The sequence below is a fragment of the Mustelus asterias genome, chromosome 19 (genome assembly GCF_964213995.1).
Source record: "Mustelus asterias chromosome 19, sMusAst1.hap1.1, whole genome shotgun sequence".
Lineage (NCBI taxonomy): Eukaryota > Metazoa > Chordata > Chondrichthyes > Carcharhiniformes > Triakidae > Mustelus > Mustelus asterias.
In genome coordinates, this window is record NC_135819.1 from 41,590,107 (window position 1) to 41,662,195 (window position 72,089).

The following is a 72,089-nucleotide window of genomic DNA, read 5'->3' on the forward strand; positions in this document are numbered from 1 at the left end:
TGAATACCTGGTTGTCAAAATGTTAAATTTCTTCAATGGATGTTCCTTTAATACATTTCTCCTTCCATCTTATGGACATAGAAATGGCAGCCTGTTTTAAAATGGCGTATCTTGCCTCACCTACAGCACTGCACATTTCGGGCAGCCATTTCTCCCATTTCTTCCTGTCACAGTTGGGACATTGGAAATTAGTGTTTGTCACCTTTTCCAGATGCTTCCCTGGTTGCTGTCCCACTATCCTTTTGGCTTTACAGCCTACACGTTGAATAACTTCATTGGGCTGGTTTTTTTTGTTATATCCAATCAAAGTCCAATCAAAGTCTCTACCAGAGAGATATTACAGATACAAGCTGACAGGACAGGCTCCCCATTTCCTGTCCTGGGCTCGATCTACATGATCCAAGCTGATAGGAGCAGGCATTGCATCCCCTCATTTGCATCTTAGCCAAAAGGCCTAGATAGCATTTTAAAAAATTGTTTCAAAGAAGCCTCAGTGTAAGCTCATTGACTTCTATCAAACGCAGGATCAAAAACTACACCTGATCTTAACCAAAAGGCCATGAACCCCAACTTCATTGGGCTGTTCCTGTGGAATTTCCCTCGCAATCTTTACAAAGGTTCATTCTGCCTCTACTCGGTGGCCTCTCTGATTGGGTTGTACGGCTTTACCTCAAGGTAAATCTTCCCGAGATTGTAAAAAGTCAGAGGCTTTCATTTAAAACACCTGTGGCTATTCTGTCTCTGATCAGGCCGTCTTTGAATGTTCCACATTTACAATTGTCGATTAGACAGTATACAGTGGTTAGCATTGCTGCCTCACAGCGCCAGGGACCCGGGTTCAGTACCAGGGACCCGGGTTCAATGCCCAGCTTGGGTCGCTGTCTGTGCAGAGTTTGCACATTCTCCCTGTGTCTGCGTGGGTTTCCTCCGAGTGCTCCGGTTTCCTCCCACAGTGAAAGACATGCGGGTTAGGCGCATTGACCCGAACAGGCGCCGGAATGTGGTGACGATGGAAATTTCACGCAACTTCATTGCAGTTTTAATGTAAGCCCTACTTGTGACTAATAAATAAACTTTACTTTAATCATTGATAAATTGGGCAATCCTTTCACCCTGTTTTCGACTGTGTCAATTAAATTTTGCTCTCTCTACCATGAGATTTCTACGGACACTGTATGTGTCAAAGGCTCTGATGGCATCCTCCTAGGAGTTTAAGTCTGAGAAATGGGTCTTAAACCCACAACCTCCTGAGACAAAAATAAGAATGTTTCCAATGAGCCACAGCTATGGGAGGAGCTGATCCGTAAGGAAGCTAAAGTGACACAGAAAGAGCAAAGGGCTAAGACACATAAAGAATCTTGGTGGTAGTAACTTGCCTCTGGCAGTAGTGCTAAATATCCTGTCAACTGCCTCTTATAGTCTTCGTCCAGTTCTCAATTCCACTGACTTCAATGTCGTCTATATGGATTTCAGCAAGGCATTTGACAAAGTCCCACATGGCAGGTTGGTTAAGAAGGTTAAGGCTCATGGGGTACAAGGAGAAGTGGCTAGATGGGTGGAGAACTGGCTTGGCCATAGGAGACAGAGGGTAGTGGTCGAAGGGTCTTTTTCCGGCTGGAGGTCTGTGACCAGTGGTGTTCCGCAGGGCTCTGTACTGGGACCTCTGCTATTTGTGATATATATAAATGATTTGGAAGAAGGTGTAACTGGTGTAATCAGCAAGTTTGCGGATGACACGAAGATGGCTGGAATTGCGGATAGCGAAGAGCATTGTCGGGCAATACAGCAGGATATAGATAGGCTGGAAAATTGGGCGGAGAGGTGGCAGATGGAATTTAATCCGGATAAATGCGAAGTGATGCATTTTGGAAGAAATAATGTAGGGAGGAGTTATACAATAAATGGCAGAGTCATCAGGAGTATAGAAACACAGAGGGACCTAGGTGTGCAAGTCCACAAATCCTTGAAGGTGGCAACACAGGTGGAGAAGGTGGTGAAGAAGGCATATGGTATGCTTGCCTTTATAGGACGGGGTATAGAGTATAAAAGCTGGAGTCTGATGATGCAGCTGTATAGAACGCTGGTTAGGCCGCATTTGGAGTACTGCGTCCAGTTCTGGTCGCCGCACTACCAGAAGGACGTGGAGGCATTGGAGAGAGTGCAGAGAAGGTTTACCAGGATGTTGCCTGGTATGGAGGGTCTTGGCTATGAGGAGAGATTGGGTAGACTGGGGTTGTTCTCCTTGGAAAGACGGAGAATGAGGGGAGATCTAATAGAGGTATACAAGATTATGAAGGGTATAGATAGGGTGAACAGTGGGAAGCTTTTTCCCAGGTCGGAGGTGACGATCACGAGGGGTCACGGGCTCAAGCTGAGAGGGGCGAAGTATAACTCAGACATCAGAGGGACGTTTTTTACACAGAGGGTGGTGGGGGCCTGGAATGCGCTGCCAAGTAGGGTGGTGGAGGCAGGCACGCTGACATCGTTTAAGACTTACCTGGATAGTCACATGAGCAGCCTGGGAATGGAGGGATACAAACGATTGGTCTAGTTGGACCAAGGAGCGGCACAGGCTTGGAGGGCCGAAGGGCCTGTTTCCTGTGCTGTACTGTTCTTTGTTCTTTGTTTGTTCTTTGACTGGGATGCATTTACTGGGGCACATCTACAATAATGCCTGCTTCACTCTTTCACTCACCCAGGTTGACTTTCTGATACCCCCCCCTCCTCCCCCACCCACCACCTTGTATCCGGAAAGGAACAGCAGAAAAAGTGAGATGTGCAGACATTGAAAAGATTAGGTTTTAGACGATTGGATCTATGCTTCATTGAGAAGATACCCATCAGGTGTCACAGTAAATGTGAGTTAATAGTAAAATGTAAGATTGTGTTCTATTACTGAGGTAAAATGATTCATTTAAAGACAGTTAAATGTCAACGGAACAATTCCAAAGTTTCTCATTGAACCCTCCTAAATCCAAACACAAAGATACCTAATGAATCCCTGAAGAAATATGTTAAGGTGACAGAAATGTTCATATCAATCACTCACTGGTGAGAGTTTGGCATGAAATGTAATTGATGACTTGCACAGCGACTTGCATCTTCTGAAGCTGGGATAATGAGGCAATAAATCTTTTCTGCTGGAAGTTTGAAAAGGATAATATAATTTAACTATTGGGGCGGGCTGGCGCCACACTTCAATCACAATATTTTCTTTTCTATGCTATTCTGTAGACACAGCTCACACTTAACCCTGGACAGAATCTCCAGCTAGAAGATAATGAAGAATATAACAGTGCAAAATGAGGCCAAAACCATATTATGCTAAGACTGCAGGACTTCACAAATCAGATAATCAGATATCCACATACTCAATGTACATCCTCTTCAATTTTAATATTTCAAGAGTGCAAGAAGTGTTAATGAGATGCCTCATCACTGTTTGACTCTTATATTTTATGATTTGATTTTGGGATCCATGTGATGCCGGCAAGATCATATTTCTGACAGATCCATGGGAGTCCTAAATTCAGGATAAGGAAGAGCCTTTCATCTCCTCAATGCTGTTCTGCCACCATTCAGTGACTTCATGGTTGATCTGTATCTTAATTCCTTCCAGTTGTCTTGCTATGGTATCCTTTGATAGCAAAAGCACAAACAAACTCAGATGTAAAATTATTAATTAAGTCAGCACCTACTGTTATTTTTTTCAGAATGAGAGTTCCACACTTCTACCACCCTTTGCACAAAGAGTTGTTTCCTAATTTCTCTCCTGAATGGCTTGGTTCTGATTTTAGCCTTGTTAGCCTCGACTCCCCCACCAGCAGAAAATCTTTCTCTCTATGTGTACATCCTGCAGTAAGGATACTCCAGTTGCAAGCGATAAAAGAACTAACTTTGCAAAGTAAATCAAAGAAAAGGTTTATTTAAAAAACACTTCATTACACCAACATTCAGGCCACACTCTGGGCCACACAAGCTCCCCACAATCCCCATCTGCTTTCTATTTATACCGGGTCAACTGGTCAGCTGAGCACCACATTATTTTGCCTTTGGTTACATTGACCAGAACTTTACCACCTCGCCTGCCACAGAATCGGTGCAGGTGAATGTCCGACAACCAAAATCTCCGTTGACCTCGGGCGGGAATTTCCAGTCCCGCCCATTGTCTACTGGGTCAGCTAGTGTTATAATGTAACCAATGATAACATTCTGTGAGGGTCAGCTGACTAGAATGTTATCATTCGTTACATTATAACACTATACACCCTATCAAATTCTTTCAAACACCTAAAACCTGAATTAAATCACACCTTAATCTTATTGTTAAAGGCTAATCACACTCTGAGTGTGGAGTCTTGCAATCTGGGACCAAAGACTCTTACAACATAAAATGATGCCATTTGGCCTATCGTGCCTGTGTTGGCCCTTTGACCAATCTATCCAATTAATGCAATTTCTTACTTGTTCCTCTATACTGCCAAATTTCTCCACTTCAAGTACTCAATCAAAGACCTTTCGAAAGTTGCCAGCATATATACTCATGTAAAAGGCAATCTTGTCAAGGTTGACCCCAGGATGTTTTGGTATATAAAATTAAATAATTCATGTATCTCATGGAAAAGTTGACCTTAGATATTCAGGGATGAAAGCCCAAAAATTTCAGAACCAAAGTTTATCTGAGGCTGCGCAAAGGCATTCAAATGCTTCGGCTACATTCAAAAAACAAGCCAAACGCTACTCAATGTGAGCAATGCCAGAATAAATAAATCCCAGGAGGTGTAATTGGAAACGCTGATCTATATTCTTTTTCAAAAGGAAGAAAATATTGTCTGGAATTTTGCATTGTGCGAGATTCAAAGGTGGACTCACTGACAGATCACTCAAAAACTGTAACAAAAGAAAGAATACTTTGTATAAAACATGGTCAGAATGTAAATACAGGCTCGGTTCTTTTTGCAGCAGTATATGGTTCAGAATATTGAGCAGAAGATTGGGTTTGAGAGGTTTATTTAACAGGCTTTACAATGGGTTAAAAATTATTTAATTTGGCAATACCCCGGCTTCCTCACCACTGTAGATCACCTTGTCCATTCAATGTGGCCAAAATCAGTCCCTCAGAAAATTGCCTGTGTACAAGTCGATGCCATGACTTTTGATCAAAAGAACTGGTCTCAGAAATTACACTTTTACTCAAGTATTTAATTTGCTTCCACTATATTTTTAGGCAGTGCAAACATTACACAGAAGAATGGCAGACTTATTCAGCAAGACTATTCTGATGGGCCCTTAAACCATTAGACAGCATGAGTGGAATTTTACAAGCAAAATTCTAAGAGTCCAGCTGGCATGCAAATGTAAGAGTTGTAGATCCAATTTTTTGGGTGAGTTTTTATTCCCAACAATGGGCTAGACTATTTCTAGATACTGGAGGCAGTGGGTGGGGTTACATGCACCAGCCAGCCTGATCAGGCAGCAGAGGGAACTATTGCGCATGTGCAGACCTCTGTGGCTGCACATGTGCAACTCCAACTGCAGAGGCTTGACAGAGAGAGGGACAGCTGTCAGGCCTCTGCTGTTGCAGCGAGCCTCAACTCAGCCCTTCCCCTCCACGATTGTGCAGGCCCGCGGCCAATCATGAGCCATACACAGCCTAAAAATATAAGCCCCCCCCCCTCACCGCCCAGACCAATCATGCCCCCACCCCCCATGATCTCTGGCAGAGCAGCAGCACGGCCCACCGATCCCATGCGCAACAGCAGTGGGCCTTTCCTCCCCAGTGGATGTGGCAAACTGGTAAAATCGCAGCCCATGTGTTTAGTACATGAAGGCCGTTAATGTGATGGTGCTGGTTAAACTTCCAGCTTTCATCTGATTCATGGTGAATTTCTCATATCTGTAATTATCAATGTGCTCATTTCTGAGACAAATTGCTTGCGAAACAAAACTCTAAAAGCAGCAGCAAGAGGGGAATGTTCATAGTTCAAGAAGTGAACTGAGGACAACTGATCCACGGGCCATATATCTCAATCAAATCACACAGCATGCTCCTTCAGTTATTTGTGATAAGCAGAGTGCATACCATCTTCAACCAGCCCATGCTTGTAAACAACATGTCCACTGTTAGATATGATTCTGTGATTGGGCAGCACTTGCTGAACAGTCCTGAGTGTGCTAATAGCTACATTAACAACCATTTAAGAGAATCAGTCAAGGTCGTAGCGTGATTTACGCTTGCTACAAGTGACACACATTCATCCACAGGAACAAAAGGAATAAGTTCAAGCCTTGCATATTTTTTTTGAATTGTCTGGGTGCTTGAGGAGTCCATCAATGAAATCTTGCTGGTGTTTACGCCAGTGGGATCTTACAGCTCCGCTGATGGTGTAACCCCGCTGTGGTTTTCCCAGCAGCGAGGGGTGGATTCAATGAAAAACCCCATTAACAACGGCAGGACCATAAGATCCCAACACCAGTGAGCGGCACACTGATTCCCGCCACCATGGAACACAACGCAGAGGGGGAGGAAAATCCCACCCATTGATTCCCCTTGGTGTTCACCACGGCAACGACTCAACCAATCAGATTCAGCTTGCCAACCAATCAGCACATTATCCTCCTGCAGTTTAAATTATGGTGATTGTTTAAAATTTGGTATTCTTGCATTTGTCCTGATGAGTGCATAGTGAAAAGCTTCGACAACAGGTCTCCCTTTTCAGCAATGTTCTGGTTGCATTAACAATGAAAAATTTTGAAACTCATTGATACTTTCTCTAACGAGGCTATTTATCTCTAATTGTTTTTGTAGCGTGATTATCTGAAAGCTGGAACTATTATGAACAGCCCTCGCTCAGTCCCCCCGCCCCTCCCCCCCCACCCCCCGCTTCAATGCAGTGATATAAATAGAAAGCAAAATTACCATCTGAACAATTCTTTACACAGTCAGAATCACTTCCTTCCCTTTCCACTCTCTGGATCTATTTCGAGGCCCCAGCATTTCATCACTTTGAAAGAAATCATCACATTGTGTTAATGCTTGGCAGCTAAATGATCCATTTCATCTCGCAATATGTCATTTATTGTGCAATTCTAATTACTCTCGTCTATCTCACATTTTCCAACACTAGATTCAATGGTGTCCAAGGCCAACTTTTCCACCCCTGCCTGCTAGGATTTCTGAAGGAGCCAGGGTAACGCCCAGAGGAAAACTGGACCTTTTCAACACCTCATGCACCGTTACTGCAAGACCTGCCAAAAACCTCCATGCCATCATGTTGTGGGCTGTGATGGAAAGGGACAATTATTACATCCATATAGTTTATTATCACTTTATTAGGACATCCCGGAGTGCTTTGAAATCTCTGGATTATATTTTTCATTAATTTTAAAGAAAGACATTTCACATCCTTAGGATGTCCCGAGGTGCCTTATAGCCAATTAAGTACTTTGGAAAATTGGACAGGAATTTTTTTTATTATTCATTCGTGGAACGTGGATGTCACTGGCTGGCCAGTATTTATCACCCATTCCTAGAGGGCAGTTGAGAGTCAACCACATTGCTGTGGCTCTGGAGTCCCATGTAGGCTAGACCAGGTAAGGGCAGCAGATTTCCTTCCCTAAAAGACATTAGTGAGCCAGATGAATTTTTCCGACTATCAACAATAGTTATGTGGGCATCAGATTCTTAATTCCAGATTTTTGTTATAGAATTCAAATTCCACCATCTGCCATGGTGAGATTCAAACCCAGGTCTCCAGAACATTAGCTGAGTTTCTAGATTAATAGTCTAGCAAGAATATCACAAAGAACATAAGAACATAAGAGCATAAGAACATAAGAAATAGGAGCAGGAGTAGGCCATCTAGCCCCTCGAGCCTGCCCCGCCATTCAATAAGTTCATGGCTGATCTGAAGTGGATCAGTTCCACTTACCCACCTGATCCCCATAACCCCTAATTCCCTTACCGATCGGGAATCCGTCTATCCGTGATTTAAATATATTCAACGAGGTAGCCTCCACCACTTCAGTGGGCAGAGAATTCCAGAGATTCACCACCCTCTGAGAGAAGAAGTTCCTCCTCAACTCTGTCCTAAACTGACCCCTCCTTTATTTTGAGGCTGTGCCCTCTAGTTCTAGCTTCCTTTCTAAGTGGAAAGAATCTCTCCACCTCTATCCTATCCAGCCCCTTCATTATCTTATAGGTCTCTATAAGATCCCCCCTCAGCCTTCTAAATTCCAACGAGCACAAACCCAATCTGCTCAGTCTCTCCTCATAATCAACACCCCTCATCTCTGGTATCAACCTGGTGAACCTTCTCTGCACTCCCTCCAAGGCCAATATATCCTAGGCCATCACGTCCCCGGATGTCACTTGCAGGTTTAGCAGGGAATACAAGCCCACCATGCACAGCAGCCCCACATCATTTAACTCTCCAAGGAGTGTTAATTGTCTGGAGACAGGACCCCCACCCCTCACTCAGGAGCAAGTCCAGCCTCAGAGAGCTGCTAGTCTCAGTAGTGCCACTGGCAGCAGTGGCCAGGGCTGGAACTTCAAGCATTTCCCAGTTCCGCAGTCCAGAACCAAGTAAGTATGGTGATTGTCAAGGCAGGAGGGTAGGTGAAGCTTGGGAGGCTCGAGGTAGAAGGGGTGGGTGTCTTGATGGCGAGGTAGGGGTTGAGGGATCACCTGGGGAAAGGCAGGGAGTAGACCTTGGCTGGGCCAGGATCTCCCAATATAAAAGTGCAGCCTTTGAGGGAGGCTCTCTCCTTTGTGCCAGAGGCCAGAACAGGGTGACCACCTGGGCATCTCTTGAACTCCTCCTGCCAACCTCAAATTAAGGTTGGACAGAAAGCGGCTCTTAAATGAAGGGCCTCAATTGGGATGAACAGGAGCTGGCTGCCCCTGGTCTAACCTACCCCACATAAAATCTGATTGGCCATGCTAGATTGCTCCTTAGTGTCCCAAGCTATATAGCGGGGTAAACACATGGGGTTACGGGGTAAGCCTGGGTAAGAGTTGGTGCAGGCTCGATGGGCCGAATGGCCTCCATTTGGATATTGCCTTCCTTAGCCTGGAGTCTCTCTGCCCCTTTGTTGATTTACTAATCGGACAGGTGGGGTAGCTCTATATCACAACTTTCTTTCACCACATAAATGGATCAGTGCGGTTGGCGGATTTCAGACTGTCGAAATGCTCTCTAAAGTCAGATCTTCCATGGCTGCAATACGTCCAAAAAGGCAACATTAGCCACTCTAACAACAATTCTGTTCCTTATGAATTCTGAGTTAACGTCACCATAGTCACAGCCTTCAGCCAATCTGTATAATTATGGTGGCACAGTGGTTAGCACTGCTGCCTCACAGCGCCAGGAACCCGGGTTCAATTCCGGACTCAGGTCACTCTCTGTGTGGAGTTTGCATGTCCTCCGTGTCTTTGTGGGTTTCTTCCAGGTGCTCTGGCTTTCTTCCACAGTCCAAAGATGTGTGGATTAGGTTTGGATTGGCCATGCTAAATTGTCCCTTAGTGTCTAATGATGTACAGGTTAGGTGGATTGGTCATGGGAAACATGTGGGATTATGAGGATAGGATGGGGGAGAGGGCCTAGGTAAGATATTCTGTCAGAGAGTCGGTGCAGACTCGATGGGCCAAATGGCCTCCTTCTGAGCTGTAGGGATTCTATTCGTCAAGCAGATCTCCAGGCTGTTGGACAAGTTTGTTGAATTTTGCCCCCTCTAGAATGTTGTTGCTTCTTAGATTAAAATATGAATCGAATAATTTTAGAACGTCATCTAATTTATTGGAAGATAGATTTTCTTCTTCCTCCTGCCCCCTGCTGCTCACTGAGGGTATGTGCACCCGTGTCCTACAGCAGAGGAGAACAAATGAATATCAGTCAGGTTGTTGCAATGTGTTTGGGCAATGCACTGCCATAACTGAACAACTGGAAGTATGTGAGAGATGGATGTGAGGTTGGCAATGTTAGTAAGTATGTAAGGTGGAGGAAACATCTGTGATAAACTGTCAGCAGCATGTGAGACTGGGGCAGGAGATGTTAATTGAAGATACATTCATTGATGTAGACTACGTGTGTGAAATCATTGTTTTTTTGCTGCATTGCAACAGGTTCTTTTGCCAGACTTCAGGAATTCACTTGTGTGGCCACCTCTCCCGTTCCATTGGAACGCATCCTTGGCCCCTCTGTGGAAACATCATGGGGCTGGAATTCTCCGACCTCGCCTGTCGCCGGGGATCTCCGCTCCCGCTGCAGTGAATGGGGATTTGGCTGAGCACCAAGTTGTCCATTCCCGTTGGATTAAGGCCTCCAGTGCCACCTCAGAGAATCAGGCAGCCCCCTCTCTCTGTCCTGTTGCTCTACCTACAGCCCCCTCCCTCCCTTCCCTCAAAGACTTTCTGATACAATTCCAGTCACCGCTGAGTGCACCTCCGCTTTGGTGCAGTGGTTAGCACTGCTGCCTCGCAGCGCCAGGGGCCCGGGTTTGATTCCCGGCTCGGGTCACTGTCTGTGTGGAGTTTGTACATTCTCCCTGCGTCTCCGTGGGTTTCCTCCGGTTTCCTCCCACAGTCTGAGAGACATGCTGGTTAGGTGCATTGACCCAAACAGGTGCCGGACTGTGGCAACTAGGGGAATTTCACAGTAACTTCATTGCAGTGTTAATGTAAGCCTTACTTGTGACTAATAAATAAACTTTACTTTACTTTTACTTTAACGGAGACCGGCAGGGAACAGCTGTAATTGGTGCTGGCTACCTGTGCTCCTGAATCCCTTGCTGCCACTTAGCAACCAGGTTTTGCTGGGAACCGTGGGTGCAGGGTAAACACTCGTTGTGATCTCCGCACTTAATTGCTAATGGGCCGAATCAGATTTTTAGTCTGTCAGATCTGTAGGTTGTTCCTGGGGAATCAATGGGACCGAAGAATCTGAAATGTGGACATTTACACCACCTACTGGGAATATAAAGTAATGCAGGAGCTGGGGAAATGAGTGACATGAAGGAGAATGTCTGGAGCAATTAGGCTGACAAGCGTGACTGTGACAGAAGAAATGTGTGAGAACTATTGAAAACATCACCTAAGACTAAGTGTATGATGACAGGTGGCTTTTAATGCACGCTGGGTTGATTTTACGCTCGGTGCGCTGTCAGCATTCTGGGTGGAAATTACTCTCAAAATCATTCTACCTTTCAGCAGTGATTTATTTCCTCAAGTTTCTGCTCAAACCAATTTGCATAAAACCTGCCATAAATCAGTGACGGCAGACAACATTTTAGTATGCCATTCCTTTCGCAAGCGAAGCATTGCTACAGTACGATAGCACAGTGGTTCGCACTGCCGCCTCACACCGCCAGGGACCTGGGTTTGATTCCAGCCTCGGGTCACTGTGTGGAGTTTGCACATCCTCCCCGTGTCTGTGTGGGTTTCCTCCAGGTGCTCCGGTTTCTGCCCACAATCCGAAGATGAGCAGGTTAGGTGGATTGGCCATGCTAAATTGCCCCTTAGTATCAGGGGGCTTAGGGGAGTAAATATGTGGGGTGATGGGGATAGGACCTGGGTGGGATTGTTGTCGGCGAAGCCTCGATGGGCCAAATGGCCTCCTTCTGCACTGTAGGGATTCTATGATTCTATACAACCAACTTTGAGTCTGCTCATTTATCTTACTCATACACCTCCCCACCCCTGCACTTGTTGACATGCTATATACAATTTCCATCCACTGGACAGTTATTCACCTTCCTGGAAAGGTTTAGTTAAATGAGATCAAGAAGAAAATCTACCCTTGTGTTCTTGCGTGATGTTTGGTCAGGATTCCCACCAAAATCTTCAACGCCTGTGGACAATTTCTGTCGTACAATCAATGCAGGATGATTCTGAAACTAAATCCCAAAAGTGAAAGAAAATCTACTAGGATTTGACAAATAATTCTATTTACTTGATTTCTTAATCGGCCAAATCAAACAGTATGTTTGTATTTTAAAGATCTTTCGCTGAGTTTTTTTAAAAAATCAGGCTTTACTTGAAATGATCAATTTAACAATAATTTCCGAGCAGTTGCATTTAAATGATTTGCTCGTTGTTTTCCAATAAAATATCTACCTGTGGATACCAACAAAAGAACAGGTCTTGCCATTCACTACACTGACTTTGTGTACAGTTACAAGTCAGGTCGGATACTTCAAGGTGTTGTATGAAGCTCGCCTGACCTGTAACGTTTTACGCTGAGTTTGGATAGGATGAGCATGAGAGGTTTCGCTTCAGGTGTGTTTCAACTGATCCATGAGGAGCTTTTATCAAAAACAAAGTTTAATGAAGAATATTGTTGACATGTATAATAAGACAATTAGCAAGAACTTTTAATAGTTACAAACAAGAAATACCACAACCACGATAATATATAACTCTTAAGGAAATATCTCCAATGTGTTCCAACCAAAGCCAACATCCAATAGACAAAACCCTCCAAATAAACACACGACAGCAGAGGTTAATGCCCACTTGTTACAACCCCTCCTGGGTTGAGTGCTGAAAATCCCTTGTGAAGAAACTCGGGTGAGGTTGTAGTCGAATCTGTTTCCCCAAAACACAGCTTCTTTAAGAGAACAGGGAGAGAGACAGAAACTGCTTCTTAGCTTGCTGCTAAACTGCTACCAAACACACACTCCCCCAAAATGAAACTGAAATCCCTATCGCCTGACTGCCACAGCTTAGCTCCACCCCCATGACATTGCTGAAGGTACACTCACATGACAGTAGGCATTTGCTCAAATAGGTCCACTGATCTTGTGTGGTGCCATCCAGAAGCAATATGTGCTGGGTGTGAATGGGGCAAATACAGCAAAGCTCTTTAACCAACCAAACTGAAGAATCCCCATGGAGGTGTGCAGAGTATAATGCAGGAAATATAAATTAGATTTAAATCCTCTACAGAAAGCAAAATAAAGGTTGAGAAAGCAAGATGGGAATAAGAGAGAGAGAGAAAAAACATATGAAACGAGAGCAGGAGTGGAACGTCGGCCCATTGAGCCTGCTTCACCATTCAATATGATCATGGCTGATCTTGGACTTCAACTTCATTGTCCCGCCTGCTCCTCATATTCCTTAATTCTCAGCCTTAAATATATTCAACATTGTGGAGCATCCACAACCCTCCGGGGTAGAGAATGTCCAAGGATCGCAATCCTTCGGGTGCAATAGTTTCTCCTCATCTCAGTCCTAAATCCCTGGCCCCTGATCCTGACACTGTTCCCCAATTGGCAGAATCAATCTCTCAGAGTCGAACACAACAAGCCCCCTCAGAGTTTTGTAGGTTTCAATCAGATTGCTTCGCATTCTTCCAAATTGCAGAGAACGTAAGTCCAATTTCCTCAGCCTCTCATTGTAGGCTAACCCACTCATCCCAGGGACCAAATTAGTGAACCTTCACTGTATGGCCCGCAATGCAAATATATCCATTCTTAAATGTGGAGACCAAGACTGCAGACAGTACTCCAGATGTGGTCTCACCAAAACCCTGTACAACTGTAGCAAGACTTCTTTATTCTTGTACTCCAACCCCTCTGCTGCTGAGAGACTAAGGGTGTATACAGATGTACTTGAAAGAGAAGAACATATAGAACATAGAAAAAATACAGCACAAACAGACCCTTCGACCCACAAGTTGCACCAGTCATGTCCCTACCTAGGCTGAGGGAGCTCGGTCTTTTCTCCTTGGTGAGACGAATTATAGGCCTACCTATAACCCTCAATCCTATTAAGTCCCATGTACTCATCCAGAAATCTCTTAAAAGACCCTATTGAGTTTGCCTCCACCACCACTGACGGCAGCCGATTCCACTCACCCACCATCCTCTGAGTGAAAAACTTACCACTGACATCTCCTCTGTACCTACTCCCCAGCACCTTAAACCTGTGTCCTCTCATAGCAGCCATTTCAGCCCTGGGAAAAAGCCTCCAAGAATCCACCCGATCTATACCTCTCAACATCTTGTACACCTCTATCAGGTCACCTCTCATCCTTCGTCTCTCCAAGGATAAAAGACCGAGCTCCCTCAGCCTTTCTTCATAAGGCATGCCACCCAATCCAGGCAACATCCTTGTAAATCTTCTCTGCACCCTTTCAATCATTTCCACATCCCTCCTGTAATGAGGCTGATGCGCTATCAATTAGGCAAAAGACTACTTGTGTGCCAATACAACTGTAGGCTTTTATTCATTACAGAACCAGGAGCACATCCCAACAGATAACCGAACTGAACAAGGGGGAGGAAACAGCCGGCAGGGGATGTGTCCAGGCATGACAAACACACAACGGTGGTCCAGGCAGGACAAAGGCACAACTGAAGTCCACCACAGAGGCGACTAGAACTGAGCACAGTACTCCAAGTGGGGTCTGACGAGGGTCTTATAAAGCTGCATCATTATCTCCCGACTCCTAAACTCAATCCCTCGATTGATGAAGGCCAGCACACCATACACCTTCTTAAGCACCTCCTCTACCTGCGAGGCCGATTTAAGAGTCCTATGGACCCGGACCCCAAGGTCCTTCTGATCCTCTACACTGCTAAGAGTCTTACCCTTGATATTATACTCCTTCATCCCATTTGACCTGCCAAAATGGACCACTACACATTTATCCGGGTTGAAGTCCATCTCCAATACTAAGCCAACACTGAAGGAATGAGAATCGTTTTGATTTGATTTATTATTGTCACGTGTACTGGGTAGAGTGAAAAGTGTTGTTTCTTGCACACTATACAGAGAAAGCATACAGAGAGTACATAGGGGAGAAGGAAAGGAGAAGATGCAGAATGTAGTGTTACAGTCATTGCTAGGGTGTAGAGAAAGATCAACTTAATATAAGGTAGGTCCATTCAAAGATCTGATGGCAGCAGGGAAGAAGCTGTTCTTGAGTCAGTTGGTACGTGACCTCAGACCCATGGCCAGAGAGGTCGGTCATGCTGTTAAAAATTCAGTTACACTTGAATACACTAACTCTTTAACTTTTTCTGGCATGTTTAGTGGTTAACTCGTGGATAAGTACAGAAACTTCATATGTTTGCATGTATTTTAATGTTAAACATATCAACGAGGTATTGTGATGGTGTGAATGTAAAGGAGCAGAGTGACTCCAACTACAACTTCTGGATTTCGGTGATCAACTGCACATCTGTGGACTCAGGAAATGCCTGCCTAATTTATTCCATCCTAACAGTAAGAGCTGTTGGTGTTGTGTAAGTGGCGTCTGTCTCTTTAAGTCAGTACGGCGATGCTATTACAGCCACAATATAAAAGTTAAGCTATCATGTTTGAAGAAAATTTTACCAAGTACCCAAGGAAAGAACACTTTGGTTTCAGCAGTGACGTATTTGAAATCCAATTCATTTTATTCGTTTTCATGCAGTTATACATTGTGCTGCAATTTTGTACTTTTGGCAGCCAGAATTAACAGCCACTCTTGTAGATCAGTCACAGCATGAGCTGCCTTTCTGCTTCCTCAAGGGTATCCTGAAAGTAAAATTTAAACACTTGTCCGCAAATATGACAGTTCAGTCTTCCACAAGAGGGATTTTTACCATGTTTGAAATTGATAATCCAGTTTCAATTGAATTTTACTTGATTGATACTATCTTTGGACTATTGTGAGCAGTTTTGGGCCCCATACCTAAGGAATGATGCGTTGGTCTTGGAGAAGTTCCAGAGGAGGTTCACAAGAATGATCCCGTTTGTCATATGAAGAGCGGTTGAGGAGTCTGGGTCTTTACTCGATGGGGTTTAGAAGGAGGAGGGGAGATCTAATTGAAACTTACAGAATACTGAGAGGCCTGGATAGAGTGGATGTGGAGAGGATGTTTTCACTAGTGGGAGAGACTAGAACTCGAGGGCACAACCTCAGAGTGAAGGGACGCCCTTTTAAAACTGAGATGAGGAGGAATTTCTTCAGCCAGATGGTAGTGAATCTCATTGCCACAGAGGGCAGTGGAGGCCAGGTCATTGAGTGTCTTTAAGACAGAGATAGATAGGTTCTTGATCAATAAGGGAACAAGGGTTATGGGGAGAAGGCAGGAGAATGGGGATGAGAATCATTTCAGCCAAGATTGAATGGCGAAGCAGACTCGATGGGCCAAATGACCTAATTTTTATGATCTTATCCAAATTTACATCCAGCAATCAGAGAGGACGTTTTCATTAGACCAGGCTGGTTTCAAAACTAAATACCAGAGTCACCATTCTAATCTGCTATATATTCTAGTACTTCTGAAATGATCTATCATGTACAACCTTCCATTCACAACATTACTGGCTTAACTTTAATAACAGTGTTACTGAATTGTTTTAACAACATGATTGTATCAATTTAGCTACTACCAGACAGGACATAAACAATGTTATGATCTCAGGCAGACGTTTACTTTAAGTTATTCTGAAATCTTAGAGAATGCAGTGATTTATGGAAATGTTCCATTTTATCTGGAGCACTTCCTGTGTGTAAGGAATACTTTCTTTGGTTAGGTTTTCAAGTACAGTCATTATTATTTTTAAAGAAACTTTTGCTTAGCTAAAAATATGAATTCCAGCGGTGCTCAAAATAAACTACCTATATTTGTTAAATAATTCATGGAAAAAGACAGAAAATGCACAGCTGGAGTACTTTGTACAGTTCTGGTCACCCCATTAGAGGAAGGATGTGATTGCACTGGAGAGGGTGCAGAGGAGATTCACCAGGATGCTGCCTGGGATGGAGCATTTAAGTTATGAAGAGAGGTTGGGATAGGCTTGGGTTGTTTTCGTTGGCACAGAGAAGGCTGAGGGGCGACCTGATCGAGGTGTACAATGAGGGGCGTGGACAGAGTGGATAAGGAGCAGCTGTTCCCCTTAGTTGAAAGGTCAGTCACGAAGGGACACAAGTTCAAGATGAGGGGCAGGAGGTTTAGGGGGGATTTGAGGAAAAACCTTTTTACCCAGAAGCTGGTGATGGTCTGGAATGCAGTGCCTGGAAGGGTGGTGGAGGTGGGTTGCCTCACGTCCTTTAAAAAGTATCTGGGTGAGCACTTAGCACACCATAACATTCAAGGCTATGGGCCAAGTGCTGGAAAATGGGATTAGGTGGCAGATCAGGTGTTTTAACATGTCAGTGCAGACTCGATGGGCCAAAAGGCCTGTACCGCACTGAATGATTCTATGCTTTAAATACTTGCCTGAAATCATGCCAATTGTGAGTATTGTTATGGACAGGAGGAGCAAACTGAACTTCTTTATTTTCTCACCATCTGCCCATGAATAGAAGTGTTCTGATTTTTGAAATAGGCTGTGGCATGTGATGCGCGACAATCAAGCACGAGGTACAAGGCTTCAGCTATTGAAGGCTTTTATTAGCAAACAATGGAACTAACTAACACGAGTACACCAATTCAGACTGGAGGGGTCCCGCCTGAGCAGAGGGTCTTATACCTCTCCCCAGGAGGCGGGGCCCGACCGGGATGTGCCATAACAACATCTACCACAGGTAAACACCCTAACCCAACAACATTATACAACCCCCACAGTGGCAACCCCCTAACCCAACAGTAACATAGGAATAACCCCACAGTGGTAACCAACGATGGTTCACCACATTCACCCCTCCTTTAAAAACAAAGGCCGGCGGGGTGCGAAAACAGGTCACATATATACAAAATTCACAAGTCCAGACGGTCTGGAGGACCGCACCGTCGCTGTGATCTCCTCAACACCGGTTGCGACACCGGAGCAGGTGCTTGCGGTGGCGTTCTCTCCAAAACAGCGTCCGGTTGACCCTGGTGAGGCGATGGTGCAGGGGATCCTGGAACCTTCTGTGGTGGCGCCGATCTCCGAGTCTCAGGCAAGCTGTACATGGGAGTATAACTGTTATGCACTGGTCCCGGTGCTGACCGCGCCACGTCTGGGGAAGAAATAAGTGATAGGGGATTCGTGACAGGGGGTATGGGAGCGACAGGAGTTGCTACGTCCCCTGCGGGCGCCAGGTCTCGAATCGAGACTGTGTCCTCTCGCCCGTCAGGATATGCCACATAGGCATACTGAGGGTTGGCGTGGAGGAGTTGGACCGGTTCGACCAAGGGGTCGGACTTGCGGGCCCTCACATGTCGCCGCAGAAGGCCGGGTCCTGGGTACGTCAACCAGGCTGGTAAGGAGATCCCCGAGGACGACTTCCGAGGGAATGAGAACATCCTCTCGTGGGGAGTAGCATTGGTTGCCGTACACAGGAGGGAGCGAATGGAATGAAGCGCATTTGGAAGGACCTCCTGCCAACGGGAGACTGGAAGGCCCCTGGATTTCAGCGCCAGTAGGACAGCCTTCCAGACTGTAGCATTCTCCCTCTCCACCTGTCCGTTACCCCTAGGGTTGTAGCTCGTGGTTCTACTAGAGGCAATCCCGTATGAGAGCAGGAATTGCCTCAAGTCGTTACTCATGAACGACGAGCCCCTGTCGCTATGTATGTAGCTGGGGTACCCGAACAGGGTAAAAAGATCACTGAATGCCTTAATCACTGTGGCAGTCGACGTGTCCGCACAGGGGACAACAAACGGGAACCGGGAGTATTCATCTATTATATTGAGAAAATAGACATTCCGGTCCGTTGAGGGAAGGGGGCCCTTAAAATCCACACTCAGCCTCTCGAAGGGGCGAGTGGCCTTGACCAATTGTGCCCGGTCCGGTCGATAAAAGTGCGGTTTGCATTCCGCGCAAATCCGACAGCTTCTTGTTACTGACCTGACATCCTCCACCGAGTAGGGCAGGTTGCGGGCTTTTACGAAGTGGTAGAGTCGGGTGACTCCAGGATGGCACAGGTCATTGTGGAGGGCCTTCAAGCGGTCCTCCTGCATGATGGCGCATGTTCCGCGCGAGAGGCCATCCGAGGGCTCATTGAGCTTCCCTGGACGATACATAATATCGTAATTATAGGTGGAGAGCTCAATTCTCCACCGCAAGATCTTATCATTCTTGATCTTGCCCCTCTGCGTGTTACTGAACATAAACGCCACGGATCGTTGATCCGTGATCAGGGTGAACCACTTCCCCGCCAGGTAATGGCGCCAGTGTCTGATGGCCTCCACAATGGCCTGAGCCTCCTTCTCCACCGCTGAGTGCCGAATTTCGGGGCCTTGAAGGGTGCGGGAAAAAAACGCGACGGGCCTGCCTGCCTGGTTTAGTGTGGCGGCCAGGGCGAAATCAGATGCATCACTTTCCACCTGAAAAGGGATGGATTCATCCACCGCGTGCATCGTGGCTTTCGCAATGTCGCTTTTCAAAGCCTTGAAGGCCAATTGGGCCTCCGGCGTGAGTGGGAAGGTCGTGGACTTGATGAGCGGACGGGCTTTGTCCGCGTAGTTGGGGACCCACTGCGCATAATACGAAAAGAAGCCGAGGCATCTCCTCAGTGCTTTTGTGCTAGCGGGCAAGGGAAGTTCAGTAAGGGGGCGCATACGGTCTGGATCAGGGCCGATGACCCCATTTTCCACCACGTATCCAAGGATAGCTAACCTGCGCGTACGGAATACGCACTTCTCCCTGTTATAGGTCAGATTCAGGCGAGATGCAGTGCGCAGAAAGTTTTGGAGATTCGTGTCATGGTCCTGCTGGTCATGGCCGCAGATGGTGACGTTATCCAGGTACGGGAAGGTAGCCCGCAACCCGTTCTGGTCCACCATTCGGTCTATAGCACGCTGGAAGACCGAGACCCCATTGGTGACACCAAATGGAACCCTAAGAAACTGGTATAGACGACCATCCGCCTCAAAAGCCGTGTATTGTCGGTCCTCTGGGCGGATGGGGAGTTGATGGTAGGCGGACTTAAGGTCTATGGTAGAGAACACCCGGTACTGCGCAATCTGATTGACCATATCAGATATGCGCGGGAGAGGATACGCATCCAGCTGCGTATAACGGTTAATGGTCTGACTGTAGTCGATGACCATCCGAGGTTTGTTCCCGCTTTTAACCACCACGACCTGCGCTCTCCACGGACTAGCACTGGCCTGTATGATCCCTTCTTTGAGGAGCCGCTGAACCTCAGATCTGATAAAGATCCGGTCTTCAGCGCTGTAACGCCTACTCTTAGTAGCGATGGGCTTGCAGCCTGGTACCAGATTCTTAAATAAAGAAGGTGTGGTGATCTTTAGTGTGGAGAGATTGCATGCGGGGCGCTTTGGGCTATTTGGAGGCTGCGGCTGATTCCCTACTGCCAGTGAAGGGAGTGGCCCACCGTACTGTAGGATCACACTCTTCATGTGGACCATAAAGTTTAGTCCGAGGAGAATTGGCGCACAAGGTAACACAAGGAGCCTGTATCGCTCGTACATTGTGCCCTGCACCTCTAGGGTTACCATACAACGTCCTTGGATCGGTACAGACCGGGACCGTGATGCCATGGAAATTGTCTGTTTGGCAGGTAGAACCCGGAGTCCACACCTTTTTGCAGTGTCAGGGTGAATAAAACTCTCGGTGCTCCCACTGTCAAACAGACAATACACAGTACGACCATTTACCTTGATGTTCATAGAACATAGAACATTACAGCACAGAACAGGCCCTTCGGCCCACGATGTTGTGCCGACCTTCATCTGAAACCAAGATCAAGCTATCCCACTCCCTACCATCCTGGTGTGCTCCATGTGCCTATCCAATAACCGCTTAAATGTTCCTAAAGTGTCTGACTCCACTATCACTGCAGGCAGTCCATTCCACACCCCAACCACTCTCTGCGTGAAGAACCTACCTCTGATATCCTTCCTATATCTCCCACCATGAACCCTATAGTTATGCCCCCTTGTAATAGCTCCATCCACCCGAGGAAATAGTCTTTGAACGTTCACTCGATCTATCCCCTTCATCATTTTATAAACCTCTATTAAGTCTCCCCTCAATCTCCTCCGCTCCAGAGAGAACAGCCCCAGCTCCCTCAACCTTTCCTCATAAGACCGACACTCCAAACCAGGCAGCATCCTGGTAAATCTCCTCTGCACTCTTTCCAGCGCTTCCACATCCTTCTTATAGTGAGGTGACCAGAACTGCACGCAATATTCCAAATGCGGTCTCACCAAGGTCCTGTACAGTTGCAGCATAACCCCACGGCTCTTAAACTCCAACCCCCTGTTAATAAAAGCTAACACACTATATTCATCATGGAACTGTCAAGCCTGTGATGCTTTGTCTGGTCCAGAGAGATCGACGCCACCGTTGGCCCCTGGGCGTCACTGCATGCAGCCAAGGTTGATACTGAGGACCCCTGCTGGTCGCTCCTAGTCGTCGTCGACCATGATGGCCGCCCCCATGAATCGCACGTGGGTGAGGGCACCAAGCGTAGCGACTCCTGGTGGTCTTCCTCCTCCTCCGTCCGCCACAATGGCGTCGTCCTGGGTTCGCACGTGGTCGGACCTCGTGGGTACTGCGACGCCGAAGGAGATTGTCTCCGCTCTGGAGGGTCACAGGCTGCACTGCCGTTCTTGGGCTTCGACCTGCAAACTTTAGCATAGTGCCCCTTTTTACCACACTGACTGCAGATCGCCGTTTTTGCAGGACACTGTTGCCGTGGATGCTTGGCTCCGCCGCAAAAATAGCATCGCTGGCCGCCTGGAGCTGCCGCCGTCGTCGGATCGATATGGGAGCGCGAGCCCGTGGGGCGAGGAGGGATTTGTGCTTGCTCCTGCCACGTTGTCTCCACGTGGTCTTCGGGGTACAGAGCCAAGCTTTTCGACGCTGCCTCCAGCATCTCAGCCATCTCCATCGCTTGGGTCAAGTTGAGGTTCCCTTTCTCTAATAGCTTAAGCCGGATGTACGAGGACCCTACCCCTGCTACGAACACATCTCGGGCGAGGTCGTACATATATTGCTCTGCCGACACATCTTTGCAGTCGCAGCCCCTGGCAAGCTGCAAGAGCTCATTGGCGTAGTCCTCCATGGTTTCGCCCGACTGCCGACGTCGTGTAGCGAGGAGGTAACGAGCGTGGATCTCGTTGGGTGGTCTCGTGTATCGTTTCTTCAAGAGCTCGATGGCCCTCGGGTAAGTGGTGGCCGCACGTATCGTAAGATAGACCGTGTCGCTTACCCTCGCGTGGAGGACCTGGAGTTTGTCGTCGTCCGTAGTAACAGCTGCAGAGGCTGCCAGGTAGTCTTCGAAACACTTCAACCAGTGGTCGAAGGTGTTAGCGGCACCGACCGCACGTGGGTCCAGCGTCAGACGCTCTGGTTTTAGTATTTGTTCCATACTCCCTTTACTGTCGAGAGTTTTATGTTTGCTAATAAAATTGATGCGCGACAATCAAGCACGAGGTACAAGGCTTCAGCTATTGAAGGCTTTTATTAGCAAACAATGGAACTAACTAACACGAGTACACCAATTCAGACTGGAGGGGTCCCGCCTGAGCAGAGGGTCTTATACCTCTCCCCAGGAGGTGGGGCCCGACCGGGATGTGCCATAACAACATCTACCACAGGTAAACACCCTAACCCAACAACATTATACAACCCCCACAGTGGCAACACCCTAACCCAACAGTAACATAGGAATAACCCCACAGTGGTAACCAACGATGGTTCACCACAGCATGTTTCCCTATCCCCTGTTTGTGGTATCAATTTTGAAGTGACTTACGGCAAACTCTCTTCAGGGTTAAATTAGGAGTATAATTTATTCATACTTTCAAACCCGGGGGGGTGTTCGCAACATCATGCACACATAAGCATACAAAAAGAAGGAAGAGGAGTTTTTACAACCATAAGTAGCTTAAAAGAAAAAGAACCACAGATATGGAGATCAGTTCATGTGATTGCCGGAGTCCAGGAAGTCAGAGCCCAGTGAGGGTTCCTTCACATAGGAGTTACTGTTCAGGTGGGTTCAGTTAACTGGAAGCTAGAGTTGCAGAATTCCTTTCAAGTTGATGGTAACGCAATGAGGTGAACTTGGTTATACAGAGTATAAAAGCAAAATGCTGTGGCTGCTGGAATCCGAAACAAAAACAAAAAATACTGGAAAATCTCAGCAGCTCTGACAGTACCTGTGGAGAGAGAAAAGGGTAAACCTTTCGAATCTGGATAACCCTTCATTAGAATATATAAAAATATGATTTTTCAACTTTTAACTGACTGGAAATCTTGCAATTTGAACTGAGACAGAGCAAACCGCTTAAAGGCCTCATTCCAAGGTGGGTGTAAGGAACAAAGGAATCACCCTCAGGAGTGTGAAGAGAGAAGCCTTCCTATTGAAACTCTTAACTGACTGAGGAAAAGTCATTAAAACTGCTAATTGCTGGATATTGAAACACTGGCTGCCACAGATTGACATGCCTGAAAGCCTCCTGGAAATACACAGTGGGTGACCTTTTTTGGCAAGGCTGCCCAGCCACTTGAAGGTTGCAGGTGACAGTGTGTCAAGACAGTTTCAAGCAAAGCAAATAGGCTGGAGGCTGCTCTCTCCCTCGCTCTCTCTTATGAAACAAGAGTTTCGCCCAGTTCCAGAAACCAACTTTACCAGAAACCTAGCAGTAAACCGAGATCTTGCAATAATGTGCTGAAGTCCGGTGTTGAGCTAAGAGGCTCAGCCATGATGATATTAAATAGTGGAGCAGGGTTGAAGAGCCAAATGGTCCACTCCTGCTGCTGTTTCCTGTTTCCAATTGCAACATCTTCTCCATCTGACTGCATTCAAGAAGTGGAAATGCCGGCGTTGGACTGGGGTAAACACAGTAAAGAGTCTAACAACACCAGGTTAAAGTCCAACAGGTTTATTTGGTAGCAAACGCCACTAGCTTTCAGAGCGCTGCTCCTTCGTCAGATGGAGTGGAAATCTTATTTCCACTCCATCTGACGAAGGAGCAGCACTCCAAAAGCTAGTGATGTTTGCTACCAAATAAACCTGTTGGACTTTAACCTGGTGTTAGACTCCTTACTGTGCATTCAAGAAACCAGCTTACCTAAAGCAGCCGTAACATTTAAAAACTATGCCTTAAGGACAATCAAAAAACATCATACATTCTTTTAACTTGTTTTTATTGGATTCTAACTCCCATTATTTCTTATAACTATGTGGGGCAGCATGGTAGCACAGTGGTTAGCACTGCTGCTTCACAGCACCAGGGACTTGGGTCAGTGTGTGGAGTTTGCATGTTCTCGCCATGTCTGCATGGGTTTCCTCCCAGATTCTGAAAGATGTTCTGGTTAACTGTTCATTGACCCAAACAGGCACCGGACTGTGGTAACTAGGGGAATTTCACAGTAACTTAATTGCATGTTAATGTAAGCCTTACTTGTGACTAATAAATAAACTTTTTTTAAAAATGTGTGCACGTGCAAATGTTTGCATGTGTTGGGGTCCAAATGACTGAATGAGATCCAAATGCTTGACTTGCATTTTTATTATATTTCTTGGGTTTAGTTGGTTAATAAATTTGCTCTTTCTTTGACTCGAGAAAATCTTGTTTTATTGGCTCATTATTCACAGCTTAAATACATAAACACATTCTGATTTGAAAAGGGCACATAAGAAGAAACTTAAACATTTGTTGTGACCTTCTGGGGAGGTTGAATAGTGAGGAGCCAGTTCACCTCTTCTCACCTGGTTGTAACATTCTCCATCATGATCAACATTCCAGATTTTCTTATTTAAGGTTCTGCCTTATTCTGACTGTTTCGCCTGCTCAATTACATTACAGTTGCTGGACTCCAGAGATCTCCTATCACGAACATTTGAATTAGTGTCAGGAGCAGTGACACCAATGCCAGAAATTGTTGGATATTTTGGTCAGCGGCTAGCAAAATACAAACCATTATATCCTTGATCTCCTTTCTTTGTTTCAATCACTATTCTGATTTCAGCTACCACCGGCCTCTCGCTTGAACTCAACCCCATTTCTCCCCTCCTCCCCCTCTTTTATTCTAAGATGCAGAGTAAATGGGTGAAACATGATGAAGTGATTGGCTGCTGGAATGGCTCGGTAGATGGCATCATGACATGTAGAATGGCTGTTCATGCTGAAACCTTATGAGCGGGATTGGCTTAGAAGGATATGCAGCACCGATAGTAAATGGCTAAATGCAATAAAACGGGAGGGCATGAACGAGAAGGATTGCAGTTCGGAATAGCAGAAAAGGTGAAATCAGGTTAGGAAGCATTGTTTACCTGGGAGGGCTGGAGACAGAGGTGTAAGGAAACAGCTTTAATTCTGTGTGAAACATGCAATTCAATATAAGTAATGATTGATTTAAATTTGGAAAGCATAATAACCAAGTTTTATGGGTCTACAGGCAAAGGAAACAAACATTAAAAAGTTCAGGCAGTTTCAAGATTTTTATTCATTCACAAAGAATTGCTGACAAAGTCAGTTTTTATTGCTTATCCAGAGCGGAGGTGGGAAAATGGTGGTGGGCCTTCTTCATGATGCCCTGCAGTCCATGTACACTCACTACTAAGGAGGAGGGATTAGGGTTCCATGTCCAAGTCAGTCGTGCATGACTCCAAGGTGATGGTGTTCTCATACATTTATCCTCCTTGGTAGTGTTGATTTGTTGTGTTGAGGTTTTAGTACATCCTGTAGCTTGTACACACAGCAACCATCGTGATCTGAACTCTTTTCTTAAAATAATGCTCACTCTTTTATCAAAAGTAATTTCCCATACAGGCTTGAACCTTGTTGCAGGTGCTTTGTAAAACTGACTGCAGCTGGCAGATTATTAGTTCAAAAACACATAAAAGTGGAAGCAATGTTTCCAGTTTGCAAAACTTTGTTGTTTTAGTTCAGGAAAAAAAATCATTTAAGAATCCATTAGTTTATTCTGTCAAAGAATCTCTTTAACTGACATTCGGCAAATGACTGCATCCAATAAGCTGCCAACCTTTTCCTCAGGCGGAGACAGTTTGTAAAACTGTGGAAAGTAAAACACTTTGATGATGATTTATTCTGAGTGAGAGCAAGGCCCTTTTATGAAAGAAAAGACATGTTACATTCCCCCACCCGCCCCCCGCCCTTCCATTCTGTTGTGTCTGACATAATTCTTGGTTGAGGGAACATATTACTTCAGACTTGTTTAAAGTTTAGCACGTGGTCACCCAGCCTTCCAAAGGAGGAACAAACTGGCCTCCGCTGTGTGCCTTCACAGCAGCATGGCTGGGATCAGATAGATTCGGTTTATGAAGGATTGCAGGCGTGAAAAGGCATCTGTCATTTATGGAACAAAGAAAGCCTAACCAAGAATGGAGAGGACATCATCTGTAACACTTTGTATGAATAATTCATCTTTCAAAATACTCCAAACTTCACATTAAAAATTTACATTTTAATAACACGTCCTGCGATAACTTTACTGTGAAAGATGTCACAAAGATGTGCAACTCGAATTGAATGATTCAGTACATCAGCCATTTGTTCTTTGCCCAGCTAATTTTGAAGCATTTGAATTCCATTGAGATGCAATTGTCTGTAGACGAAATAAACTCAACTGCAAAACATAATTTACACCCACTGATAACGCGTTGAGATAATTCAACAGTGCGTGAAACACAAATCGTGTTTTGGGTACCAATCGTGCTAAAGTTAATTTTAAAAATTTGCTCAATGTAGCTATCGCGAGGAACCATTAAACGCAAGTCACCACGTAGTTTACAAACCTTTCTGATTCTGGCCACATCTGCTATTGTCGAGATGTCCTGGACACAGATTTGTTGGCCCTCCACTTGCCTCGTGATATCTTCTAAATTACATTCTCTCTTTCCATCTCCCACAAGAACGACAAGAACAGCAGTGTCACTGTCTGATATCCCAAACTTTCTGAAGGCATCGGAAATCTGGAAAAAAATATAGCACTTAGAGGTTTACAGCATGGAAACAGGCCCTTCGGCCCAACTTGTCCATGCCACCCCTTTTTAACCCCTAAGCTAGTCATAATTGCCCGCGTTTGGCCCATATCCCTCTATACCCATCTTACCCATGTAACTGTCTAAATGCTTTTTAAAAGACAGGGTTGTACCCGCCTCTACTACTACCTCTGGCAGCTTGTTCCAGACACTCACCACCCTGTGTGTGAAACAATTGCCCCTCTGGACCCTTTTGTATCTCTCCCCTTAAATCTATGCCCTCTAGTTTTAGACTCCCCTACCTTTGGGAAAATATATTGACTATCTAGCTGATCTGTGCCCCTCATTTTATAGACCACTATAAGATTACCCCTAAGCTTCCTACGCTCCAGAGAAAAAAGTCCTAGTCTATCCAACCTCTCCTTATAACTCAAACCATCAAGTCCTGGTAGCATCCTAGTAAGTCTTTTCTGCACTCTTTCTAGTTTAATAATATCCTTTCTATAATAGGCTGACCAAAACTGTACACAGTATTCCAAGTGTGGCCTTACCAATGTCTTGTACAACTTCAACAAGACGTCCCAACTCCTGTATTCAATGTTCTGACCAATGAAACCAAGCATGCTGAATGCCTTCTTCACCACTCTGTCCACCTGTGACACCACTTTCAAGGAGCTATGAACCTGTACCCCCAGATCTCTTTGATCTATAACTCTCCCCAGCGCCCTACCATTAACTGAGTAAGTCCTGCCCTGGTTCAATCTTCCAAAATGCATCACCTCGCATTTGTCTAAATTAAACTCCATCTGCCATTCGTCAGCCCACTGGCCCAATTGATCAAGATCCCATTGCGATCCGAGATAACCTTCTTCACTGTCCACTATGCCACCAATCTTGGTGTCATCTGCAAACGTACTAACCATGCCTCCTATATTCTCACCCAAATCAATAATATAAATGACAAATAACAGTGGATCCAGCACTGATCCCTGAGGCACACCGCTGGTCACAGGCCTCCAGTTTGAAAACAACCTTCTACAATCACCCTCTGTCTTCTGTCAAGAAGCCAATTTTGTATCCATTTAGATACCTCACCCTGGATCCCGTGGGATTTAACCTTATGCAACAGTGTGGTACCTTGTCAAAGGCCTTGCTAATGCCCATGTAGACAACATCAACTGCACTGCTCTCATCTACATTCTTTCTTCACTTCACAGATAGGATATGGCAGGAAGTTATGTTTAAGAATCATGTTTTAAAGAAAGACAGACTTAAAAAGAACACAGGCTGGAGCAATGAGACAGAGGAAAGTTTAATGAGTCAGCTATCCCTATTGTTGTCTATTAGGAGTGAGGGCATTAAACAGTTCATTATCCCCTTCCCAATGGCTGCAGAAAACAACCACACCCGTGGTGGGGATCATTCTATCTTTTGGATTGTGCGAAGCCAGCGTGAGCGAGGCCAGATGTTGCCTGGCTCTTGAAGAAGACGGCTGGTTTGACTGACAGAGCTACAAGTAAATCCTTGAAAAGAAAATGAGTCAGAGATTTCATAGCTCACTTTCTATTAAAGATTAATTTTAATGATGGGTTATATTTGGGAGTGACGTGACTGCTTGATTCCAGTGAGGCCTCTGAAATTTCCACCCCGAAGATGCTATCAGTTCACAATTACATAAGAACATAAGAAATAGGAGCAGGAGTAGGCCATCTAGCCCCTCGAGCCTGCCCCGCCATTCAATAAGATCATGGCTGATCTGACGTGGATCAGTACCACTTACCCGCCTGATCCCCATAACCCTTAATTCCCTTACCGATCAGGAATCCATCCATCCGCGCTTTAAACATATTCAGCGAGGTAGCCTCCACCACCTCAGTGGGCAGAGAATTCCAGAGATTCACCACCCTCTGGGCGAAGAAGTTCCTCCTCAACTCTGTCTTAAACCGACCCCCCTTTATTTTGAGGCTGTGTCCTCTAGTTTTAACTTCCTTACTAAGTGGAAAGAATCTCTCCGCCTCCACCCTATCCAGCCCCCGCATTATCTTATAAGTCTCCATAAGATCCCCCCTCATCCTTCTAAACTCCAACGAGTACAAACCCAATCTCCTCAGCCTCTCCTCATAATCCAAACCCCTCATCTCTGGTATCAACCTGGTGAACCTTCTCTGCACTCCCTCCAATGCCAATATATCCTTCCTCATATAAGGGGACCAATACTGCACACAGTATTCCAGCTGCGGCCTCACCAATGCCCTGTACAGGTGCATCAAGACATCCCTGCTTTTATATTCTATCCCCCTCGCAATATAGGCCAACATCCCATTTGCCTTCTTGATCACCTGTTGTACCTGCAGACTGGGCTTTTGCGTCTCATGCACAAGGACCCCCAGGTCCCTTTGCACGGTAGCATGTTTTAATTTGTTTCCATTGAGATAGTAATCCCATTTGTTATTATTTCCTCCAAAGTGTATAACCTCGCATTTCTCAACGTTATACTCCATTTGCCATATCCTCGCCCACTCACTCAGCCTGTCCAAATCTCTCTGCAGATCTTCTCCGTCCTCCACACGATTCACTTTTCCACTTATCTTTGTGTCGTCTGCAAACTTCGTTACCCTACACTCCGTCCCCTCCTCCAGATCATCTATATAAATGGTAAATAGTTGCGGCCCGAGTACCGATCCCTGCGGCACGCCACTAGTTACCTTCCTCCAACCGGAAAAACACCCATTTATTCCGACTCTTTGCTTCCTGTCGGATAGCCAGTCCCCAATCCACTTTAACACACTACCCCCAACTCCGTGTGCCCTAATCTTCTTCAGCAGCCTTTTATGGGGCACCTTATCAAACGCCTTTTGGAAATCCAAAAACACCGCATCCACCGGTTCTCCTCCATCAACCGCCCTAGTCACATCTTCATAAAAATCCAACATGTTCGTCAAGCACGACTTTCCCCTCATGAATCCATGCTGCGTCTGATTGATCGAACCATTTCTATCCAGATGCCCTGCAATCTCCTCTTTAATAATGGATTCCAGCATTTTCCCTACTACAGACGTTAAGCTGACCGGCCTATAGTTACCCGCCTTTTGTCTCCTTCCTTTTTTAAACAGCGGCGTAACATTAGCCGTTTTCCAATCAACTGGCACTACCCCAGAATGCAACGAGTTTTGATAAATAATCACTAACGCATCCACTATTACCTCTGACATTTCTTTCAATACCCTGGGATGCATTCCATCCGGACCCGGGGACTTGTCCACCTTCAGTCCCATTAGTCTACCCAGCACTGCCTCTCTGGTAACATTAATTGTATTAAGTATTTCTCCTGCTGCCAACCCTCTATCGTTAATATTTGGCAAACTATTTGTGTCCTCCACCGTGAAGACCGACACAAAAAACTTATTTAAAGACTCAGCCATATCCTCATTTCCCACTATTAACTCCCCCCTCTCGTCCTCCAAGGGTCCAACATTCACTCTAGCCACTCTATTCCTTTTTATATATTTATAAAAACTTTTACTATCATTTTTTATATTAATTGCTAGCCTAGCTTCATAGTCTATCCTTCCTTTCTTTATCGCTTTCTTAGTCTCTCTTTGTTGTTTCTTAAATTTTTCCCAATCACTTGTTTCTCCACTATTTTTGGCCACTCTGTACGCAGCTGTTTTTATTTTAATACTCTCCTTTATTTCCTTCGTTATCCACGGCTGGTTCTCCCTTTACTTACAATCCTTGTTTTTTGCTGGAATATATTTTTGCTGAGAACTGAAAAGGATCTCCTTAAAAATCCTCCACTGTTCCTCAGCTATCCTACCTGCCAGCCTGCTCTCCCAGTATACCTTAGCCAATTCATCCCTCATCCTATCATATTTCCCTCTGTTCAAACAGAGGACACTGGTTTGGGACCAAACTTTCTCCTCTTCCATCTGAATCAGAAATTCGACCATATTGTGGTCACTAGACCCAAGAGGGTCCTTCACAATAAGATCCTTAATTCTACCTACCTCGTTACACAATACCAGATCCAAAATAGCTCGTTCCCTCGTCGGTTCCGTAACATGCTGTTCAAGGAAACTATCCCGACAGCATTCTAAGAACTCTTCCTCCATTCCACCCTTACCAACTTGAGTCTGCCAGTCAATGTGCATGTTGAAGTCCCCCATGATTATTGCCGTTCCGTTTTTACACGCATCCCTTATCTGCTTGTTTATAGCCCTCCCTACCTCAACATTATTATTTGGGGGCCTATATACCACACCTACTAGTGTCTTTCTCCCTCTACTATTCCTCATCTCTACCCATAATGATTCCACGTTTTGTTCCTCAGAGCCTATGTCATCCCTCAGTACTACCCTGATATTATCTCTTATTAATAGCGCGACCCCACCACCTTTTCCTTCCTGTCTATTCTTCCTAAACGCCTGATACCCCTGGATATTCATCTCCCAGTCCTGGTCACCTTTCAGCCACGTTTCTGTAATGGCCACTAGATCGTACCCACTTGTGCTGATTTGCACCATCAACTCATTTACCTTGTTCCGAATGCTTCGTGCATTCAGGCAAAGTGTCCTTATTCCAGCTTTTATCTGGACCCCACTTTGATGAGTCGCGAACACCCTCTCCCTCTACTCCCTTATCTAAATTACCGCCTTCATTCACTTGCACCCTCTCCTCTACCATTAATTTTGTAATTCCCCTTACCCCTGCATCCTCCCCCCCATCAATTAGTTCCTTGATCCTAGTCAACTCTTCTAGCTCCCCTCCCCCCAACCTATCTAGTTTAAATTCTCCCCAGTAGCCTTAGCCAACCTACCGGCCAGGATATTGGTCCCCGTGTGATTCAAGTTCCACCCGTTTTTTGTATACAGATCACCCCTGCCCCTAAAGAGGTCCCAATGGTCCAGGAACCTGAATCCCTGCCCCCTGCACCAGTCCCTCAGCCACACATTCATCTTCCACCTCACTCCATTCCTGCCCTGACCTTCCCGTGGCACAGGCAGTAATCCGGAGATTACTACCTTTGCTTTCCTCTTTCTCAGCTGTCTCCCTAATTCCCTGTACTCCCTTTTCATGACCCCTTCTCCCTTCCTACCCACATCAGCGGTACCAATATGTACCTCACAATTGTGAGGTTTAACTGTTGTAAGGTTTTGGGTGGCACTGTGGCACAGCAGTTAGCACTGTTGCCTCATAGCGCCAGGGACCCGGGTTCAGTTCCAGCCTCGGATAACTGCCTGTGTGGGGTTTACATGTCCTCCCGTGTCTGCATGGGTTTCCTCCGGATACTCCGGTTTCCTCCCACACTCCAAAGATATCCGAGTTAGGTTGAATGCTAAATTGCCCCTTAGTGTCAGGGAGATTAGCAGGATAAATATGTGGGGCTATGGGGATAGGGCCTGGGTGGGATTGTCGTCGGTGCAGGCTCGATGGGCTGAATGGCCTCCTTCTGCACTGTAGGGATTCTATGATTCTTCTATAATAACTTATAGTTATGTAACTGGTACATTCAGGTGATATCAAGGCTATAATGCAAATAGTACATCTGTGTATGGGAGATTAGAGCACACTCCAAAATTACCACTCAGAAAATCAAATCTTACATTATTTGTTGGTGAGAGATTAAATATGATTTCAGAGTAAAGGCCTCTTGTCTTCATTTTGGCCAGTTTGTGTAAATGAACTGCTTTGTTCGCTGCTACTAGGATCTGAAATGGATCCACTATCTGCAAAAGAGAAATAAGGACCATGTTCACAGTCTACACAAAATAAGGCATTACATTGACAGCTCCATTTGTTAAATCGCTTTGCTATCATTGAGAGAACCATCTGAATAGTTTGTGTGTAGTTGGAGACAATGACTGGAATTTTGCCTTCCCGCCCGCCATGGAAATCGGACTGGGAGAGGGGCGGATCATGGAAAGGTCTGTTAACTTCCGGCGGGATTTTCCAGTTTCTGGACAAGCGAGGTCAGAAAATCCCGCCCAAGGTCTTACAAATCAAATAATAACTTACAATATTATTAGAGAATAAAGTCTTCTGAAAGCAGCTCTACCATTAATATTTCTAACTTTCAAAAGTTTTGGGTCCGACTCGGATAATGCAATGATTTTATTCTTGGAAATTAACTCTAATAATTGTTATTGAGCTGCTTAATAACTGCGACTTTGCAGAATTTATCACATTAAAAACAAACAGGGAGGTTGCTGGTTATCTATTTTCCTCACTGCCGCGATAGGATATCCAAATGCTCCTGAAGCTGGACCGGGTGCAACGGGGAAAAGGGTGACCACATCCAAATATGATGTTTTCTGCACCCAAAAATATAAACATATAAAAATTTCTAACACAGGCCACTGGGTAAGAACACAACAAGAAGTGAAGCCCTGATTATTTATTTTTCTATCTCTACCCCAAAGCTCAAACATGCCTTTGTTACCCCAAATGAGATCAGCTATTTCAACAGTTGGTCAATGACTGCTGCCTCAAAGCACCAGGGTCTCAGGTTCGATTCCCGGCTTGAGTCACTATCTGTGTGGAATTTGCACGTTCTCCCTGTGTCTGCGTGGGTTTCCTCCAGGTGCTCCGGTTTCCTCCCACATTCTGAAAGCCGTGCTGGTTAGGTGCATTGACCCGAACAGGCACCGGAGTGTGGCGACTAGGGGAATTTCACAGTAACTTCATTGCAGTGTTAATGTAAGCCTTACTTGTGACTAATAAATAAACTTTAACTTTACTTTTTCCTGGTGTAAGTGGATCAGCAACCTTGTGAGCATTAATCACTAACCCACATATGGTCTAACTACATTTAATGAATTGACACAAAACTAGAAACCACACTTGCTTAAATAAGAACATGTTAAATACATTGGTTATTCTCCTCATCCACTGGCCTTATAGCTTGAAGTTATACCATCTCCTTCACACACAGAATAAACTTCATTTCAACAATTTATACCCAACATCCTCTTACATATGTTATATAGATAGACACGAAACAAAAATTTATATATTTAAAAAATCACAGCAATAATTTGGACAATAATTCTCACCATTGATGCATTAATTAATGCTCCATCTATGGCTCCCTCCACAGCTTTCTTTCGAAGTTCAGCAGCATTTTTAACATCTTTAAACAAAAGAAGCGTTACCGTGCATCCTGGAAAGAGTTCCAGTTCATGCGTCATAATCATCCTGTTCATTGGCTAAAAGTAGCAATTCATCGGATGATAAGCTGACCTACATTAACAAAGGATCATGTGAACTGGTTAATAAAATGTTTGCTCTGAAAAACTCACCTTTGTAACTACGCAAAACTCCATAATTACAACAACTTAAAATCCTTTTTTTCAAAACATAGCCCAGTTCATGCCAAGGCTGAAACACTTAATCAAGTGATAATGGAAAAACTAAACGTAAATGTATTCATTTTCTGGTTACACACAAGTTCAAGAAAATAACTTTATTTTCCTTACTAAACTAGGATGTGGAGTTAATAGGAGGAGATTGTACAGAGACAGTTGTACAAAACAATAAAAGTGGTAATGATGATGATGAACAAGCCAAGTGGAAAGTACAACACAAAGGAAGTCAAATAGACATTAATGGCTTTGAAATGGTTAAGAATGAAGTTTAATGAAATTCAAGAGTCTTGAAGACTAGGATGCTCAACTTTTGATTTGATTTATTATTGTCACATGTATTAACATAGTGAAAAGTATTGTTTCTTGCTCGCTATACAGACAAAACATATCGTTCATAGAGAAGGAAACAAGAGAGTGCAGTCATTGCTAGGGTGTAGAGAAAGATCAACTTAATGCAAGGTAATTCCATTCAAAAGTCTGACGGCAGCAGGGAAGAAGCTGTTCTTGAGTCAGTTGGTACATGACCTCAGACTTTTGTATCTTTCTTCCAAAGAAGGTGGAAGAGAGAATGTCCTTAATTATGCTGGCTGCTTTGCTGAGGCAGCGGGAAGTGTAGACAGAGCCAATGGATGGGAGGCTGGTTTGCATGATGGATTGGGCTACATTCACAACTTTTTGTAGTTCCTTGCGGTCTTGGTCAGAGCAAAAGCCATAGCAAGCTGTGATACAACCAGAAAGAATGCTTTCTATGGTGCATCTGCAAAGTTGGTGAGAGTCGTAGCTGACATACCAAATTTCTTTAGTCTTCTGTTTACAGAATAATCATAGAATACCCGCAGTGCAGAGAGGGGCCATTTGGCCCATCGAGTCAGCACTGACAACAATCCGACTCAGGCCTATTCCCATAACCCCACACACTTACCCTGCTAATCCTCCTGACACTAAAGGGCAATTTAGCATGGCCAATCAACCTAACCAGTGCACCTTTGGAGTGTGGGAGGAAACCCATACAGACACGGGGAGAAAGTGCAAACTCCGCACAGACAGTGACCCGAGCGGGGATTCGAACCCGGGTCCCTGGCGCTGTGAGGCAGCAGTGCTAACCCCACTGTGCCACCCATCATCAAACAAAGCAAAGAATTAAATCACTGAAAACGCTGGAACTCGGCAGGTGTTTGGAGAGAGAAACAGAGCGAAGGTTTGGAGTTTGAATGAGTTGAGGTAGGCAGTAAAGTCAGAGGGAGCCACACATTGAGGGAGGAATCGAGCTGCCTCCCAACACCGAGAATCCCAAGTATTTAAAAGGAAACGAAATATTTGCTGCAGTGTTTCATTCCCATCCTCACTTTAATAATACATCTCACCATTAACTCCCAAAGCAAACACCAACCGGAAGGAGCTCCGCAATCCAACTAACATAGCAGTCCCCCGACAGGTACGGAGCAGCGAGAATGGTTCCGCCCCCAGTACAAACTGACCAGGGGAAAGAGGGACTGACTGCGTCACTCCAAGTCCCGCCTTTCGCATTGCGTCACTCCAAGTCCCGCCTTTCGCATTGCGTCACTCCAGTCCCGCCTTTCGCATTGCGTCACTCCAGTCCCGCCTTTCGCATTGCGTCACTCCAGCCCCGCCCCTATCCCTGCGTCAGCAGTCCCGCCCCTCTCATTGCGTCACTGCAGTCCCGCCCCTCTCATTGCGTCACTAAAGCCCCGCCCCTCTCATTGCGTCACTCCCACCGTCGCGTCATTCGCGCCCAATCCCTGCTCCTTGTTTCTGTCCCCCCCCCCCCTAAAAAGAGGTCCCGACCAAACCTTACGTCTTAGTCCCGCCCCGCGCTGTGTAATTAGCCCCTCCCTGCATCACCGCCCCGCCCTTCCCTTGGGGCCCAGTCCCCTCTGTTCCCGCTCGGGATGGAGCGCTTGGAGCCTCTGGTGTTCTCCGCTCTGGTGAGCTGCAGTTTCCTCATCGCCTCCGTGCTTTTCTCTCTGATCAACCGGGGCCAGAGGAATCCCTACATGGACGAAATTTTCCACGTGCCGCAGGCGCAGCGCTATTGCGATGGACGATTTTCCGAGGTAAACATTGAAGAGCGGGAGGAGGCCATTCGGCCCTTCGAGCCTGTCCTGCTATATATTAAGATCATGGCTGAGCATCCAACTCAATAGCCTAATGCTGCTTTTATAGGTAGGCGGTGGGGGGAGAGGGACACAACTCCTGTCCACTCTGCACCCCTGGTAAGAAGTCTCACAACACCAGGTTAAAGTCCAACAGGTTTATTTGGTAACAAATACCATAAGCTTTCGGAGCGCTGCTCCTTCGTCAGATGGAGTGGAAATGTGTGCAGAGAAAGTCCCTCTGTTAGCTGTTGTGGGGTTTTTGTCTATCGTTTTAATTCCTTTTCTCTCATTGTCTTTTCAGCCACTGGAAACTTTTCTTTGCCTTATTTCTGCACCATGAGCTGGAGCCATGGCATATTGGTGTCAATGGGAAATTCTACAGCACTTGGGTGGGCAATTGTGGTAATTAATTGCCCAATTAAGTGCCCCTTCCACACCCCCTGCCACTGGGGGGTAACTTGAGGTAAAGCTTCATATCCCAGCAGGTTCCTCGGAATGGGCTTCCAGTATGGACAATCTGCCCCATGAAGGCCCCAACACTGCTGGTGAAGGGAGCTCCCTCTTCCCCCATCACTATGACCTCCCTGCGTTGTCTTGGCATAGCAACAAACTAACTTACCCACTCATCAGTTGGGTCTGTAGCTCTGAGGAGTGGGGTGCTGGCCCCAACTGGGTGACAGTCCAAGCAATATTCTGTTAATTAGCCACTGTGTTTGAGCAAGATGCTGTTATTGGGTCTTGCTGTCCACCCTGATTGGGGTCAGTTTCCACTTTTGGTTCCAGGAGGTTGGGCTTCTTACCATCCAAGGAAATTCGGCCCTCATTATCACCACTGATAATGAGAGATTGCCAACTTTCCACGATTTCCTAGGGTCATTTGGAATAAAGAGAACTAAATACAAGATGTTGCTGTCATCAAATTGGGAGAAAGAAATATTGTGGCATTGAGACATTTTTCTTGTCCACTATGTTCATTGTTTCCCCTCTAATTTATCAGGTCCACATATTAATGAGGCTAGTTCCAAATTTGAGTTTTGTGGTGATAAGTGAATGTTGATTTTAATTCTTGTGTTTACTACAATATATGGAAGAAATTGTCACCTGAGCAGGGTGGCACAGTGGTTAACACTGCAGCCTCTGCGCCAGGGATCCAGGTTCAGTTTCCGGCTTGGGTCACTGTGTGGAGTCTGCACGTTCTCCCCATGCCTGTGTGGATTTCCTCCGGGTTCTCTGGTTTCCTCCCACAGTAAGAGTTTTAACAACACCAGGTTAAAGGCGAGGAACACTACAGACAGTTACCCACAGATCCAACACTTTAACCTGGTGTTGTTAAAACTCTTACTGTGTTTACCCCAGTCCAACGCCGGCATCTCCACATCATTCCTCCCACAGTCCAAAGATGGTTAGGTGCCTTGGCTGTACTAAAACTCTCCCTTGTCATACCTGATAAACTCAAACTTAAAAACTTAGAAGGATCAGCTGTAGAAACCTGGGCCTCATTTGTGGAATTTAGGGCAGCACGATGGCACATTGGTTAGCACTGCTGCCTCAAGGAGCCAGGGACCTGGGTTTGATTCCTGGCTTGGGTCACTGTCTGAGTGGAGTTTGCACGTTTCCCTGTGTCTGCGTGGGTTTCCTCTGGGTGCTCCAGTTTCCTCCCACAGTCCAAAGATGTGCGCAGGTCAAGTTGATTGGCTGTGCTAAATTGCCACTTAGTGTCAGGGGGACTAGCAGGGTAAATGTGTGAGGCTACGGGGATAGGTCGTGGGTGGGATTGTGATTGGTGCAGACATGATGGGCCGAATGGCCTTCTGCACTATAGGTATTCTATGATTCTATCTTATGATTACTGCAACCCTTCAATGTGGTACGATTGTTGACTTGATTTTGTATCACTTTTAAATTTGGATCTAAAAGACATTTCACCCATCCATCTTTATCCATTCGAGAGGCCAGAGGCCCTTCTTGGCTGCTCACTGCAATTCTGCACACTCTTTGTCATTCCTCCCTCCATCCAGTTTCTTATGTTGTCCAACTCATCCAGTCCTTCCTAGATCTGGCCTAATCTTTCTAGTGGTCCTACATTCTAGATTTCCTCTTTGCTGCAGCTCATGAGATGCTCAGATCCCAATTTTCCAAATTCATCAATTGTTTGCTCTGTCCAGATTATTTTAAGGACCCTTAAAGGCAATCCTGAAATTATATCGATACAATCATTCTTTAAACCTAATGGTTCCAGAATTACCCAAGACACAAATAAACCATTTCCAAGATTTTAGCACTGCTGCCTCACAGCACCAGGGACCCGGGTTCAATTACCGGCTTGGGTCACTGTCTGTCCGGAGTATGCACGTTCTCCTCGTGTCTGCGTGGGTTTCCTCCGGGTGCTCCAATTTCCTCCCACAATCTGAAAGATGTGCAGGTTAGGTGCATTGGCCATTCTAAATTCTCCCTCAGTGTACCCGAACAGGCGCCGGAGTGTGGCGACTAGGGGATTTTCACAGTAACTCCATTGCAGTGTTAATATAAGCCTACTTGTGACTAATAAATAAACTTAAAAGTGACTTTCCAGTATAACATTCTTGTAACAGTGTGGAAAGGCAAATCATGAGGTGTGCAAGGTTCCTCAAACGACCACCAATAATATAGCAAATGTCTTATGGTTTCTTTTACTGTAGAAGATGAGAGATACTTGAGTTCAAATTCCTGTAAATTGCTCTTTCCTCAAGTTGTCTTTATTGTGTAGCATACAATAAATATACACTTGTTCACAGTTCTAGTATACTTCAAATTATGAATTGTTTTATTCCCAAATGTTGCGCAGTGGGATCCAATGATCACGACTCTACCTGGCCTCTATCTGGTGTCCACTGGGATAATCAAGCCGGTGTCTTGGCTGATGGGTTGGACGGGGACTGTGGTGTGTTCCACGGGAATGCTAAGATTCATTAATCTGCTGTTCAGCACCGGGAACCTCTACTTACTTTACCTGCTGTTGTGCAAGATACACCAAAAGAACAAGGTACACAAGTTCTTGTACATTTTTCTTTTACACGCCAAAATAATAAAGAATGCCTGACGCACTTAAAATAGAATGTAATTAAACCCACTTGGCTCCTGTTGTAAGAAGTGTTATCTTTTGGAAAGCCAGTTGGTGAAGGTTGGAGCTGGAGTCAAGTATTGCGTTTATTTACAGAGTTAAACATTTAAAAGCATACACCTCCTAACTCAATAAGTGTCTCTTTATATTTGCTGTACCCAAGTTAATGCCCACCAACTGCATGCAATTAAACAGAATTAGCCAACAATTTACATGAACTGTTACTTTAATCTCAGTATTTCAAACCTCCCTATTTAGAATTTTATATATTTATGCAGAGAAGAACAATTTTGTGCTGTAGCACATCTTCTTCCCCCTCTTCTAAAGCACTGATAAACAGACATATGAACGTAAATTTCTGATGGTAGGCTAATAATTTCAAGCCACAGAACGTGATTTTCCATCTCTTCAGTCCTTACCCTCAGGATAGGAAACTCCGGCTTGGTTTCCTTATTCCTAGCCCATGGGCATTGAGCAAAAGATCAAACCTCCAGTTAATGTCATGCAGAGTGACCTTTGTCTTACCAAACCGTGCTCTTGTACACGTCGCTACCGAGAGCTTTGTGCTGGAATGTTTTTATACTTCCATCTGACATGTCTGTGCAGTTGGGAATGCAGTTCAGAACTAATGGAAGTGACACGGTGTCAAAATTCCTTTTTATTCAGCCAATATTAAATTATAAACTGGGGCTGAGAGTAGCAGTAAAATGTTACCCCATTCACCTCGTGGCTTTTTGGACCATTTTGAAATCCAGAGGAGTAAATCTGGAGAAAATAATTGAGCTCAAGGAGTTTACCTTATCTTAAGATCTGCTGAACTGTAAAAAATGTTGCTAATGTAATGTGTTGATGTGCTACTTCCCATTACTGTTACTCAGTGTAATTGGCACTGAATTTCCAATCATTGACTCTTCATAAATGTGATTGCAGAATTATAATGGATACACTATTAGATTATTCTGGGGCTGCAGTAATAACTTGTATTTTTCAAATTGAGACGAATCATATCATTGGTAAAATGGCTTACAAACCAGTTATAATTAGGGCCCCAGCCTGTTAGGATGCGACCATTCAGAACCAGAAGTAATACCAGAAGTAATTCCTATGCTCACCTGCAGCTGGTTCCCTGTCTGTGTGTTCTGGGTAAGAAGTTTAACAACACCAGGTTAAAGTCCAACAGGTTTATTTGGTAGCAAAAGCCACACAAGCTTTCGGAGCCCCAAGCCCTTCTTCAGGTGAGTGGGAATTCTGTTCACAAACAGGGCATATAAAGACACGGACTCAATTTACATGAATAGCATTCCAACCATTATTCATGTAAATTGAGTCTGTCTCTTTATATGCCCTGTTTGTGAACAGAATTCCCACTCACCTGAAGAAGGGGCTTGGGGCTCCGAAAGCTTGTGTGGCTTTTGCTACCAAATAAACCTGTTGGACTTTAACCTGGTGTTGTTAAACTTCTTACTGTGTTTACCCCAGTCCAACGCCGGCATCTCCACATCATGTGTGTTCTGGTGCAGGGGGCACATAAAACATGCTCATTTTTTCTGAGCCTGTTCTTGGAAATAATGGCTGGCCTCACATCTGAGGTGTATTAACAGGAGCCGGCTGATGGGAGTGAATGATGAACTTGTAAGGCAGTGGTCAGAAAAATACTGGTAACTGGAGATAAAGAATATGAAGGATCTGATGGAGCATTTGCTTACTTGTACTGTTGTGTTCTAAAATTGTAGGGATTTATTTTCATTGACAAGACATCTCCGTTAAATTGATGATTAATGGTGTAATTCTTTCTTCTTCCTTTCCAGGCTACCTCCGCATTCCAGCGCATTGTGTCTGCATTAGCACTTGCCTCATTTCCCCTGCTTTACTTTTTCTCGTTCCTCTATTACACAGATGCAGGGTCAACATTCTTCATCTTGTTTGCCTACCTGATGTGCCTGTATGGGAGTCACAGTATTGCTGCCTGCCTCGGCTTCTGTGCCTTTATGTTCAGGCAGAGTAACATCGTCTGGATTATATTCTGCGCAGGAAGCGTTGTTGCACAGAAGTTAACAGAAGCATGGAAAACCGATTCGCTCAAGAAAAAGGATGAAAAGACACCCGCTGCCCCAAATTCAGCTGCAGAGATCAAGAAAATTGTGCAATTCCTTTTAGAATATGTCCTGTCGCTAAACAATCTGAAAGCACTCATATTTCTGACCTGGCCATACGTCATCTTAGTTCTGGGTTTTCTGCTGTTTGTCTTCCTGAATGGAGGGATAGTTGTTGGTGATAGGACCAACCATGAGACCTCTCTGAATTTTCCTCAGTTATTCTACTTCTTCTCCTTCACCCTTGTATTCTCTATTTCCCACCTGCTTTCCCCTCATAAGATTGCTTCCTTCCTATATTCCGTAAAGAAGCACCCATTGTTTTACACTGGTCTTGTGCTTGTCTCCCTGTTGCTGGTTTGGAAGTTCACTTATGTCCATAAGTTCTTGCTGGCTGATAACAGACACTACACATTTTATGTTTGGAAAAACATCTTTCAGAAGCACGAGCTGATCAAGTATGCTTTGATCCCAGGGTACATCTTTGCTGCTTGGACATTCATTGAAGCACTGAAATCTAAATCAGTGTTCTGGAACTTGGCGTTTTTCATCTGTTTGGTTGCTGCCACTGTTCCACAAAAATTATTAGAGTTTCGTTATTTCATTGTGCCGTACCTGATCTATAGACTGAACATCCCCATGCCCTTGGGGTTTAAACTTCTTGTAGAGCTGGCGATTTATTCTCTAATCAATGTGCTAACTATTTATTTGTTTCTAAACAAAACCTTTCAGTGGCCAGATAGGAAAGAAGTTCAAAGATTCATGTGGTAATCATTTTTGTTGGGAGTGGACAAATCATTTACAGAAACAGTAAAAATATCCGTAATACATTAGGAAGAAGAGTTGTTTATTTCTTCTCGATTTAGTTGACTTGGTGACAGTAGTTGTACACTTGCTGGGATGCAATCATTGAGCTTTTTGCCAGACACCAGTACTCAAAAGGACATTAGTCTGAAAGATGTGCTGGTTAGGTGCATCGACCCGAACAGGCGTCGGAGTGTGGCGACTAGGGGATTTTCACAGTAACTTCATTGCAGTGTTAATGTAAGCCTTACTTGTGACTAATAAATAAACTTTTAACTTCGTTTTTAAAATTAATTCCTGGGTGTCGCTGGCTGCTTAACTTTTATTGCCCATCTCTCGTTGCCCGAGGACAGTTAAGAGTCAACCACATTGCTGTGGGTCTGGAGTCAAATGTAGGCCAGACCGGGTAAGAACGGTAGATTTCCTATCCTAAAGGACATTAGCGAACCAGATGGGTTTTTCCAACAATCGATAATGTTTCATGGTCATCAGTAGATTCTTTAATTCCAGATTTCTTTCATCGAATTCAAATTCCGCCATCTGCTGTGGCGGGATTCTGGCCCACGTGTGATTTCAGAGCCACAGCAGTTTGGTTGACTCAACTTCCCTCGGGTAACTAGGGGTGGGCAATAAATGCTGGGCAGCCAGCGATGCCCATATCCCATGAATGAATAAAAAAAATTATAATTTATGTAGAGCTGTTTATGTAAAGATCTTTTTAATCATGTACCATATTGGTCTTGCTTGTGCTACCTCAGAAGTAAGCCAAGTTCTTTACGCATCTGAATTATAGATACATTTAATGCTATAATGTTTTATATTCCTTAATCCCATATTAATGGAACAGTCTGGGGGGGAAAAAAGCAAATATTTGCTTATTCATTTGAAACTGAGCCTGTCCATGATGAACAGTTCTGATTTTATTTTGAGTTCTGAATGTTATCACTTAGTGGGTGTTTTTCATGTTGGTCTGAGGATTAAGGATTAGTATAAATATTAGACATTTGTCTTCTGGTACGCTGATCCGCTGAAGTGTTTCCTGTTGTTAAGCCTGCATTGGAAACACGATGTTTTCACCCGGTGTATTCTGGTCATGTTTGACATTGAACAGGAAAGTCAGTCATGTTATCACGGCTTTTATCTGAAGCACAGTGTTCCAGTCACTACAGATATCTACATATTTAATGATCTTTAATAATTAACATTCTTAGCAGATCTCTCATGGCATTCCTCACTTTGTCAGAGGTGATTGTGAGGGGGAGGAAAGCTAGAGGTTTTTACAGAGAAGATCTGGAAAATAGTTTGAGATGTTAGGCACAGTAATGTATTTTTTTGGTTCATAAAAGAAAATGTTTAATTTGTCTACTACAGGAAGATAAATAGTTACACCGAACTGATAAATGAAATGACCTACATTTATATAACACCAGTCACTTTATCAAACTATCCCAAAATACTTTGCAGCTAATGAGTTACTTTTGAACAATAGTCACTGTTTTGTCAGCAGATTCAGTGGTCAGTTTGCATTTAGCAAGGCCCTGTAAAGGACAGAGATGAACGACTGTTAATCTTATTTGGTGTTCGTTGGGGATTGATCAGGATAGAAAGGCCCTTCTGCCCATCGGATAGTTGGAGGATCGATCTTTATAGAGATCAAGACAGGGCCTCGGGTTAACATCTAATCTGAAAGGCAATGGGTGGGATTCTTCCACCCCAAAATTCTAAGTGTTGAATTTGCATAAAAACTAGAGTCGCACTTTTTTTTCAGTGGGATTTTCAAAATGAATCTCCCACACTCCGTGGACTGCAGACTGCACTAGTGTGAATATCAGTAAAAATCACAGGGCAGGGCCTATTCCTGCTGAAGAGGCTGACAGCATCGCGCTGACTCCCCACCCGATGGCCAGCCTTGATTGCTGGCCTGCCTTCCTCCCTCGCTGCCAACTGCAGAGTGGCAGCGAGACCCCCTTCTCCCCTGCCCCCTTGGCACTGCCTGATGTCAGGTGGGCAGTGCCAAGGTGCTCCCTGGACATTGCCACTTTGCCCCTTGGGCTGTGCCTAGGGCCCCCCCCCCCCCCAACCTCTTCCTGGGGGGCCTCCATGGCCCCCCCTTCACTCCAGCTGGTTTGGGTCATCAGCTTCCTGATAGTGGGGAGCTGTTGTAAACCACACTGGAGTGAAACGTTCCTGGCAGGGCAGAGAGGCTAACGGGCCTGGAGACTTCAGTCCTGGGCCTGCTGATGGGATGGTAATTCTAATTAATTTATTCAGCTCCGTGCCGATTTCTGGCGCAGAGCTGCCGGTGCCAGAAGTCCTGCGGCCGGAGATGCGCAGAGGCTGTGGCACCCAATGGGGTGCCCGCTACACGGCCTCCAGTGCAGCAGACTGAGAATCACCCCTAATATCTGTTAATGCAATGAGCCAGAATTAATTAAAGAATTACCTCAAAGTAAAGGTAAGGGTGATGGGAGCAGGAGGGATTTGGGTCTGAAACTGGTGCCTTAAAGGCAATTGCAACGGTGTAAAGACAGAGTTGGCTAAGTGGAATGGGAACGTAGGTTATAAGTTAATTTGCTGGAGAAACAGTGGCAAATAGTTTAGGAGATATTTCATTGCCCTCAACAAAGAAAGATGAAAGAGAAGGATGCACTGTCCGTGGCTAACTCAGGAAGTTGGGGACAGTATCAAATAGAAAAGATGTACATTTCTGTATGAGAAAAAGTTATCAAGAAATATAAAAGCCAACAGTAAAACTAGAAAAAAAAGTGTAGTTGATGTAAGCTTTGGTCCTGTAGAAGGTGAGACTGTGGAGTTAATAATGGGAAACAGTGAAATGGCAGAGACTTTGAGCAAGTATTTTGCATGTGTCTTTTCAGTAGGAGACACAGAGCATCCTAAAAATAGTTGAAAAGAAAGAGGCACAAGGGAGGGAGGAACTAATTGTACAATCAGGTAGAGTCACCATGGTTTTAGAGTTGATGTAACGAGCAGAATGGATAAAGTGGAGCTTGCAGATTGAATATAGGTATTTGGATTTCCAAAGGCATTGGATAATGTGTCACTTAAAAGGCTGCTGCACAAGATAAGGGCTTGAGGGTGATATATTAGCGTGGGCTTCTCAGATACAGGCCTCCAGTGGAATATCCAGATAGACATTTTCAAATAGATAAAATGTTGCTCTCAAATTAATAATTTGCTCCCAAATTTAATTTTGTTTTTTAATAACCTTGTTTTTAGTTCTGTCTCTCTTTGCTACTGAAAGTTCAAAATGGTTGTCCAAAATATTTTAAAAATATACTTGCACTGTACTAATTGGCACTCGTAGCTGCAGTTAGTTTAGTTGACTTTAGATTTGTACTTTTTCTATTTGCTTACCTTTACCCATTCCCATTTTGTATATTATGATTTGTCACTATATTTTTCAAAGATTAAATTGCAGCTAGTCACATACAAGCAAATTTTGCATGAAATGCAATTGCCAAAGTAAGATTGACAAAGTTAAGACATTTATAATAATTCATAGTAATATATATAGTGGTTGTCATTTGCAATAGTGTCGATGCGTTCACAAAACTAACACTTGTCAATTGATAGGAAGCAGAATTAAAGAAGCCAGTATTCTGGCAGTGGAATTTAAATTAATGATTTTCAATGGGAGTGACTGCAATTATTAGCCAGGATTTTGAAATGATTAGCAAAGTGATTACACTCATCACTGGTTTTGGGGAAAAAAAAGCAGGCCACAAAGATCTAATCGTCTGTGTGTAAATTAAATCTGAAATTAATTTGAATCTGGCGTTATCAAAAGGTGATCTCCACACATCCAGTAACTGTGAAGTCATCATGCAGGATAAGCAGCCAATTGAACTGAAAAATCCTCACAAAGTAAATTTTTCCAAACAATTTTGCAAAGAATCAAGGTTGGGGGTAGTAGCATCTGAAATATTGTAAACTTAGAGGAAGACTGGAATTTTTAATGGAAAAACTTGCATAACAAATACGTTTTATTTTCCACAGTTGGGTTCATCAGCAGCAATTATGACTTGGTCTGCAGTTAAAATCCTAATTACATGTTGTCCCACAAGGCATAACTATTTTCAGAAGTTTTTAACCATTTTACAGTGTAATAGTAGAATCTATCATCTGTTCAGTGATTTCTAATTGATTTCCATCTGCAGTGACGTTTAATAGCGCGCCCTATGGAGCAATGTAGAATTGCTGACAGCAAACTTTGGCTTTCTGCATGTAACTGCGTATGGACTCCAGATGTTGCTGTCAAGGGCTGCACATTGGTTAGCACTGCTGCCTCACAGCACCAGGGACCCAGGTTCGTTTCCCAGCTTGGATCAGTGTGTGGAGTTTGCACGTTCTCCCCATGCCTGCATGGGTTTCCTCCGGGTGCTCCGGTTTCCTCCCACAATCCAAAAAAATGTTCTGGTCAGGTGGATTGGCCACGCTAAATGCTTCCTCAGTGTACCCAAACAGGTGTCGGAGCATAGGGCTAGGGGATTTTCACAGTAACTTCATTGCAGTGTTAATATAAGCCTACCTGTGATTAATAAATAAACTTTTACTTTAAGCTTCACAGGTGTAATGATGGCAATGCTGACAGTTCTACTACTACTGAAAAATCTGGGCAATTCATTTTATACCATATATCAAGATAATGGTCATGAATAATCTTTATTTGTGTGTTCAACATGTGTTTCTCTTTAATATAGTATCAGAATTATAAATTTTTCACACATCTTAGAAAAATATTATGGATAATATGTTAAATCGCAGATAACATTGAAGAATAGGTCCATGAGGGTTTAAAATGTTATTTTGACAGTAATTTGTGTATTTCTAGATTTCTGGTTTTGATTAATCTCCCTGATCACTATACATAGCCTTTCCAGTTGTATCTTTGCCAATGCTAACCTGTTTGTTACAGGTTCTTTGCCGGCCTCTTCAAGTTCAATTGCAAAATGGTTGACTTCGGCTTTTAGGATTTCAGATTTCCTAACATTTGGACAGATGCTTATCTCTAAATGTCTAGCCACACTCCTTAACAGTCCCAAGTTGCTACACTCCTTGATTCTTCAATGTTAAGTATTCTAACACTGCGAACCACAAGAAAACCAGAATGGAAGTTTATAAAAATGTATCTCTTAGGATCAGTTTTGTTTGTTGCTCCCAATTTCTCATTTGTCTGCGGGTTCAATTTTGGATGCAGCCCCCAAATCTTTGTGATGAGCAGGTGAAGAGGGGTTGAATGGCTCACGCCTTCCCACTCCTCATTTGCCCACACTTCTTTTAAATAGGATGTGTTTGCCAATTCATTGTTTTAACCATTTACTTGCTGTGACCATAAAAGACACACAGATTTTCTTAAGCTTTAAAAAAGAAATGGGTTTTTAAAAAGGAGTTGGGTTTTTTTTTGTTGTATTTAACCTGGTCTAAGTAAAATAATAGAAATGCTCTGACTCTTTCTCTCATGCAACATTCAAAGTTCACACACGCACTCACCTAGTTGAAGGACAGCTTAAATATTTTAAAGTCCAGTAAAGTTAATGTGTATGCTGATCTTGAAAGTTGGTGACTTGGCTGACTTCAGGCTCAACTTTGGTCTTGCTGTCTTCAGCGTCAAGTTGATTTTAAAGATGAAGGATGATTTATCTGTTAAGATAGCAGTTGCAGGGTTGCGTTCTTTGAAAACAGGTGCTTAAACACATTGGGTTGGCTTGTCAAAAGGCCACTCTCCAACTGTCATGGGACCCAAATATGGACATGACTGGTGTATTTTGGTTATAATTTACTTAGAACATGAGTGGAAATCCGTCTCCACGTCCTATTGTCCAAATGATTATGTCTAATGGTCTGTCTCCACCCAGGTGACTTTTGAAATGCTTTGCTAATGGTGTAGGAGATGACTGCATTCATATTGGTCTAAGACCAATGTTCCTGGTGCAGCTTTGCAGACAGGAGTGCCAGAAATTTACTGGCACGCCTGCCCCGAAGTTGGGGCGGGCAAGGCTCGCAGAACGGAATTCTCCATTGGCTTCGGGTGGGATTTTACGAGTCTCGTCCGAGCGAGGTCATAAAATTATCAGCAGTTGTCTTCATTTCAATGACTTTGGAATGTAGGTGTTGGGTACTTCCAGCCAGTGCATTCAAAAATCATTTTTATCCATTATATATAGTGTGGTTTCACAACAGTAGACAATTGAAAATGGAGACACGTTTTTTTTAAAAAAATGTACCTTGGCAAAGCACTCTTCCTTTTCAAATTTCTTTGACTAATTTCTGAGAGTTGTGACGTTGAATCTTATGACCAGAAGATGGCAGATGGCTCCCAGAAAAAAACTAAATGCATGAAAATAAATGTGAAAGTTTGTTTTCTCCCCCTTGCTTGCTGATCATTTCATTACCAATTAGAACCAACATTAAGATTCTTCCATCCCCCAACCAACATCACACAAACAATTACCTGGCTGTCATGAAATTGCTGTCTGCACAATTGGCTGCTGCATTTCCTACATTACAATAGTGACTGCACTTCAAGTGGTTGTAAAGTGCTTTGATGCGTCTGGTGGTCATGAATAGTGCGATAGAAATGCAAGTTTTTTTCTTATTCAAGACAGTTATGCCAATGGACTGCTGAACATTTTTTCCTACAAGGCTTACATGTTGGAAGTGCTAACTCGCTTTCTCTTGGCTATATTTCAGTGCAAATGGCCATCATTTAAATCAAATCCTGTAGCACAATTTTGTTAACATTCACTAAATTACATCAGTTCATGCTTCTTGAGAATTAAAGAGAACATGATTACTCAATATAAAATAGAAAAAGAAAATCATATTGGGTTGTAGAACAGTCAAGGATTTCTATCTTGTATTATATAGGTGCTGGCTACCAAAGTTTAAAATAGTTTTTCCCTTTGATATCAGTATCAAAAGCCAGTTTCTTCTTATGGGTCACATGTTCTCAATTGGATTATTTCTAGTTGAAAACTCCAGTGGTGAGCATTCACTTACTGGTGATATTAAGTAATGCAGACAAATCTGCAGGTGAATTCTACAGCAAGGGGCAACTGAGTCCAATGCATTTCTGTTTAAAACTGGGATAAGTCGTGTGCTTAATCCATGAAAAAGCCATAACTTATGTAAGCTTGAAGTCAGCACAAGATATTCCAGAGATATAATTGCTCAGTGTTTTATGCTGCCTCTGTCAGGGTTCAGCGTAGATGTTTATTTGTAACATTCCATAATGTCTACAATGAGGATATTTCTGTATGTGTGGCTGTGCTTTTTCTAAAGATATCAAGATTACAAGAGTTGCCTGCTGGCTTCAGGCATATCCTTTGGTCCACAGCTGAGCTTGGTACCAATTGATAGTTTAATTTGAAAGGAATGGTTGAATTTGTAGCCTCCACAGGGACTGACTATTTTCAAACGTTAACTGCCATTTTTCTGGAAGTTCAAATGTCAAAACCCCAGGTTGCCAAGCAAGTATTGTACACCCTTTATCCACTTGAGGGACATGAATGGTTATTGTTCTAATTGGCCATTTTAAAAAACAATCTCTTTGATCTTGGGTTGTAGGTTGACTTTTTGGAAACATAGTGAAATGTATAAAAACTGTGGGCTTTTCCCTAATGTTTCATTCGGTCGGTGGTACAGTGGTTAGCACTGCTGCCTCACAGCGCCAGGGACCCGGGTTCAATTCCCGGCTTGGGTCACTGTCTGTGTGGAGTTTGCACGTCCTTCCCGTGTCTGTGTGGGTTTCCTCCCGGGTGCTCCAGTTTCCTCCCACAGTCTGAAAGACGTGCTGGTTAGATGCATTGGCCTGAACAGGCGTCCAAGTGTGGCGACTAGGGGAACTTTGCAGTAACTTCATTGCAGTGTTAATGTAAGCCTTACTTGTGACTAATAAATAATCTTTTCATTTCCTGCTTTTCCTAACCTATTCCGCTTCGACAAAGTGTCTCCATTGGGTCAGTGCCTGTGCAGGGTTTTATCAGAGACTCTGTTGGAGGCTGTTGAAGAAAAAGATTGTGGATTCTATTGCTATGGAGCAATTTAAGTATCTTGTAAGTCACAAATTGTATAATAGTCAACTTGATTCTTTATAATTATCTTTGTAAATAAACTCAATTGTTAATAATAGCCTGAACCAGATGGTGTGATCCTTTCCGAATGGACAGAATAATGCAATGGCCATCCCATCCTGTACAACCTCTGATACCCAATACAATGCAAGAGTCATTCTTAGTTTGTGTCGCATTGTTCCAATCAAAATATTTGGGTTTCATTCCACAAGGAATATTCATTCATACATGGGATGTGGGCATTACTGGCTGGGCCAGCATTTATTGCCCCACCCTAATTTACTGAGTGGGTTCCTGGGCCAATTCAGAGGGCATGTAAGAATCAGCCACATTGCTGTAGGTCTGGAGTGTTGTGAAAACCTGTGTTTTAGCCTCTAATAGTGAATAAAGGCATTAAATTGACTTACCACAATTTCTTTATTTAATACTTTATGTACCAAAACTCAAACTCACAACAGTTGCAACACTTTTTAATGCTTACACTTCCACCATTAATGTTGAGCCTCTACTCAGTTCGGAACAAAGTGGTGAGGTTCATTCCCCATGTAGATTTTCCATGTGATTCTTCGTCTTCTCTGAAGATATTCTTTCAGATCAACCATCGCCAGTGTGCCCTGAGTTATCACTGAAGACAAAGGGCTAAAACCCTTCACCCTCTGCTGTGGGGTACCCGAGGTGACCAGTACTGTCAGGAAAACTCAGACAATACATGACTCAGAGCCAGTGTTTCTGAATCAAAGCCGTAACTTTATTAAATCAGCAGCTGCTAGGAGATCATCAGAGGGCCGAGCAGCCAGAGCTCTCTGAATCGATCTGGTGTTTACAATTCAAAATGGATCAATTGAAGGTGTTCTTATCAATTGTTATTAACCATTCGTGCCTTACATTAGCTTAAAATCACTCGTCTTTAGTATACATATCAATAATAATCCCTGTCATGCACCTCGGCCAATTGCATTTTACCATCCAGCATAATGAAATCTACCGGGTTCCCAGGACTATAGTTCTGAACTATTCGCCTTTACCATTATACCTTGTGGTAACTTGCCTTTGGCTGAAATGAACGATATTTCATACAATTAAAATATATGCTGATATTTTAAATATGTCATAAGTCATAATGACTTGTTTAATTCCCTTACTGCATTCACATGTGTGACCTATTTTCTCATTAGCTTACAATCTTGTTTTAAAAATCATTTAACCCTTTGCTAGTAATCCTGTCAGTGTCTAAATGTCTACTGTCTAAAAACCTTATTGATTTGTTAGAAATTTCCCACATCACCCTCTAACCTGTTCTTCTAGAATGTTACAATTGGTTCCCTCATCCAGGTTATTTATTTATAGTGAACAGCTGGGGCCCAAACACTGTTTGTGGTAACCCACTAGTCACTGTCTGTCACTCAGAAAAAGACCCATTTATCCCATTGTTTCCTGTCAATCAATTCTCAAACTATGCCAATACCACCCCTATTCCATGTGCTTTAATTTTGACCACTAACCTTTTATAGGGATCTGATCAAAAGCTTTCTGACAGTCCAGATACCACACCCACTGGTTCTCCCTTATCTATTCTCCTAGTTAGATCCTCAGAAAAATTCCAATAGATTTGTCAAGTATGATTTACCTTTCAAAAACCTATTCTAGCTTTATCCAATCCTGTTAATGCTTTCCAAATGTTCTGTTATCACGTCTTTTACAATTGACTCTAGCACTGCCCCACTACTGACATCAGGCTAACTGCTCTAATTCTCCCTTTTTTCTCTCCTTCACTTTCCAAACAGTGGTATTTACATTTGCCACCTTCCAATCTGTAGGAACTTCTCCAGATTCTGTAGAAGTTTGGGAAGTTGATCACCAATGCATCCAATATTTCCATTAGCAACTGTAGCACGTGGAAGGAAGAGTATGATCCTTGATAAGGGTCTGTAGAGCATTAATCCTACCACACTATGCCAACCGCAATGTAGTTAGAAGTCTGACCCTCTTAAAGTTGCCAACATAGATTCCAAGATGGGATATCTATCCCTCATTGGAAAAGGACTCTGGCACAGCAAAAGAAACATAATGGATAGAAAATGAACTGACAGGACATAGAATTATAGAATCTCTAAAAGTGCAGAAGGAAGCCATTTGCCTTTGATTCTGCACTGACTCTCTGATAGAGTATCTTACCCGGATCCACCCCCCCCCCCCCCCCCCCCCTGCCTGATCCCCTTAACCCCATGCATTTACAGTGCTAATCCCCCTAACCTGCACCTCTTGGGACAATTTAACATAGCCAATCCACATAACCTGCACATGTTTGGAGTGTGGGAGGAAACCAGAGCACGGAGAACGGGCAAACTCCAGACATTGGGCTGGCAAGGCTCAGAACTAGGCATGATCCCATGTGAGGACTAAAGAAGGATGGAAGGTGGAGATGGACATAGCCAATCCTGGAATATTGGCTCATCTGGTTGACTATACAAACAATGACCATTTTGAAAATGAGTGTACCTGCTGCAAGGTGCTGGTTTCAATGTAAATTAACCCAAACATGTACTTTAATTTGTGCCGCAGGTTGAAAACCAGAATAAGATATCCAAAGTTCAGTTTGAGACCTTTATCTGGATTTTGTTTATTTCAACCATCAAATTATACCATGCTGAGCAAAAGTCAAATGTTGCGCTACGGCCCAGTAGATGGGATTGTACTTATGATAAATACATATTGTCAAAGTTGGTAAGTTAATAATTGCACTATGAATAATTTATGAGAACATACTTGAGTGAGAGATGTACATCAATGAAACACCGTGTAGTGGAACACATTTATTGTAGGAGACTGAAGTGTGAGAGCAATCAAGAGGCAGAGAGGGAAAGAATCTTTGAAGTCACTTCACTCTTGCCCTATAACTAACAGCACAGTAGACAATAATTCTTGAAGACCAATAGCATTGTAATATCTTTAAGTATCAGAAAGAAGGCTGGAATATTGATTTATATCTTGCAGATTAATATGATACAAAATAACCTAAGCTCCCCTTGCAGCCCATTGAAAGTGCTAACCCTAGTTTCCTTACTTAGAACCCACCCCTATCTTCAATTACAACACAAGCTGAACTGAATTTTAACTAATCATCTTTATATTCAGTGTTCATATCTGGAGAACACATAAGCCATTAAAATTGTTCACCTTTAATTGAAGGCTGCTGTATTAATGTTCTTTTGCTGTTTGCTGCAACATATAGTGTTCTTTAAACATTATACTGAATTAGTGCAGTGAAGGAATTCTTGACACGTTTTTGTTCTTGTAGATGTACTAATTCTTTTTATAGCCTAGACCTTTATTTGCATCAAACCCACCAGGACTATGTTATCACATGACACTACTAACATTAGTCACCATGACAACAGTATCTGTGCCATTTCTGAATCCCAAGCGCTACCCCAATGACTGCCACAACCATGAATTCATTCTGAGCTGAAAAATGCATTATTCCCACCATCCCCACGCTAAGAAATGGCATGCATTAAGGAATGAAGTCTATCCAAATCTTCTAATAACAGACACTGTTAAGATCATCTGACAAGCCTCCTGATTTGCAAGAATAAACTGGAATTATATCAGAACAAATTAACTCTCTGCCTGTTCACAGTAATGTCCTCTGTGACAAGCCCTATATTTGTCTTCTATAGAAACCCAAGTGCCCAGAGCATCGATAACAATAATACTCTGATTGTGTCTGGATTGCTTTGATTGATCTGTTGGTGGCGTGTTTTGTTGGGAAGTTCCTGATGCAGAGGACTGAAACATGTGACTCATGTCAACTGGCAACAGTTGGTGTTGGGGAAGGACAATGATGGTGGGAGATAAGGGAAGTCTAACAACAAAGTTATCCTGGAAAATCTCAGGAGATCTGGCAGCATCTCTGGAGAGAGAATAGAGCCAAAGATTCAAATGTTGGCTCTATTCTCCCTCCACAGAGGTTGTCAGACCTGCTGAGATTTTTCAGCATTTTCTGTTTTTGTTTCGGATTCCAGCATCTGCAGTATTTTGCTTTTAACAAAGTTACCCTGGTTGGAGAGATTGTTCCTGTCTGTTAGAATATTTGGATATTCTTCATTCCTTATTGGGTTGGGGATTGCATGGGAGGGCTAGAAGGAATGGGAAGGATGGAGTGGCATGGGAAGAGGATAACATGAAAGGGATAGATGACCTGATGGAATTTCTCAAGTGTAGCAAAATGATGGGTTTAATAATTCAATACAACTTAATATTCAAAAGCTATTCTTTGCACGAAAAGTGAAGATTCACTAGATTCGAATGAAAAGGTTTTAGAAAAGCTGTCGGGTGAATTAAAAGAATACATCAGTGTTGATTCTATAGACAAAGAACATGATAACAGGTTGTACCTGGAATCCCAGGGAAATGGAGATTTTATTATTCAGAAAATTGAACCACCAGATGTAGACCTGAATGAGATGTTTTGATTCTGTCAAAGATTTTGATGTAAGAATAGCTAGAATTTCTGTCCTTAAAGAAGTAATGTTACAACAAAAATACCAATTTGTTGTGTGTGTTTCTACCAGCATTCAATATAAGAATTGGTACCTGTTTTGTACAGCTTTTAATAAATCCAAAAGTGACAGATTTCAAAATTTATTGGCGAGTTTACTGAAATCCTTTCAGTAAAGGTGGGTATCATAAAATCCCTGCAGTGCAGAAAGTCTGCACCGACTCTCCGAAAGAGCATCTTACCCAGGTCCACCCATCACCGCCATCCCAAAAACATCAGCTCCACCGCCAGCTCCACCGCCACCCCCCCACCCCCATCCGCATAATCCCATGCATTTACCATGACTAATCCACCTAATCTACATACCTTTGGATACTAAGGAGCAATTTAGCATAGCCAATCCACCTAAACTGCACATCATTGGACTGCGGGAGGAAACCAGAGCACCCGGAGGAAATCCATGCAGGCATGGGGAGAATGTGCAAACTCCACACAGTCACCGAAGGCTGGAATTGAGACCGGTCCCTGGCGCCGTGAGGCAGCAGTGATAACTACTGTGCCTCCATGCCACCCATATCATATCAGTGTGTACTTTTTACAGAAATGCAAAGCCCATTTCATTGATGCAGAGTTCATAAACGATCTTGATTTCCAATGCAGCTAATTGTCAATCTTGGCAGTTCCCCCCCCCGCCACCCCCCTTGGAAAGGAGGTTATTACCCAGCACTTTGTTAGAAGAAAGTAACCTCAAAACAATGGTCTGAGGTGAGTATCCAAAAGACCTCGGATTGAGCTGTCTTTGTATCTAGAGTCAGGATCCAGTGGAGGCGGCAAAGGAAAAGGAAGCAAGTCAAAAGTGGACAAAAATAAGGAAGGCCATACAGAAACAAATTCCAACTAAACAATCATGACAGTTGATGGCTATCTGCAATGAGGCTGTTTATTAAAGGGAGCACAAACAGAATAGAAAGAATCAAATGCATTTCCTTCCACAGATTACTATTACCATCTGCTTCTTCATGAACCACTTCAACCATTTAAGTTTCTGCAGAACAATCCGAAGAACAATAAGAACTCAAGAGAACAAATCTAAGATTTGATCTGTATTATACAATTCTGTAATGTGCATTCTGGACCAGTTGACATTTCTATGATATGAACAGTTCGGGCATCATTCCCTTTAGCTGTGATTAGAAAAATGCTATTTTTTAAACAGCTCATTCGTCCTGGACAATACACAACTGTCCACTGTTAATAAATTCAGATCAACAACGATAAGTTGTTCTCACTTTGTGTATAAATACTCATGATTAAATAGAACACCCATTCCCCATGTTAACACTATCACTTCTAATACCACAAGCTGCATATCATTTACTTTCATCCTAAGCATAGTGCAAAACGATTGAAGGTCCGGGATCTGTTTGAGTGGATTTTGCATCTAATTGCTCAAGAGTTTTTTTTTACCTTTTTGGCTCCCTGGAACACTAGTTACACATGGCTGAGATGGTGGTTGGCCAACTTCTTGCAACTATCTCCAACCTGTTTCTAAAAGAAGTAGCCCCAGCAGCAACATCCCTTTTGAAATGCTCTCCTTCCCAGAGAATTGCATAGACTGTGTGCAAGAATTCCCCTACAACCGTTTTAATTTGATTTAATTTATTATTGTCACATGTATTGGGATACAATGAAAAGTGTTGTTTCTTATGCGCTATACAAAACATACCGTTCATAGAGTACATATGGGAGAAGGAAAGGAGAAGATGCAGAATATAGTGTTACAGTCATAGCTTAGGTGTAGAGAAAGATCAACTTAATATAAGGTAGGTCCATTCAAATGTCAGATGGCGGCAGGGAAGAAGCTGTTCTTGAGTCGGTTGGTGCGTGACCTCAGACTTTTGTATCTTTTTGCTGATGGATGAAGGTGGAAGAGAGAATGTCTGGGGTGCGTTGGGTCCTTGATGATGATGTTGAGGAGATGGAAACTCCTTGATTGCTCTTGACTTCTGTGGGATCAACTCTGACAGTGGACACATCCACAATCAACCCGAGGAACTTGACAGTCAGCTGTGACAATTCACATTTATTGTGTCTAAGTCCTGTTTCCTGTAGGCATGGCAACACAACTCACACTCTAGTGTCATGGTCTGTCTGAGTGAATCCAGGGACCAGGACATTATCTGTGTGACATCCAGTCCTTCAAGGATATCTGACACTGTCCTCAGGAAGATTCTGATGCTGATGTGAGGCTGAGGGGGTAATCTGTTGAAACAATATCTCCCAAACAATGTAATGAAAGTTGTGAGCAGTTTAGACTCAAACCATTATTTGAATCTTATTTCATGTAGATTGAAATCAATTTAGCTACCTCTCGTCCAGAGATGACATAGGATCAACTTTGTGTTCAACTGTTTTGTTTGGCTGTGTAACATTCGTGCAAATGTTAATCGATGTGTTAGGCTTTGGCACTGGGACCATCCTTGAACACCACCTTGTTGGTTCTGTCATGGGGGAGTGACTCCTCGCTCTAATACAGAGTCAATTCCCTTGCTTACTTTTGATAAGAGTGGATGAGGAACTTTTTTGGACACTGATTTTGTTCCTGGATGCAGAATTACTTGGTACACTGTCCTCAGCTTTGCTAGTCCTGTGAACAGCTGTGGAAATTCAGATCTGAAGTGTTTAGGTTAATCTTCTCACTTCTCCAGTTCCTCCATTCTGCAAATCAGATGGAACAGGCTTTCCCGCTCAAAAGTGAGCAACTCTGGTTCTGAATCACGTTCAATGGGCAGGATTTACCGCGCAACTCACTGCGTGTTTTACAACAGCATACAACAACATTGGTCAGCGACAGGATCTTCTGGTCCCGCTGTGGTCAATAGGGCTTCCCATTGAATGCATCCCTTGCCACCGCAAAACCCACAGCAGGGGTTCACCATTGGTTAGACCAGAACTTCCTGCCACCCTGAACAGCCAGAAAGTTCCGGCAATGTTTCTATGATTTATTTCTCTCAATATTGGAGGATTGCATTCAGTTCATAGAATCATAGAATCCTACAGCGCAGAAGGAGGCCATTCAGCCCATCGAGTCTGCACTGACCACAATCCCACCCAGGCATTATTCCCGTAACCACACACATTTTCCCTGCTAATCCTCCTGACACTAGGGGCAATTCAGCATGGCCAATCAGCCTAATCTGCTCATGTTTGGAGTGTGGAAGGAAACTGGAGCACCCAGAGGAAACCCACACAGACACAGGGAGAATGTGCAAACTCCACATAGACAGTGACCCAAGCCGGGAATGGCACCCGGGTCCCTGGCGCTGTGAAGCAGCAGTGCTAACCACTGTGCTGCCCCAGTTCTCCAATTATCTTGAGTTCCATCCTGGCTCATATAGATGTTTGTATGATAGTTGAAGAGAGCATCAAAAAGGACTGAAACAGCTGCTCCTGTGTCTAACTTAAAGTGCCTCTTGTTTCCCTCTACTAGGATATCTATACTCCAGTAACTTCTGTTTGGTTTCTGAATTTTTCAAGGAAAGGCTCCTCAAAATCATGATATCACCTACTTCCTATATTTTGACCCTTTTCAAAAGCTTCCCTATTATTTTGCTTATTCTGTACAGGCTTCTTGCCATGACACATGGTCTGGATGTGGCCCATCTTTCTGTAGAACTGGCTTTCAGTCTCTTCGGCAGGGCAGTTTTCCCACCTGTGGTTTTCCTGCCACACCAATTACAGCTAAAGGGACTTAAAGATGAGGCTTGTGGAGCGGGGCGCTGGCTGAGGGGGCTTGAGGAGCGGGGCACAGGGGTGCCAAAGAGACTTGCTTTGAAAAGCCCCCCAACCTCACTGCCCGATCCCCAAGCCTGTCAACAATCCCTTCTCCTTGTCCCCACAGCCACCCCAGAAACCCTGAGATAGGTTCCCCTCCCCCTTGGTCCTCTCCAGATTGTCTCCACTCTCCTCAAGCTTCCCCAGATACCCACCCCAGACTCCCCCTTGGGATTCCCCTAGGGTTGTCAACTATGATTAAATGTATTCCTGGCGGTCTCATCACATGATTTGTTCCAACCATTGGTCAGCCAACACAAGTATCCTGACGGCGCACTGCCTTATGAAGCCAATTGAATGATGCTTTACTGTCAGCCTAACAGCTGTTTGATTTCTTCCTTTCTCAATATGTTTATATCCAGTGATAAAGAGAAATGTCCCCAGAACCTTTCTCCAGGGTTGCACACAGTAGTGTCCTGGAGATTGATATTCAATTTCTGGAGACTCCAGGTCAATCCTGGAGGATTGGCAACTCTAGACTCCCCAAACCCTCCTCTGGAAACCCCTCTCCCTTGGGTCTTCCCAGAGACCTCCCAAGGCCTGTGTCAGACAGACCCAGGCCTGAGCCAACTTAAGAACAACCATCCCCTACCTATGCCTCAAGTCAGGCCTGAGAGTTGCTCTCTGGACTCCCCCCGGTGCCAACCCCAACCACCCACCTAGTGAAGCTGTGCTGGCCACTAGTGTTCCTGCTTCCTCATGGCTGTATCTGCATATTTGCAGTGTTGGCTTTAGTGTTCACGTGCGTGGCAGCACAGTGTGCATACACAGACACCAACAATGATCGGGCTGCGATAAGAGGAGAGAAATCTGGGACAAATGGTGCCTTAGGAAGCCCAGTCCCTGGACAGGAAGCCAACCAAATACCAGGATAATGCTGGAAAACCTGGGATGGTCACCCTGCTCGTTCTCACCATCCAGTGAGATCATGAAGGACCTGTGTCCTAACTCCACATCCTTCCTTTGCTCTACGTTTCTTTAAAACTTTGACTAACAAAAATCTATCAATCTCAGTTTTAAAATTTCCAATTGATCCATCGTCAATTGCCATTTGTGGAATGGAGTCCCAAACATCCATCATTCTGAGTGTAGAGAAATGTTTTCTAAATTTACTTGTCTAATTTTTATACTATCCACTCTCATCCGAGACTCCCAAACACCAGAAATAGTTTCTCTCTCTCAACCCAGGGCAGCACAGTGGTACACTGGTTAGCACTGCTGCCTCACAGCGTCAGGGACCAGGGTTTGATTCTGGCCTTGGGTCACTGTCTTTGTGGAGTTTGAATGTTCTCCCTGTGTCTGCGTGCATTCTCTCTGGGTGCTCTGGTTTCCTCCCACACTCCAAAGATCAAGGTTAGGTTGATTGGCCATGATAAATTGCCCCTTAGTATCAAGGGGACTAGGCGGGTAAATATATGTGGGGTTATGGGGATAGGGCCTGGGTGGGATTGTTGTTGGTGCAGGCTCAATGGGCCAAATAGCCTCCTTCTGCACTGTGGGGATTCTATGATTCTATGACCCCTCTGTTCCCTTAATATCTTGAAGACTTTGAACAAATCACTCCATAACCATCTAAATTCCAGAGAATGCATCCCCAGTTGGTGCAATCTCTCTTGGTAATTTAACCCTTGGAGTCCGGGGATTCTGCTAAGTCTACATTGCACTCCGTCTGTGGCCAGTACATCCTTCCCAATGTCCAGAACTGTTCATAATCTCTAGATATCGTCTAAGCAGGACTTTGTATAGCCATAGCGTAACTACTACCCCTTTGTATTGAAGTCCTTTGGATATGAAGGCTAGCATTTCATTAGACTTTTTGATTATTTTCCAAACCTGTCCATGACATTTTAATGATCCCTTTACCTGGATCCCCAAATCTCTTTGTTCTTCCACTGTTTCTAGCTTTTCACCAATTAGAAAGTGCAATCCTTTTTAGCATCAATGTTGTTGAACTCACATTTGCCGAGAGTGAAATTCATTTGCCATTGCTTTGTCCACTAGCCTAATCTATTAATTTTCTGCCTTCATCCAGACAGTTTACAATGCTGCCTGTTTTTGTATGATTGCCAAATTGAATATGTGGTTTTTTATCTCATCATTTAAGTTGTTAATAGGCAGGGTTCATAGTTGAGGCCCCAACACTGTGGGACACCATATTTGATTTGAATTGATTTGATTTATTATTGTCACATGTATTAGCACACAGTGAAAAATATTGTTCTTGCATGTTATACAGACAAAGCATACAGTTCATAGAGGACATTGGAGGGAAGGAAAAGAGAGAGTGCAGAATATAGTGTTACAGTCATAGCTAGGGTGAAGAGAATGATAACTTAATTTAATATCAACTTAATATTCTGCCAATTAACATACCTGCCCATTATCCTCTCCTGCAATTCAACCAATTTCTAACGGGGTCAACAATTTGATGAACTTTAACTTTAGCTAATGGGCTGTTATGTGGGACTTAATTATATGCCTTCTGGAAGTCCAGATAAATACTATACATAACACTCTCCTGTCTATTATTTAAGTGGCCACCCAAAAAATTCAATCAGGTTTGTTAAGCTTAACATACTCTTTATAAATTGATGCCTTCTCTGATGAGCTGAAAACTTTTCACGTGTTCAGGCACTTTGTTTTTACTTATAGGGCCTGATTCTCCCATCCGAACACACATAATCTTTGGCGCGTCAGATAGGGAGATGCGCGTGTCAGCCATTTCACGGGATTCGTGCATTCTTTCCCGACGCATGCGCGTCTCCCACAGCCAAAGAGCAGGTGCAGTTGGGACTGCGCTGGAAACCGGCGGGAAGAGAGGTAAGTAATTTAAATTTGTTTTTAATCTGATTTAAATCTCATTATCGGGCCCGGGACTGAATTCTCTGAGCCCGATAGCATCTCCCACCCCGCCAGGAGTATTTCACTCTAGCGGGGTTTAGAGTAGCTCCCCACTTGTGGGGAACTTGCAGGAGACCCTGCCGGAGTGAAGGCAGGGCAATCAGGGCCCCCCAGATGTCAGACGGTGGTGGGGTGGTGCCCCCTGGCACTGGCCATGGGGCAAAGTGCCCAGGCCCAGGGGGCACCTTGGCATTGCCCACTGGGCATTGGGCAGTGCCAAGGAGGTGGGGTCTAGGGGGTGGGGCCAAGGGGCGGGGCCAAGGGGCAGGGGCTATTGTGGGTGGGGCCTATGGCATGATCAGTGGGGCGGTGCCACTCTTCAGATAGGATCGGTTGGCTGGAGGGAGGCCAATGATCCAGGCGGGCTGGGTGGGGGGGGGGGGGTGATCTGCCCGGGGGAGGGGTTGGTCAGCAGGGGGGGGGTCTCCCGGGGGGAGGTGGGGGGGTTCGTCACTGCTGGGGGGTGGGGGGGGGGCTGACTAGAGATTGCGGCGCTCCGGGACAGGAGGGGGTGTTGGGGCTGGCCCGGGAATGCTTGTGCGGGCCGCGATCGATCCGCGATCGGGCTGTGGGGGTGTTGGGAGGGGCAGCACTCTGGGGGTCCCGGGCTGGCCGGCAAAATGCGCAGAGGTCCGGAACTGTCAGACTCTGGTGTGAATAGGCCCTGCCCCTGAGCTTTTAATGATATTCACGATTGTGACCTCTGCGTTGCACAGAGTGCGGGGGAATCAGGTCTGAACTCCCACTGAAAAAATAATCATGAATTACACCAGGTTTCCCGCCAATTCAACATTCAGAAGTTTTTTGGGAGAATCAGATCCATAGATTCTAGGAATTTGTTGCGACAGTATTCAGGCTAACTGGTTGAAAAATTCCCTGGAATCTTTCACCTTTCCTTAATGTCTAAGTGACATGTGAAGTTTCAGAATCTATATTAATGGTTCCTGAATTGAGACAATCAGAGTTCGGGAATCTGCAATGTTCTTACCTACTCCTTAGAAAACTGCGATATGGAAACCATGTGGCCCTGGGGATTTGTTACTCTTTAATGCCATTATTTTCTTAATTACTGCTATTTTGCTAATGTTAATTTTGGTTCCTCTCTGTCACTGACCCAAAAGTAATTTCCCTTGGAATGTCCAGCATGTTAACCTCTTCCTCTACTGTAAATACTGATGTAACAAAGTCATTCAATGTGCCAGCCATTTCCTGGGCATAATTCTATGTGGTTGGATACAGGAAGACATCAGGCACACTTCCTGATGTCATCACATGTACGTGGGACTTTGAGATCAGTGCATGAACTGGACACGCTCCCACCGACAATTAAAGGGCCAGTTTAGGCCATTGAAAGTCTAACCAGCAGCAATTTCACACGGTTCGTGTGATTTTCAGCTCTCCCGATGGCAAAACAGGTGAGCACTCATCACATTTTCTTTCATTTCCTCATTCAAGGGAGGATAAAAATGCCCCCTGAAGTGTAGCAGTACTTCTGTGATACAGAGAATCATAGAATCCCTAGAGTTATAGAAGGAGACCACTCAGCCCAGCGAGTCTGTACCGACCATAATCCACCCAGGCCCTATTCCTGTAACCCCACACATTTGCCCTGCTAATCACTCTGACACTAGGGTCAATTTAGCATGGCCAATCAACCTAATCAGCACTGTGGGAGCAAACCCACGCAGACACGGGAGAAAGTGCAAACTGCACACAGAAAGTGAGCCAAGACCGGAATTGAACCCAGATCCCTGGCACTGTGAGGCAGCAGTGCTAACCACTGTGCCACCGTGCTGCCACAGCCCGTAGCTGTGTGAGTATAGAGTTTTGCCGGAGTTTCCTAATGATTGTTTCACATTTGAAGTGTGACTTACAGCATTTAATTTAAGGGCGGCACGGTGGCACAGTGGTTAACACTGCTGCCTCACAGGGCTAGGGACCCGGGTTCAATTCCAGCCTTGGGTCACTGTGCAAACTCCACACTGTGTGTGTGGAGTTTGCACATTCTCCCCGTGTCTGTGTGAGTTTCCTGCGGATGCTCCAGTTTCCTCCCAGAGGCGAATGATGTGCGGCTTAGGTTGATTGGCCATGCTAAATTGACCCTTAGTGTCCCAGGATGTGTAGGTTACAGGGATTATTGGGATAGATATGTGGGATTGTGGGATAGGGCCTGGGTGGGATTGTTGTCATTGCAGACTTGATGGGCCAAATGGCCTCCTTCTGCACTGTAGGGATTCTATGATTCCATGATTTCAGGACTTCCCCAGAAGGTTTTCCTGAGTATTAGAGCGTAGTGATCCCTCTCCCCCACTGCATCATAAAAGCCTGTATAAAGACCCTAGCACCGATGTCTGCTTCTTGCCATCAATATTTCCATGGCACTGACCTGTTCCCAGCCTTTCCCAATATGTTTGCAATGAACATTTCCATGGGCCATAAGACCATAAGATATAGAAGCAGGATTAGGCCATTCAGCCCATCTGATCTGCTCTGCCATTCAATCATGGCTGATATTTTTCTCATCCCCATTCTCCTGCCTTTTCCCCATAACCCCTGATCCCCTTATTAATCAAGAACCTGTCTTAAAGACACTCAATGACCTGGCCTCCACAGCCTTCTATGGCAAAGAGTTCCACAGATTCACTCTCTGGCTGAAGAAATTCCTCCCCATCTCTGTTTTAAAGGATCGTCCCTTTAGCCGGAGGTTGTGCCCTTTGGTTCTAGTATTTCCTACTACTGGAAGCATCCTCTCCATGTCCACTCTATCTAGGCCTCACAATATCCTGTAAATTTCAAAAAGATTCCCCCCCTCATCCTTCTAAATTCCAACGAGTACAGACTCAGAGTCCTCAACCATTTCTCATACGACAATTTCTCATACGGTTTCCTCCCACAGTCTGAAAGACGTGCTGGTTAGGTGCATTGACCCGAACAGGTGCCAGAGTGTGGCAACTAGGGGATTTTTCACAGTAACTTCATTGCAGTGTTAATGTAAGCCTTACTTGTGAGTAATAAATCAACTTTAAATCAGAAACAGTCACCTTACATTGACTTCCAAACATTATGTTGAAGGTCTAATACAGATAGGAAATACACAGTAAATGGCAGAACCCTTAAGAGTATTGATAGGCAAAGGGATCTGGGTGTACAGGTACACAGGTCACTGAAAGTGGCAATGCAGATGGTGAAGGTAATCAAGAAGGCATATGGCATGCTTGCCTTCATCGGCCGGGGTATTGAGTTTAAAAATTGGCAAGTCATGTTGCAGCTTTATAGAACCTTAGTTAGGCCGCACGTGGAATATAGTGTTCAATTCTGGTCGCCACACTACCAGAAGGATTTGGAGGCTTTGGAGAGGGTACAGAAAAGATTTACCAGGATGTTGCCTGGTATGGAGGGCATTAGCTATGAGGAGAGGTTGGAGAAACTTGGTTTGTTCTCACTGGAGCGACGGAGGTTGAGGGGAGACCTGATAGAAGTCTACAAGATTATGAGAGGCATGGACAGAGTGGATAGTCAGAAGCTTTTTCCCAGGGTGGAAGAGTCAATTACTAGGGGGCATAGGTTTAAGGTGCGAGGTGCAAGGTTTAAAGGAGATGTACGAAGCAGATTTTTTACACAAAGTAGTGGGTGCCTGGAACTCGTTGCCAGGGGAGGTAGTGGAAGCGGATACGGTAGTGACTTTTAAGGGGCGTCTTGACAAGTACGTGAATAGGATGGAAATAGAGGGATATGGCCCCCGGAAGGGTAGGGGGTTTTAGTTAAGTCGGGCAGCATGGTCGATGCAGACTTGGAGGGCCGAAGGGCCTATTCTTGTGCTGTAATTTTCTTTGTTCTTTGTTCTTTGACAAGCTCTTCATTCCAGAGATCATTCTTGTGAACCTCCTCTGGACCTTTCCCAAAGCCAGCACATCCTTCCTTAGATATGGGGCCCAAAACTGCTCACAATACTCCAAATGGGGTCTGACCAGAGCCATATACAGCCTCAGAAGTACATCCCTGCTCTTGTATTCTCGCCCTCTCGACATGAATGCTAACATTGCATTTGCCTTCCTAACTTCTAACTGAACCTGCACGTTAGCCTTAAGAGAATCTTGAACAATGACTCCCAAGTCTCTTTGTGTTTCTGATTTCCTAAGCATTTTCCCATTTAGAAAATAGTCTATGCCTCCATTCCTCCTTCCAAAGTGCATAACCTCATACTTTTCCACATTGTATTCCATCTGCCACTTCTTTGCCCACTCTCCTAAGCCCCCTGCTTCCTCAATACTACCTGTCTCTCTATATATCTTTGTATCATCTGCAAACTTAGCAACAGTGCCTTCAGTTCCTTCTTTCAAATCGTTAATGCATATTGTGAAAAGTTGTGGTCCCAGCACTGACCCCTAAGACACACTACTAGTCACCGGCTGCCATCCTGAAAAAGACCCCTTTATCCCCATTCTGTGCCTTCTGGCAGTCAGCCAATCCTCTATCCATACCAGGATCTTACGCTTAACATCATGGGCACTTAACTTATTTAACAGTCTCCTATGCGGCACCCTGTCAAAGGCCTTCTGGAAATCTAAATAAATCACGTCCACTGGTTCTCCTTTATCTAACTCCCTTGTTCTCCTCAAAGAATTCTAACAGATTTGTCAACATGACCTCCCCTTGACGAAGCCGTGCTGACTCAGTCCTATTTTATCACGCACTTCCAAGTACTCTGCGATCTCATCTTTGATAATGGGCTCCAAAATCTTGCCAATGACCGAAGTCAGGCTAACCGGCCTATAATTTCCCATCTGCTGCATCGTCCCTTCTTAAACAACGGTGTTACATTCGCTACTTTGCAGTCCTCTGGTACCCTCCCTGCCTTCAGTGATTGCTGAAAGATCACCACCAATGCCTCCACAATTTGCTCAGCTATCTCTTTTAGAACCCTGGAGTGTAGTCCATCCGGGCCAGGTGATTTACCCATCTTCAGATCTTTCAGTTTCCCCAGAACCTTCTCCTTAGTGATGGCTCCCGCTTTCTCCCTGTAACCTTTGATCCTCTTACCAATCAAGAACCTATCTATCTTTGTCTTAAATACACTCAATAACCTGGCCTCCACAGCCTTCTGTGGCAATGAATTCCATAGATTCACCAGCCTCTGGCTGAAGAAGGGACTATATGAAGACCTCCGCAGCCCTTACTCAGAGAGGACATCATAGGGGACAGGTAAATTGGCTGCTCAAATGATAACATCCAACGGACAGATATATTTGTGGGGTGTGAGGGTTGGGGGGGGGGACAATTGCAGGGTGAGAGATGTTCAATCCTGTGTTGGACATCATTTGTTTAGAACATAAAAGCAAATGAAACTGATAGGAAGGAAAAAACAGCTAGTTCATCAATTCTGGCCCAATGTATGGACCTGAGCCAGGGCTGAATACTTCACTCCAGCTCCCACCTCTCGCACCCTCCTATAGCTATGCAATCTCCTGGCAAAGGTAAAGGTAAAGATTTCAGGGACAACAAAATAGAATCTGGAAAATTCCTCGCGAACCCTCTTGGACGATCGAAACCAGTCCAAGAATTCACGTGAACCAGTGGTTAGTTATAAAGATAATTGGCCTTTGAGGTGGTGTGACCTCTGTTGGAACCCGATCCCTCTTGAAAACACACTGATGGTTTGTACTCACTGAGCCACAAAGCAACCTGCTCCAGAGGCTCGCAATACTCTTGAGAACAGAACAACTGCCTAAAATCCAATCTGTTCCTCTCTGACAGGCTAAACAAACTTTTGTTTCATTCTTTCATAGGATGTGGGCATCACTGGCAAGGCTAAACTTTGTTGCCCATCCCTAATTGCCCTTGAACTGAATGGCTTGCTAGGCCATTTCAGAGGGTAGTTAAGAGTCAGCCACACCGCTGTATCTCTGGAATCACATGTAGACCAGACCAGGTAAAGGTGGCAGATATTCCCTCTCTGAATGGCATTAGTGAACCGGATGGGTTTTCATGACTATTGATGATAGTCTCAGTGTCACTATTACTGCAACTAGCTTTATTATTCAGGTTTATATATATTCCACCTTTATTAGTTGAATTTAAATTCTACCAGCAGCCAGAGTGGGATTTGAACCCCTGTCCCCAGAGTATTAGCCTGAAGCCTTTGGGTTACTAATTCAGTGACATTCCCATAATGCCACCATCTTCCCAACTATGTGAATAGGTCTCTTTTAAAAGCAAAGGAAGATCAAGTAAATTTAGGTAGATGCAATCTCATAGAATCCCTTCAATGCAGAAGAGGCTATTTGGCCCATCGAGTCTGCACCTACTCTCTGAGAGAGTATTTATCCAGGCCCTTTCCCCCACCCTATTCCTATGATCCCACACATTTCCATGGTTAATCCCATCTAACCTACCCATCTTTGGACACCAAGGGGCAATTTAGTATGCTCAATCCACCTAACCTGCACATCTTTGGGAGCGTGGGAGGAAATCCACGCAGGCACGGGGGAAGGAATGTGCAAACCCCACACAGACAGTCACCCAGGGCTGGAATTGAACCCAGGTCCCTGGCGCTGTGAGGCAGCAGTGCTAGCCCGAATCTCTAAGCCTTTCCTATAGCAGAAAAGAGAAAATATTTGACCTTGAAGATTATTCAGTTGAAATCAAATTTAGGTTGATGTGCATGTACATGATGCTGCTCTTTGCAGTCATGTGTGTTTATTTCTGTGATGCACACTTAATGCATTTGTGTTTATATAGTTTCATGAGTTTTGAAGTTGCATGAAGCCATGTAATATGTTGTTGGACAAACATTAAATAAGATGTATTTTAATTATCAGATCACTGCTGTATAGTTCTGCCAAATGGTAATTTAAAGAATATTCGGATAGTCGTTTTATTTGGGCATGAGCATCTTTAACACAGTTGAAGACTGAGTTGCTGAACTCTTATCAAATTTTCTCCACTAGGTGGCATTACTGTTCTACTGTGGAGCACGGAGCAGCATAGAGTATTACAGTCACGAGTTTTCATTTTGAAGGCCATTTTTGTACAATTAGCTTTGTACAATTATCATTGCGGAGTTGTAAATGAGAAGCATTACACGTAAATTGTATAATGATGCAAAATCCAATAACACTGCCAGTAATTTGTTTTATTATACACTCTTGAGATGTGAACATGTATTGCCCATCTCTTAAGAAGGTGGTGGTGAACCAACTTCTAGAGGCTTTGCAGTCCATCTGGTGTAGGTACATGTAGTCTGCTTTTATTTTCTGTAATGGGCTTTGCTACTAAGTCCATTTCAGAAGGCAATTAATAGTCAACAACATTGCTGTGGATTTGGGGTCACAAGAAGGCCATGTGGCCAAACGGGCTATCTAAAATGGCGATTTGTAAAGCACTCTGGGACAATTGGGCAAGAACTAAAACGACAGGCTGCAGTTTAAAAGACAGAGATAAACAGTCTGCAATCCAGATGAGTGAATACACAGGATATGGGTCATCTCCAGGATCAAAGAGACTTTATGGTCAAACTGGGTTGTTTACCAGACATAGGGGCGCCGTAACCCCTTATTTGGGAGGGAGGTGTGTGTCCTACGTGCCCCCACCACCTGCAGACATGGCCGTTGGGGACACACCCAGAGATTGGTGTGGCAGCACCCGATTGGACTTTATTGATCAGGGTGATCAAGTCCTGATCGATTGATTGGCAATGGCCAAAAGGGGCGCAAAACCCAACGGGGTATAAAGGGTGCTGCGCAACCAAGAATCTCTCTCTCTCTCTGACCCAACGAACGAGCTACAACAACGGTGACCATCGCCAGCGACGACCAGCACGAGGAGAGCCACCACACCCGAGAAGGAAGGAAGACCAGAACCAGAGCGCCAGACCAGACCAAAGGACCAGACTACGCAGAGGACGACTGAGACCAGCTCACAGATAAAGGCCAATATCTGCTTGGGTACTTGCCAGTCACGCAAAGTTAAGTCAAGGTCTTGTATTGGACTTGAACTCTAGTATTTTCTGTGAGATAACTTATTGTTGGTTGGGTGGATGATTATTGATTGTGTGTCTTAAATAAATATTGGTTGTACTAATATGACGTCTACTCGCAGTTATTTGTCCACCGTATAAGGATTAAAACAGACTGTGCGGCAGGCACAACAATTGGCGACTCCGCCGGGACATCGACAAGAAGTAAATTTGTTGCTCCGATATCAAATCCCACAGAATCTATATTAAACGATTATTTAAAACTCAGAGCCAACAGGTGTAAACTCCTTATTGGACAAATAACTGCTTTTGGGAAATTGTTTATTGTGCATGCATTGTTACTAACAAGGAGGATAGGGTAAACTCCGTAGGTTTGCATTAGAATCCGGAGGGATTAGGAGCGGAACACAGCCCAAAGCCGTACCTGCAGTCTGATCAACTCCCTACCCCTTGTCGTTAAATATAGAATGGCAGAAAACAGCATGGAGACAGAGGAGTGTCCCATATGGGAAACAAAAATCAGAATATATTAAGAAGAAAGGGTGGCCCCTATGGGCAGAATCTTGTGCCAATACTGAGACGGGACCGGGATCCCTAGGGCAGAGGTATTGGGATGGATCTAAGGAAAGTTCAGGGAAAACGGGCAGACAAAAGTGAGAAAGAAATTGCCATTGTGAACTGCTTAGGACAGCTGCTAGGAACAGAAAAAGAATTAAACACAGTCCGTAAGGAACTGGAAGAATCGAAGCGGGCACAGGAGGAAAAGGAGGAGGAGATTAAGAAACTAAAGGAACAACAGCAGGAGAGGATAGAGCAGATAAGAGCCGAAAAGGGCAGAGAGGTGGATGAATTAGGGAGAACCAACCAGGCAAATTTATTACATCTGGGCAATTTTCAAACCCAGTATGAGACAGCCTACCAATACGCCCAGCGTGCTGTCTTGGCCAAAGGTGAAGCCGAGCAGGCAATAGCACGATTGGAAGCCAAGTGCACTGATCTTCAGGCAGCAATAAAAGCGCTACATCAAGCCAGTAAAGTACAAAGACAGGCAACCGCTGACCACTCCAAATGCCAGCGAAAAATTTCACGGCTGGAATCCCCATTATCAGCTCAGAATGGATTTATCTGTACCTTCGGGACAGTAGAGGAAGAGGAGATAGAGAATGCGGATTGGGAGAGTTAAAGGAGAATGCTAGACTTTACGTTACGCAAACCAAGGATTGGGGTCCACCACCATCTTTCCCAGGGGAAGTCATACCCACTGCGCCCCCAGATTCACCTCCAGTACCGATGCACCCAGTGACGACTGAATGTCAGGTAGGAGAGTCTCAGGGCCCAGCTGTTACATATACAACCCCGTTTACAGTGGCACAATTGGCCGAAATCACAAATAAAATCACAATTTTTGAGCCTTCGGCTGATCCACAGTTTCTTTGAGGATGTTAGGCAGCAGAAGATAATGCATGGACTAGATGAAAGGGAGGAGGTGAAGCTGATAGTCATGTGCTTAAGCAAGTCTGTACGGTCTGCCCTGCCAGCCCCTCAAAATGTTGGGGAAGGAACTTTAAACGAAATTATGGAAGCGATATTGACCGCGTTGGATTTAATAAAGGGGATCCTGTAAATGGGTTAAATAAATGTAATGATGTGGAGATGCCGGTGTTGGACTGGGGTAAACACAGTAAGAAGTTTAACAACACCAGGTCAAAGTCCAACAGGTTTATTTGGTAGCAAATGCCGCTAGCTTTCGGGGCGCTGCCCCTTCGTCAGGTGGAGTGGAAATCTGCTCACAAACAGGGCATACAGAGACACAAACTCAATTTACAGAATAATGATTGGAATGCAGTCTTTACAGATAATCAAGTCTTAAAGTTACAAACAATGTGAGTGGAGATCTTGCACCTTTGTAGAAACTTAATGTCTGTGTCGATATGCTCCCCGTGTCGATCACTCCACTCACATTGTTTGTAACTTTAAGACTTGATTATCTGTAAAGACTGCATTCCAATTATTATTCTGTAAATTGAGTTTGTGTCTCTGTATGCCCTGTTTGTGAGCTGATCTCCACTCCACCTGATGAAGGGGCAGCGCCCCGAAAGCTAGTGGCATTTGCTACCAAATAAACCTGTTGGACTTTAACCTGGTGTTGTTAAACTTCTTACTATTAAATAAATATAGACAGAGGAAAGGGGAACATCCGACTGCCTTTGCCAGTTGTTTATGGATCCACTTCATGGGAGTATATGGGGAATTAGATCGGGCTAAATTGGATGAGGCTGATTCATCCAAATGGACTAGGACATTAGTCTCGCACACCACAGAGGAAGGCAAGAAAACCTGCACTAATTTTGACCCCGCAGAGACCACACACAATGAAGCATGGGTTCTCAGACGCTTAGCTCAAGTCTGGGAATAGGAAGTTCAGGGAGCCCCAATGTCACGGTTAGAAAGAGAGGCGAGAATGCTTCCA

At 44.3% G+C, this 72,089-nt stretch overlaps 2 protein-coding genes across 6 annotated transcripts; one reads left to right on the forward strand and one right to left on the reverse strand.

The window, feature by feature from the left end:
* Positions 1 to 22,654: 22,654 nt before the first annotated feature.
* Positions 22,655 to 35,729, reverse strand: tprkb (Tp53rk binding protein). 5 transcript variants are annotated; one of them, XM_078235383.1, is made up of 5 exons: positions 35,566 to 35,693; positions 33,890 to 34,076; positions 32,441 to 32,563; positions 26,652 to 26,828; positions 22,655 to 23,046 (listed from the first exon to the last, which is right to left on the reverse strand). In XM_078235383.1, the coding sequence occupies exons 2-5, from the start codon at positions 34,037 to 34,039 to the stop codon at positions 22,891 to 22,893; spliced, it is 606 nt and encodes a 201-aa protein (XP_078091509.1). In that variant the 5' UTR covers positions 34,040 to 34,076; positions 35,566 to 35,693; the 3' UTR covers positions 22,655 to 22,890. The 5 variants fall into 5 exon arrangements, with proteins under 5 accessions (XP_078091509.1, XP_078091510.1, XP_078091512.1 ...); XM_078235384.1 differs by having other exon boundaries at positions 35,592 to 35,675; XM_078235386.1 differs by lacking the exon at positions 22,655 to 23,046 and adding an exon at positions 25,316 to 25,909 and having other exon boundaries at positions 35,592 to 35,729.
* Positions 35,730 to 36,076: 347 nt separating this feature from the next.
* On the forward strand, positions 36,077 to 42,424 carry alg10 (ALG10 alpha-1,2-mannosyltransferase). The gene is made up of 3 exons (XM_078235388.1): positions 36,077 to 36,276; positions 39,143 to 39,340; positions 41,227 to 42,424. Exons 1-3 carry the CDS (start codon positions 36,112 to 36,114, stop codon positions 42,280 to 42,282), a joined length of 1,419 nt encoding a protein of 472 aa, XP_078091514.1. The 5' UTR covers positions 36,077 to 36,111; the 3' UTR covers positions 42,283 to 42,424.
* The last annotated feature ends 29,665 nt before the right edge of the window (positions 42,425 to 72,089 follow it).

Coding starts and splice junctions, on each gene's coding strand:
- tprkb (XM_078235383.1), bottom strand. CDS start 34,039: ATGAACAGGATGATTATGACGCATGAACTGGAACTCTTTCCAGGATGC. Junction 26,829..32,440: donor ATCTCTCACCAACAAATAAT/GTAAGATTTGAT, acceptor ATTTTTTTCCAG/ATTTCCGATGCCTTCAGAAA. Junction 23,047..26,651: donor ATGTGGCCAGAATCAGAAAG/GTTTGTAAACTA, acceptor CTCTCTCCACAG/GTACTGTCAGAGCTGCTGAG.
- alg10 (XM_078235388.1), top strand. CDS start 36,112: ATGGAGCGCTTGGAGCCTCTGGTGTTCTCCGCTCTGGTGAGCTGCAGT. Junction 36,277..39,142: donor GCGATGGACGATTTTCCGAG/GTAAACATTGAA, acceptor AATGTTGCGCAG/TGGGATCCAATGATCACGAC. Junction 39,341..41,226: donor AGATACACCAAAAGAACAAG/GTACACAAGTTC, acceptor CTTCCTTTCCAG/GCTACCTCCGCATTCCAGCG.